Source organism: Periophthalmus magnuspinnatus, chromosome 4 (assembly GCF_009829125.3).
Source record: "Periophthalmus magnuspinnatus isolate fPerMag1 chromosome 4, fPerMag1.2.pri, whole genome shotgun sequence".
Classification (NCBI taxonomy): domain Eukaryota; kingdom Metazoa; phylum Chordata; class Actinopteri; order Gobiiformes; family Gobiidae; genus Periophthalmus; species Periophthalmus magnuspinnatus.
In genome coordinates, this window is record NC_047129.1 from 23037306 (window position 1) to 23109190 (window position 71885).

Here is a 71885-nt window from a genome sequence, read left to right on the forward strand (position 1 = left end):
CCTGTTTTGGTGATGTATCTCTTTATTTCTTCATTAAAGGGCCCATATTACGCTGTGTTATAATGTTGTTTCCTCATCGCAAACATACCTGGAGTTGAGTTTTGTTTTATTCACTCATGTTTAACACACAAACCCTGCATATTTAGAGTATTTATTAGAGTTCTTCTTTCAAACAGAAAACACTCGCCACCAAAAAAAAAAAAAGGTCACTCAAACTCAAACTTGTGTGAATGAAACAAAACACAACTCCGGACATGTTTTTGGGAAGATAACAGCATTCTAACATGGCATAAATCTCACAAGAGTCAAGTTTAAGTAATATAGGTGTCTTGAAAATAAGTGTTTAAAGATTGCTCAGAAATGTATGAATCCCTCCAAAAAAAAAAAAAAAAAAAAAAACAACTTTGAGAGGATAAAAGTGAAGGGGAAACTTCAACGTGGTTAAAAACTCTGAAAAGTCAATTTTTCTGTAGTAACCTAGGGCCTAATCTCATATTAAATGTATTATATTCTTCGGATTCTGTGGCACCCAAGAGCGTACTCGCCGCCTTACTATGGTTAAGAATCACCGCTTTAATGAAACACATAGCCATGAGTACAGTATATATAAGATTTATCTAACTAGGATTACACAGAGTAAAAATATATGCGTAAACATGGGAGTATAATATCGCTGGGTTTAGATGACATCACAACATTTATAGTCGAGTAATGTTTCATACAGATGGACGCAGCTAAAATGAATATCGATAATGCAGATTTTAGTTGTAACACTGAGTTCTTGGGTCTAGTCACTTATAGAAATGATCAGGTTCAACATTTGTGCATTTACTTTTTGTATATTTCATGGAAAAGTACAACGTAATGAATAGGGAAAACTGGCTCTTGACCCCCATCTGAGAGTACGACATCAACACATTCTACGATCTAAAAAGTACTAACATGATTACACAAAAGATATGTGATTGCACGCAAGATATACGATTACACACGAGATATATGGTTACACATGAGATATATGGTTACACACAAGATATACGGTTACACACAAGATATACAATTACGCACGAGATATACGATTACACACAAGATATACAATTACACACGAGGTATATGATTACACTCGATATATACAATTACGCAGAAGATATATGATTACGCGCCAGATATACGATTACACACGAAATATATGATTACACTCAAGATATATGATTACACACGAGAGTATAATATGTGAGCATTCGCCACTAGAATATGAAAAAAAAATAAATGTATTTATTGAAATAGGTATAAAAAATGAATTCAGGAGGCAGACTTACAATAGTATTTACAGAATGAAAACCACGTAACACATTTGCATCAGTTTGGCTTATATTACACTATTTTGTATATTTAATATTCAAAAACATACCTGGAGTTGTGTTTTGTTTCATTCACACAAACCCACAAAAAACACACACAAACCCTGCGTATTTAGGCTGACTTCTTCGCTCAAACCAAACACTCTGACCCACTTTGTGATGTCATGTGGTCAAACAGGAAGTGCTCCGCTGTGTTTTTAAACTCTATACACTTTCACCAGAATTATTTGGATGATTTCAACCCTGGATTTGTCAAATTCTACTGAACTAAAGGTAAAAAGTGGGTTAACTTAACTTGAAAACTACCACTTCATGACATCACGAGGTGGAACAGAGCGTTTTGAGCTTTGGGGACATGTGTGAATGAAGCAAAACACAACTCCAGGTATATTTTTGATGACGTTACAACATTATAATATGGTTTAAAGCTCACAAGAGTCAGTTTTGCGTTGCTGTTCTCAGTCTGCGCTCGTACCAGTTAATATCGGATAATTAAAGCTATAGTATTGGAATCAGTATCAGGACTGAAAAAGCTGGACTGCATCTCTAATAATGTGCTTTTGGTCTGCCATGATGTTAAATAAAAAATAAAGAGACAGGTACTTAAAATTTGTTCTGCAGTCTGGAAAAAGCTGTCTGTTTTTTCCACTTCAAACTACTCGCTCCCTCTCTCCTCTGAAACTGGAGCAATGTTAGAATAAACTCACTCACACACAGAGAAGACGGGAGGGAGAGAGGGAGAGACAGGGAGGAGAAAGGAGTGTTAGGGAGAGAGAGACAGAGAAGAAAGATGGGGAGGAGGGAGAGAGTAAAGGGAGGAGAAGGAGAGAGGACAGACGTGTAGTTACAGCAACACTAGGTGCTTTGAATTTGGTCATTTTTCTGAAGGGAAGAAACAGGAGAGAAAAAAGAGGGGGTAAGAGAGAGAGAGGGGAGACTAGAGAGGGAGGAGAAGGGGTAGGAGGGGAAGAGAGAGAAAAGAAGAGGGGGGTGAAAGGAATGAGAAGAAAGGAGAGGAGGGGGTGAGAGAGTGGAGAGAGAAAGTGGAGAAGAATGGGCAAGAAGGTAGAGAGAGGGGAGGATGGGAGAGGAGGGCAAGAGAGAGAGGGAGAGAGAGAGAGGAGAAGGAAAGAAAGAAACAAGAAAGGAGGGAAAGAGGAGAGAGAGAGGAAAAGAAAGATGGGACAGAAGAGCGAGTAAGGCAGAGAGAGGGAGAGTGGAATGATGAGAGAGGAGGGAAAGAGAGACAGAGAGGAGAAGGAAAGAAAAAGCAAGAAAGGAGGGAACGAGGGGAGAGAGGATGGGACGAGAGATGGAACAGGAGAGGTGAGGAAAGAGAGAGAAGAGGGAGAGATGAGACGAGAGAGAAAGACTAAAGTGAGGGGGTAATGAGAAGAGGGTGAGAGAGAGAGAGAAAGAGAGAAAAAAAGGAAAGGAGGGAAAGAGGAAAGAAAAAGAGGAGAAAGAAAGATAGGACAGAAGAACGAGTGAGACAGAAGGAGAGTGGAATGATGAGAGAGGAGCGTGAGAGAGGACAAAGAAAGAGAAAAACAAGAAAGGAAGGAATGAGGAGAGAGAGGAGCAAAAGAAAGATGGGACACGCGAGGTGAGGAAAGAGAGGTGGAGGAAGAGAGAGAGGGAGACATGAGACAAGAGGAAGGAGAAACTGAGGGGAAGTAATGAGAGAGGAGGGTGAGAGAAAGAGGAGAAAAAGAGAAAAAAGAAAGGGGGGAAAGAGGAGAGAGAGCGAGAAGAGAAAAAGAGATGGGACAAGAGAGGTGAGAAAGCAGGTAGAGAGAGATATTAGAGGACTTTGTATGCACATTTTTCAATATCTTTTCACACACAGACTTTTTACATTGTGCGTATGTGAGGCTGAAGCACTAACCACTCTGCCACACCACAAAATATTGACCCACTGACTCCGATCCCAGAGGACGCGGGCTCACTCTTTTGTCTGTGTAATATTAATTAAAAACGATACTTACACGACACAATATTGTACCGAACATGTTTTTATCTTCGGAGAACACGTTCCATTTGGCTCAAATTAATTAATCTTAACAAAGACGTAATTAGAGTTTTGGAGAGCGCAGATTTCCCCAGATGCCCCGGACTGGTCCCTGTGCTGTGATCCGTTGGTTATGGAGAATTATTCAGAATAGGTTGTGTTCAGGTGACATTACAACATTGTAGAATCCCTATAGTTTAAAGGGCCTATATTACACTGTTTTGTGATCTCTGTTATAATGTTTTTCCTCATCAGAAACAGACCTGGAGTTGTGGTTTGTTTCATTCACAGCACTTCATGACATCACAAGGTGGAACAGAGCATTTTGAGCTTTGGAGATGTGGACAGACTGATAATGCAGAGTTACTCAAACGTGTGTGAATGAAACTAAACGTAACTCTGGGCATGTTTTTGATGAGGTTATGGCATTATAACGCGACTAAAAGCTCAGAAGAATCCATTTTGTGGAGGACAGGTCTGAAATCTCAGGTAGAATTTGCTGTTTAACTGTCTGATTTATGGTAATATCTCTGCAAATACAGGGCCTGTCCACATATAATTAAAAAGTTCCTGTCTTTCAGTCTGCTGTATAAATAAACAAAAGTGAAATTATACCTGTACAGCACAAAGAATTAACTAAATGCATGATTTGTTTAATTACATTCTGTGGAACATTCCAGGCAAAGCAATAACATCTCCATGAAAATAAGCGGGCGATGGATCCTCCAACAGACACATTACATAGACGGGAGGGCATCTGACACACAGGGATATAGCAGCACGACGGGAGGGCATCTGACACACAGGGATGCAACAGGAGGATGGGAGGGCATCTCACACACAGGGATATAACAGGACGATGGGAGGGCATCTGACGCACAGGGATACAACAGGAGGACGGGAGGGCATCTGACGCACAGGGATACAATAGGAGGAGGACGGGAGGGCATCTGACACACGGGGATGCAACAAGGGGACGGGAGGGCATCTGAGACATAGGAATACAACAGGAGGACGGGAGGGCATCTGACGCACAGGGATACAACAGGAGGACGGGAGGGCATCTGACGCACAGGGATATAACAAGGGGACGGGAGGATGTCTGATACGTTTTGATATATGTGAATGGGAAGGTCATCTGACTCACAGGGATTTATGCGTACACGGCAGGGCATCTGACTCACAGACCTATAGGCATGTACAGGAGGGCATCTGACACACAGGCAGATATACGTATACAGCATCTGACACGGTGAAATATACAGATACATATAGGAGTATTTGGAGATGGGAGAGTATCTAACACGTCTAACACGCAACACGGTTATAATGCATGTACGACAGGGCATCTGACACAGGCCGATATTTGTATACAGCAGAGCATCTGACACACAAGCATACACGCGCATACGGTAGGGCATCTGACTCACAGGCCTTCATGCGTGTACAGCAGGACATCTGACACTGCGGGATACATTCTCGTGGCAGAGCGTCGGACACACCGCCCCCCAGCACCCTTTGTGAATACTTCGATTAGCTAAATCCTGTGCATACATTAAAGCGTATTAATAATGCATGGTGTGACTGTTAGCATAGCATTTTAAAGTTGTGTGATCTGGGTTTGATATGAGATTACGTATTCCCTTTGAAACGTTGCGGCGCTCTGCTTTCACGGAGATATTTTTACTTCGACTGCGTTTCCACACATTTTTCCAACCTTTTGATCAGGATCGGGATCAGCTTTCGGAATATATTCTCCACGATTGGCGGAATTCCGATTTATTTAGCATTTATTACGACTCAGCTGTGAAATCACTTTGAGAGCGAGAACGCTGTCGGAATTTTGACACGATTACGAATTTTAGGGAGATTTTTGACAATGCGTTGGCAAAAGGAGTTGTGTTTTCGATTTTTGGTCGATGAAATAGTCGATAGGGAGTCGAACCCGCAACTTCCAGGAGACGGGACAACCACAAAAAGCTAATTATAACTTGAATTAGGATCTAAACTGCTTCAAAATTATAATTGTTCAAGTAAAACGGCCCCTTCTGTCTCCATAATTTGTACATTTACACAATTAAAAACTAAAAATACTTTCACTACGAGGACTACTCTGCGGCACAGTAGTTATCCCGCCTCCTCCCCTCAATAAGGAGGTTGTGAGTTAGACTCCTGAAGATTGTGTCTCGGTCGATAAGACATTTGAAGTGGCCCGAGGTCGGTGTAATCTCTTTCTTTGATAAAAACACACATGCGGGTATATTTTACACTTCATGGGTTTAAAACTGTGATAAAAGTTTAAAGAGCAGCCGGCGTCCTTACCCACGATAAGAACAGAGTGTGGAAAGGTACAGGGCTGGGCATTAGTCACTGTGTGTTCCACTGCAAAGGTCAGTCTGGTGCATGCACAAAGACCCATTAGCTGTTGGAACATTTGGCTGAAGGCTTAAATGAAGGTTCAAAAGTGCTTTTTTTTATGACGATATGGTGGAAAGCCTCTAAAGCCACCAAAAAAAAAGAAAAAAGAAAACGTCACACACTCACTAATATTTTGATGGACCACCTTTAACTTTGTTTACGGCACAGGCCTGTACTTATTTGCTTAGTTAAATCCAGGTGACAACGTTTTATTTTTTGACCAGGCAGTGTAGTAATACTGTACTTAAGTAAACAAAAAAATGGTATCTGTACTTTACTTCAATCAAGTCTCCAAGTCCATTTTTGAGTTGATACTTATAACTTTTACTTCATCACATTTGACAGAAGACATTTGTACTTTCTACTCCACTACATTTTTGAACAGGCCTGAAAAGCAAAAGTATTTTTTTATGATTGCGTGAGCCCTGCTGAGAAGGTCGGAGGTTTATTTTTATCAAGCTCATAATTTGAGCAAACAAATGTACACACACAAACACAGCTAGTGCAATTCTTTATTAAAAACAATACATTTGAAGTTTTATTAGATCTCAAACTCTGTGCAAAACACTTTTACTTTTTACTCTTTAAGTACATTTTTAATCATACACTTTAATAATTTTACTTAAGTAGATTTTTTCATGTGATACTTTTACTTTTACTTGAGTATTTATATGCTCCAGTATTTGTACTAAATTCAGTACTTCTTCCAGCACTGAGCAGGTGATCTGTGTGTATGTGTCCCTCTGAGTTGCAGTTGCAGTGTGACAGGTACAGATTATATACAGTGTCCAGCTGAAACATCTCTCCTTTTGCAGCTTATTTTGATCAAGTAGTGTATTGTTGCTAAAGCAGTTTATAACATTGTAGTGTCCACAGAGGATGTGATGTGACCATGACTCAGAGGGACAGTCACACTGGTCTTCTGTTGCTCACAAACACTCCATTTAGGTCAAAGGTAAACCTAAATCTGTCTGTGCATTTTATGACTCATTTTTTGTTGTTTTGATATGGTTTATTTCTTTCACTTCTCCCTCTGTGTCCGTAATGTAAAGATCGGCTCATATTTAGTCCCATGTCAGTGTCACCCATGGTCCCTGGGTCTCACGCACTCATAAAACGTTTGAGGAAGTGTTACTCCAAAGAAAACACTAAGGTTACTAGAAGTAGTTGTAAAGCAAGAAAAGAAGTTAGATTTTTTTTTTTTTTTTTTTTTTGAAGGAACCTTTACATATTGGATTTTACAGTTTATTTCAAATACTCAAGTGTCATTGAGGTTCTTTTCAGGTAGTGTAGTGGAGAATATATATATATAAACCTGTCTACTTGTAATTGAGTACATTTTAGCTATGTTTAGAGGAGAATAAATGTAATAATAATAATAATAATAATAATAATAATAATAATAATAATAATAATAATAATAATAATAATAATAATAATAATAATAATAATAATAATAATAACCATTCATTTTAAAAGTTGACCAAGTACATAAAATAAAGAAATAAATATTGTCAATTTTGTGGTAACATATTATGAACAATTCCATGCCTGAGAAGGTTTTAATTTATTCTGCTGTGGATATTTGAATAAACAAAGCAACTCTGCCCTCTACTGTTCATCTACAGAACTGCAGCCTGTTTGAGTAATCCCTCCTGTTGACAGAACCTTCATCAAACATGTCACAGATATTAAATGTTCATCAAACTCATTGCCTCAGAGGTTCAGTCCCAACTTACTGTGGATAGTGGAGCTGTTTCCTTGAGCGAGACTCTTCATTTTCAGTCCGTGCACTTGTGTCAGTTATCAGGTATTGAGTGATCAGTATTGGTATCAGTATCAGAACTGAAAAAATCTGGATCGTGCATCATGCTGATCCAATATATTTCCCTTAAGTATATCAATAAATTATCCAATAGCTTTTTATAATCATGTATAATTGTGGTAAGTGAGGAATAACTTTGGACCACTGCAAACCGTTTAAAACAAACTAGTTCTGTTCTATTGTTCTGTTATTCAAGAATCAGGAAGCACACGTTAGCATGCAAGTTGTTGTTATCATTACTGTGTTGGCAAAACTTTGCTCTGGTCTCAGTGTTGTGAAAAGCGCTTATAAACTCATCGTGGTGAATAATTAGAATGCTCGTTATGCATGAAGTAAGTGAGAAATAACTTTGGACCACTGCAGATTGTTTAAATTTAGGCACATTGAGCAGTAAAATACAATCGTAACAGGAAAGCTCAAACAAAAGTCTCAGTGCAGTTCAACAGGAAGGTTCATCAGATCCAGTGTCAGGACAGTGTAAGGGGTGTAACATCCCTCAGGACAAAAGGATCCCTCCTCTGTGTCGTCTGTTTTCTGCAGCATCACACAACAGGAAAGCCTCTCCTAAGCCTCACTGCCTCTGATGTTTCGGTCAGTGATGAGACATTCTGGGACATTCTCTCGAAGCGTTTCCTCTGGAACATCTTCTGCCATATCTGCTGTAGAAAGTCTTATTGCATTGTTTTAAAAATTCAGCAGGATTTCAGAGCGAGCTGGCCAGCACACCAACCAGCGTCGCCATGGACACAGTAAAACAAACTGCTCAAAACACACAATCCAGTGGTCCTTAACTTTGGTCAAAATCCCAAACAATGACACACAAGTAATAGTAGCAGAAACATTGGGCACAGTAGAAGTGGTGGTAATAGTATAGTAGACATGATAGTAGTAGTAGCAATAGGATTATTAGTAGTAGGAGTAGTAGTAGTTGTAGTAACATTTTGTAGTAACATTTGCAACATTAGTAGCACAACAGAAATAGTGGCAACAGGAGTAGTAGAAATAAGAGTAGAAGCAGAGGATATAGTAGTAGGCTTAGTAGTAGTAGTAACAGTACTCCTTTAATTTGTGCTTTGGATGGAGTGAAAAAACAAACTAGTCAATTTTAGCCTATTGTAGAAGACCAAGTAGACGTAGTAGTAGTAGTAGTAGTAGTAGTAGTAGTAGTAGTAGTAGTAGTAGTAGTAGTAGTAGCAGCAGCAGCAGTATTCCTTTAATTTGTGCTATGGATGGGAAGGTAGTTCGCAGCATATAGCAGCAGTATCAGTCTTTGAGGGGAGGGCATCTGACACACAGGGATATAGGCAAATGGGATGGCCGTTAAGTTATTCCTCATTTACCTTATACAGTCTGAGCATCGTAATTATGCACAATGATGAGTTTATAAGCACTTCTCACAACTTTTAGCGACCAGAGCAGCGTTTTTACAATGACTGTAAAGCTACAACACCCAGCATGCTAACACACACTTCCTGATTATTGCAATACATACTTATACAATATATCTGTTCTGGGGCAAGACTGGGGCAGGAAAAAATAAATAAATGTGTGTCTTGTCCCACCTCTGTTTGTTCTGGCCTCTTAAAGCAGACCCATTGTGTTTTTGTGAGCTATATATTTATACTTTTTAAGGGAATCACTCTAAATACAACCCTGAGAAGGTAAAAGAGAAGAAAACAACTCTAACATGGCTCTAAAAAGTCTAGTTTGTATGAAAGGTCCGTTTTAGGTCCTGTTCCATCCCAACCCTCCACCCTGCTCCAGTCCATGTGCAGTGTAGTTGTTTAGTTTGTTCTCAGTGATTTTCCACCTCATTTGCCTCAAAACTCTGCAGCTGTATTGTTTTTCCCATCATCCTTTGCTGCTACTGCTGCTGTGATGGCGGATTGTGTTCGGACTGCTCTGCCATGACCACCCTGATCTCATTATAAACACATCGAATTGTTATTGCAGACCTCTGAGTTAACTTTTCTTATAATCTCAAGTAAGTACAGAGAAGTGGGCGGGGGTGGGTGAAAACAGATTTTTTTTTTTTTCTAAGCATGTAAGCACAAATGTCGGGCAGTACAGGATAATTCAGACATGCATGAATGAACTTAATTGCATCCATACTTAGTGCTGTTGTTGCCAGATTTGTACTTAAAGGAACTGCGTGTAAGATTTAGATTTGAAGTCCCTTAACATGACCGAACTGTGTCACATGAATAGTTGATAACAACTGATTTATTCTTAATTAGAAAAACATTGCCCCCCCCCCCCCCCCCCCCCCCCCCCCCACACACACACACACACACACACACCCACACACACACACACACCTGTTGGTCCACTTTACGCAGACTTGAGGTTGGAGCCTGTGAGTTCAGTTTGTTTGAGCTGGTGTTTTTGTTTTAGTGTGCACTAAAGAACCATACCAAGGCCACCTCCTGGAGTTACACTTTAGAATCCACATCAAAAATACAAACATCAAAACCTGATGCAGCTCAACTTTTGTTGACAACAGATAAAAAAGTCAACTTTGTTGTTTCCTGCACTATTTGTGATGCAGTGCCACCTCGGGTCAGGGACATACTCCATTTTCTCTTGTTCAGTTTGTTTGAGTTGAAATTTGGTGAGAACATGCACCAATTGAAAACTGCAATAATATTTCTAAAGAATTAACTGGACAAACAAGTGTGAAAACACCCTAAAAGGACTCTCTCTGATATGAATGGTCACTACTTAAAGCCCAGCACCCTCAGTACTAATCAGTGCTAGTGCAGCCTCTGCAGCTCAGTGAGTGAATTCTGGAGGTTCTGAGCTTTACATGAGGCATGACCTGTCCATAGACTGAGAATGAGAAACCGTATGTGTCCTGTACCTGCAGGTTAAGGCACTGACAGCACAGCTTCAGTTGTGACTGTAGGACCTTTTCACAGTAAGAGCACAGGCAACATACTATTTCTTTAAGTAGAAGTAAAGAGTAGGCATGAAAATAAACAAAGCAGTTACTTTTAATGCAACTTTTGTAGCATTTTATATCAGTCTTTTTCACAAATCAATCAATCAATAAAACAATTAAAGGTCTCACCAGCTCTTATTAGAGCAGGCTGCAGTGTTCTGTGTTTGTAGAGAGAGAAAAAAAAACAGTCATGGATTGGGACAACTGGGATGTGTGCTTTGCTCAGTAGCTCAAATGATTTAAATGTAGCTATTATATAGTTAGATTTATTCATTTACGCTCATTAAGTAAGTCAACATTTTATATAGAGAGCTTTTCACAGAGCAGGGATATTGAACTACAACAACAATAAGCCACACAGGGTAATAAGACTCAGTCAGACAAAAGCTGTTCAAATCAGGAGTGTGTTCAGCTGCTTTTTAAAAGAAAACACACAATGTGCACATACAGGTGTCTACAGTAATGTGTGTGTAATTATGTGCAGCTTTTAACTATATTTGGTTCTTCCTCATTATTTAATAAAATGTGTGTTTTGTCTCCTTTGTTGTCTCTAAGCCTGTCCTTCAGTTTGGATAGTCCCAAACATGTCCCCAGTGACCGGAGCGTTTTACGGATGTCAGCTTCTCGTCAGCACCGCACTGCAGCCTGAATGTACCTCTATGCATCATTAGCACCCGATTTATGTGAACGAGGGAGGGATGGAGGGAGAGCAGGGAGAGGAGCGAGAGAGAGAGAGACACAGGGGAAGAGTGGAAGAGAAAATAAAGAGGAGAAAGAGAGAGGGAGGGCTTCAGAGACAGAGAAAGAGATAAAAGGGGATGGGGGATAGACAGTGAGAGGGAAGTGAGAGAGACAGAGTAAGAGAGGGGAGGGTATGGTGAGAGAGAAGAGAAGCAGTGAAAGAGGGGGTTTGAAGAGAAAGAGAGAGAGAGGGGGCATATGGATGAGAGAGAGAGGAAAGGGAGGGAGAGGAAGATAAAGAAGAGAGAGGGAGATAAATGGGGGTTGAAGAGGGAGAGACAAGAGAGGCAGAAGAGAGGGACAGAGAGAACAGGAAGGAAGAGAAGAGGAGTGAGAGTGTAAAAGGTAGAAGAAACAGAAGCTGAGAGAGAAGGACGCGGGCACAGAGGGGGTGAAAAAGGAAAGAGAGAAATAGAGGTGGAAGAGGATAAGAGAGAGGAGGAGGGAATAGAAAGAGAGAGACGTGTGAGGAGGTAGAGGCGAAGGGGGGTAAAACAGAGAGAGAGAAGAGAAAGAGATAGGCAGGTAGAAGAGAGGAAGCGGAGGAGAAAGGGAGATAAAGAGGTAGAAGAAAGAAGGAGGGAGGAGAAAGAGTGGTACAAAGGAGTCGAGAGCGAGGGAAAGAGGTGAAGGAGGGGTACAGTGGGTGAGAAACAGATGGAAGAGGAGGGAGGGGAAAGGAAGAGAGGTATAGAGAGAGAGGGACAGAGAGAAGGAGAGAGGAAGAGGTAAGAGAGAGGACGAAGGAGGAGAATGCATCTAGGAGAAAGAAAGAGTAGAGAAGTGAGGGGAGAGGGGAGCAAAAGAGAGAAGGAGGGAATAGAAAGGGAGAGGGGGAAGGAGGTACAGGAGAGGACAAAAAGGGAGAGTGAGGTAAAACAGAGGAGGAGGGAGGACAAAGAGAGTGAGACAGGTAGATGAGAGGAGGAGAAAGGGGAAAGGGAGAGAGAGGAGAGATGAGAGGAGGGAAGGGAAAGGGAGAGAGACAAGAAGATGAGAGAGGAGGAGGATGGAGAAAGGGAGAGAGAGACAAGAGAGTGATGAGAGGAGGGAGGGGAAAGAGAGACAGGGAGATCAGAGAGGAGGGGGATGGAGAAAGGGAGAGACAGGAGAGAGATGAGAGGAGGGAGGGGAAAGGGAGAGAGACAAGAAGATGAGAGGGGAGGTGGATGGAGAAAGGGAGAGAGATAGCCAGGTAGATGAGAGAGAGGAGAAGTGGGGGGAGAAAGAGAGAGTGGTAAGAGGGAAGGAGAAGTGGAGTTGGAAAAAGAGAGAGAGAGTAGAGTAAGGTGAGAGGGAGGTAAAAGACGGAGGAGGAGGGAGAAGTGTGAAGTGGACATCCTCCTTTTGTCCATGATATGCGATTTGGAGATTCCTGTCACATTATGAGCAGTGGTTTTCGGAGTTGGTCACATCTGTTAGTTCTGCCCTTGAGCTCAGACACTACGGGACATTAGCATAAAAGTCAGTCTGAAATCACATCGCTCTGAATCAGTCTTACACCATTTAAAAAGGTATCAATAATGTGTATTTTTTGAATTACTGTGCACTCTACGAAAAAGTCTATCTTGAATCAGAACAGTTTGAGACCTACGCTGTAATAGCTTTTCTGTATCTATTATATTTTTGATGTTCGGTGATGAGGCAGTCCATACACACACCAAATCTGCTGCAGAACACTTTTATTGAACAATGTAAACTTTCACTAAATATCTGAGTAACATCAAGCAACTTTTTAAAGAAACTGCACTTTTCTATCAGCATACTTTTACTCCAACGAAGTAACAGTACTCTCAATAAAAGTTGTGATTACTCTTCCCACCGTGAGTAAGTGTACAAGTGACAAAAACTTTATGTTGATGTTGTGCAATGGTATGATTTTAGAAAATTTAAACTTAGAATTGGTTCGCAACAACGCCACTTGAGGAAACGGTCTCAAAACCAACCACAATTTTAGCTGTAAGGCCGTACAAGCCGAGGACATTTGAGAGGGATGTGAGACAGTATTACAAATGTACACATATATTTAATTTATCACCATCCTTAAAATACAATAGGCCTATTGGAATGAGTAGAAAAGGTTAAATATTGTTAAAATCATTGACAAGGTTGCAGGACAAGTTAAACAATAGTTGAAAATGATGCAAAACCAAAAAACACACTGATTATAAAAAGCACAGAAAATCATGGAAATAACTGCAAATCTAAAATAACAAGCCATCCACAGCAAGTTGTAAATGCAAGCAAAAGAAAATGTATGTAGCACACAAATGAGGTAACTTTGTTATTTTAGGACAATCAGTGCACAAAAAAATGGATCCTTTCTGGAGGTGGTGACCTTTGTTCTGGTCTGCACGCAGAAGATCATGCCTAAGGAGGAAAACTACAAAGGAAAAGCACCCGGTCACCAAACGCGGCCACCGCTGCACTGAGATAGTGCATGCATGGACCACCCTTTGCTTTATAGGCACTGCTCAGTGTCACCCACCAATCCCCTCTCAACTAAGGTGCCACATTGACTGTATGAAAAGATTTGAACATTTGTGTTTCTTGCATCTCTCCTTATATATATGATTTAGTTTTTCCCATCAACTTCAAATTATAAATCAGATGTAACATTTGACAGTTACTCTTTAAGTTACACTAACTTTAGTAGTACTTTTCTCAAATAGCTACTTTTTATGGTTACTTGAGTAATTTCTTGGACCACTTTGTACTTCTACTTGAGTACTAATATTTTCAACTAACGTTACTCTTACTTAAGTGCAATTTTGACTGCTCTACCCTCCTCTGGTTATCAAACCAAATCATTAATATAGCATAGGCTTAGTTGTGACAATATAAGTTCTGTTGACAAGTAAAAATTTTTTTGTATTTTAGATAATAAAATATGTATTATTTGTGATATTTTATAGTGGTTAAATTACAATATATTTTATTCAAATTAAAGTTAACCAAAACACAAAACATGTATCCCAATTATCCCAATTTTAGTTTCACAATGAGTTTCTACACCTCATTCACCCTCGCTGACAGCAGATGGCGCTCTCTTCCGCTTTTATACTTCCGCCTCAGCTTGTGTTTCCGGTGCAGATCGGGCACGCTCCACCGCTCCACGCTGCGGACATAAACACAGGGATAAAGCGTGTAAAAGTGAGCTCTCGCGCCCGAGATCGCTGCTTCTGCTCTCTGCCCATCCACTAAACTAACCGCATGTTTCATCCCGTTCAAAATTTCCACAGTTTTTTATCCTTTTGTTGTTTTTGGTCGATGTTTACCCGGATAGGAGCGGCTTGGAGCGGCTGTAGCAGAAGGTCATTCCCACCGCTCGCATTATCTCAACACCGGTCTGATGATCACACGTTTAATCGATCTCATTTTCATTAATTCAATTTTAATTAATTGCTTCGTAAATTTCTGGGGACATTTGTTAGTTATGTTTTAAATTGTGATAGTAAATCGCCGCATATATTGTACGTAATGAAGCTAGGTTTATTTACACTTGTCACTTGTGTTATCTAACGTTCACTGCTGTCACGTAACAACCTTAATACGGTATTATAAAACAGATTTCATCTGGCCCCAAGGTTCAAACGTCAGTCTACATGATAAGATCATTAACACCTATGTCTAGGATTAATGCTAAAGCTGCTATAATTTAGTTTGCAGTTAATTTTAAACACAGCCAGAAGCATTAATATTTTTAGAGCAGACTGACATATAAACAGCTAAACAAATTCAAAAATGACATGAATTTGCAGATTTATACATATGTAGATTTTCTTCAGGCTCTGTGGGTTTCCCTATTCAACCTAAAACATAAACTATAAGGACAACTGGCAAATTAATAGGCATAAAATTCTTTATTTAAGCAGTAAGGAGTCGCAAGCCTGGTGATTGGTCGCCCACTGCTTGCCCAAGCACCAGAACTGAAGGATGAGTCAAATGCAGAAGACAAATTTCCCTAATTAGACAGTAAAATGTACTGTTACCATAAAAAGACCTCATGGAGATGTTTTTGCCTGCTGAAGATATTCTATTACGCAATAGCTTGGTTTACGCACATCATAATCTTATATTTCTGGATCTGTAAGATTATCATAGGGACCGTGAGCAGAAAAAAAAGATGATGATTTTTATGTTTATCTTTTTATGCTTGTCAGTCTATGTCCTCCGGATTATACTGAGACTATGGTGACAAAGTAATTCATATTTGAATCATTTAATTTAATACAGTTTGGGATAATCAATGTCACTTTTACTGATCCAAAAAAACCCCACTGGTTTCAGATTAAATGTAGTTAAGAATATATGTTAAAGACAATGTTACAAGTGTAACATATCATTTGTATTTGTATTACCTATTTCTGTTCAGCTTGTTGCCACATTGTTGTGTGTCTCCGTGGGTAGATGGATACATTGTTTAGTCCATACTGTATAAAATTGTAAGCAAAATAATAACATCTCCACGAGCAGCTATTTTTTATTTTATTTTTTATTAGTTTCATCATTTTCTGTAATTGGACCTTGTTTACATTATGGATGCATGGTGACAGTTACAGAATTACCTCTATGTATGTCAAATTTTCTACCCATGTCCAATCAGGAAGTCAAATTACAAACTTGTGATATGTATTTTAAAGGTTGAAGATTTAATTGTTTCCTCAAACGCATGACTGGCCCCTCCTCTTAATACTATCACCTCCTCTTTGTGTGTAGTTGTAATTCGTTTGAGTTAATCCAGGATTAGTCTGGTCTTTCTTTAAGCAAACCTCTCGTCTCTACTACTCTACAACAGTACATCAATCCAAAAATGTTTTTCTCAAATGGAGTTTTTGTTTTGCAGATCTTTTTGACCTTGTTCGTCTGCATTGCTTCTTGTGATGTCTTCACTTTTCTAAGGTTAATGCATGATGTCCATAGTCGATCATTGACTGTGTGGTGTGGTGGTGACAGCTTCATTGGTCAATATTGTTCTAATGCGAGTTGTTGAATTGTGTTTTTCAGAATGGGAAACTTAACCTCTACATCTTCAGCCGGGTCCACTACTGCATGTGTAAAGTATGTCCAGGTAAGAAAATGCAACGATGTTAAAGGATAGGGAAATGTTAAAGAAAAAAAAAAAAATTCTGTCTGTTTTACTCAAAGTTTTTTTGAGTAAAGACATTTTGCTGTTCATCCTAGCCACTTCTTCAGTTTTGCTTCTTTGTCCAGCTGACTGCATTGAATTTTTTTCTTTGTATCATATCTTGACAACTTGGATTACACAGATGATAGGGCAATATGGTGATAAAAATATTACAGTGATCAAATTCCTGTGATGATATGCTGTTTTGATAAAATTCACATATTGTATCATCAGCTCTGCCCAAAATGACTAACAAGTGGATTTAACCAATTACAATGAAGTGGGAACTTTCAGAAGAAGCAAGTGGCATAAGTTACATCTTCAAGGCAATCTAAAGATACTTACTTTTTCATCAGCTGTGAAAACTCTGATAGCACTAAAATTGTGGTATAAAACTGTATAAATAAGCATATCCCCTAATATCAAAATCTTTTAGAATCTCAAAAAAGGTGTGTCAGAAAGGATGAAAAATACTTCAAAATTCACAGTCTCACCATTTCAGTAATACTTTGAATATTTTGAGGCCATTGTTGGCTGTTTTTGTTTTCCCATGCACCCTTTTTGCTCTTCCAGGAGGTGGTGTCTCAGAACTGCGTGGTGATCTTTTCAAAGACCACATGTCCTTACTGTAAAATGGCCAAAAACGTGTTCAACGAGATTGGAGCGAACTACAAAGTCATCGAACTGGACGAGCACAATGACGGGAGGAGGCTGCAGGATGCTCTGGCACAGATGACCGGGGCTCGCACTGTGAGAAATTTGTCTTTATTATGATTTAAACAAGGTGCACTATGTAACTCATATTTCTAAGGCTATGCCCACACTATTCCTAACGTAGGACATTATGTAGGGGCCACGTAATTTTGTGGTGTCTCAATGTTCAGTTAGTGAAAAAATAGTCCAATTTCCCACAATGCATCTTGAAAAGTAATGGCCACCGCTGGTCACTAGACCGGTCAATACAGAACACAATGCATTACAAGAGTTGGAAAAACAACAGTGCAGTGACAGGTCTTTCACTAGACACAACACGACTGAATGAAAGCAGAGAGAAGCGCTGCTTTATCACACTGTTGAATTAGGAATGAAACAGAAATAATAAACCATTCCTGTGTAAAGTCACTTGCGTTAGGACGCTTACCTTAGCTTGAGCTGTTAAAAGATCAGTAATTTCCACATCTCATACAAAAAGCAAATAATCCAGTTTGTTCCATCTTGACAAAAAATGTATGGTTATTATTAGTTCATGAATACTTGTGTGCCAGTCCATTTTGACGTTTTTTTCAAGTTTTAGTTGAGTTTAGCTTTTTTCACCCAGGCACCATAGTCATGTGACCCGAATGTAGTGAGCTGTATGTCCGAATCACTCTGTGAATGAGTGCACTGTAGAGTCCATGGTGCAGGCCTATGTAGTGAATGAGGGGTTAGGGGCTGTGGTGGACATTCGGACACAACTTAAACCTCAAAAAAAAAAAAAATTCCCCTTGTGGATGAATAAAAATAATTCTGATTCTGAGCTTCATGGAAATAACAAGGGTGGTGACGCTCAGCCAAGTTATATATTGCACCTTTTAGTGAGGAAGTGCAAATATTGACAATATATTTTATTACCAGACCAGTGATTCTGAAATAAGTGTTGAAATAAGTGTTCTGAAAAAAGTGTGATTAATCACACTTTTGAATTATGATAAACCACATTGTTTGCTTATTTTGATGTTGTTATTTAAGTTTTAAGTTTTGTTTTGTTTTGTTTTTTTTTTGGTTACTTTTATTTTTTAGGAAGATTATCTCTTTTAATTATTCAACAACTATAAGTTCATTTTTATTTAAAGCCCAGCTGACTATAATGGAGAGAGAGAAGACTTAAAAGATAGGGGGTCCAATGTAAGGTAGAGTTGAATAGGACCCAGGTTTGACTGTGTGGGCAACCTGGAAAGGCAGGTAATTTTTCTGGAGCCACTAAAGTAGTTCTGTTTATCCATTGCAGGCCAAAACTGTGGATTAAAAAAATCCTTAAAACATAATTAGAATTTATAATGCAGCAAGTATCTCAAAATATATTGTATGATTTGTGTGAGACTTGAGAAAAAAGTCTCTGGCATACAGTTTTTCTTGCAGCACCAGTGATTTTTTATTTTATTTTTTTTACAAAATAAGCAGCAACGTTAAAGCCCTTGACCTTCATCATGAAACATTTGCCTGAGGTAGAAGCTTTCCCTGCAAATGAAACATTTGCTTGACGAAGGTCAAGGGCAAGAGTCTTCGTCTTTCTTAAGTTTGGAAAGTGGTGCATGCGCCCTCTGACTCATCAGTCCTAGACTAGGATGTGGAAGTAATGTCATTTGTTTAACTCTTTTTAAATGTGGTCGGTCGCTGTAGCCACAGTGTAAGCTTAAATGTATTTATATCAAAGTGTGACAGTTCTATTGAGAGTGTATTCTTAAAAATAGAAACAAAAACAATCGCATTTGACCATAATCATAAATCATAAATACATCATCTTCACAGTCTTTAAGCAAGTATGTATCAGTAAAACAGTTTATATGCCAAGAGTAAATTTAAATTAAAAATTTGATATGTTCTAGGGACAGTCACTATAGCAACTTCATGGCCAATTTGAAAAACTGTTCGGGCAATGAGTTGGTGGGAATTGGTGTAAATTGTGTGCAGCGAATCCTTAATTTTTCAAATTTTTCCTCCCAGGTTCCCAGAGTCTTCATTAACGGAAACTGTATCGGGGGCGGCTCTGACACTAAACAGCTCCATCAGCAGGGCAAACTCCTACCTCTGATCGAACAGTGCACCCCCTGCTGTTCATCCGGCACTGAAGGCTCGGGCAGTGGGCAGCCTGAACCGGTTAAATGACTAACCGTTCTACTGCTAATTTTAAACCCATTTTTTAGAACTTATGTAAACCAGGTTATTTTGCTGATATATTATTATTTAAGGACAGCTTTGCCTTTTGTTCTGCCAAGCACTTCTGTTTCTTGATATAAAATGTATTAAGATTTATTTGAATCTGTTGGAGTGTTTTTAATACGTCAAATAGGATGCAATGCAGTTTTCTATTACAGTCAGTTTTACATGTGGTCAATATGTCAAAGTTCATAGCTTTGTATTTTGAGTTATTGACTAAAGTTCATGTTTCTGCTGCTTTGGTTCAACTGTGATATAATAATTTTTTATTTGCATGTTGTAAACAAAATGTGGCTGGAATGTGAATATTTGCATTGCATGTAAAACTTTTTGGCATGGATGAATGAATGTCTTTGGTAGAGTGTACAAGTGAACTGAAAGCCTCATTTGAAGCTGTATGAACATGGTTGTTGGCATGTTGGTTCAAATGTTAATTTATTGTTAATAAAATTCTTTATTCAGTGGTTCCATTGTTTTTACACTGTAATGACTTTATTGTTTATTTATGTTATGTTATGATTATTCATAGAGATCAATCGATATGGGTTTTATCATGGCTGATGATAAACCAATGGCTGATGAGCTCTGCTGATATGTGAGGCCAGTTTTGACTATTTTCTTCAAATTATGTAATTGAAATTGAAAAAAGGTGTGTAGTAAAAAGAGAGCAGTGTACTCACGTTATCTCTTTTCATTACAGTGTTACAAAAAGATTTGTGTGTATTCTTAAGGCCCAAACTAAATATTGTCCTGGGCTAGAGATTAAAGGCCGATTGCTGATATGCTGAAAAGTGTAAATATCAGGCATTTAATATAATTATTAACCAAATACTTTGTAATTGGGCTATTATCTAGTTTTAGTCACTACAAAGTTACTGCAATGCATTATATGGTTATAAATATTGACTATGTAATATTTATTTTGTTTCCTTTTATTTTTTTTTAAATGTTTATAAAATACACATTTAGTGAGGAGATAAAAATGGTCTAACTGATTACAAGTGGCTTTTGATTTGTGTACCATGGCAGTCACTTCTGTTACCCGCATCCTTCAGTTGTCAAAACATCAGAGGTGGGTAGGGTAGCAAAATAATTTATTCAAGTAAGATTAAAGTTACTTCAGAATAATATGTTAGAAATACAGAGTAGTGGTTCAAGAAATGACTCAAGTAGGAGTAAAAGAGTATTTGGGAAAACTATTATACGCAAGTAATAGTAACTGAAAGTGTACCTGTTGAGACACAACATCTGATTTATAATTTGAAATTGATGTATTTCGAATGACAAAACATAAATAAAGCTCAGAATCTGGTATTTTCAAAGGACAGACACAAAAATTAAATAAAACAAAATCATATCTGAAGGAGTGGTGTAAGAAGCACAAATGTTCAAATCATTTCATATTGTCAACATAAAGCTTTTAGGTACTGTTACTAAAATAAAAAAATATTACTCAAGAAGAAGAAATATCTTCAATGTAATATTAAAATAGTTTGATTTCTTACTAGGACATATTTAAAATTTTATAAAATTCAAATTTACGGAGTAGAAAAAGAAGAAAAGAAGGTCCAGTGTGCGACTGCAGAATGTGGCGTTTGATTTGTGTACCATGTAAGTCATTTCTATTCGTCACGACCTTCAGTGGTCAAAGCATTTTATGAAATTGTAGTGAAAGTAAATTACCTCCTTGTTTCGTTGTTTAGATGAAAAAAATGTGTAATTGAACGTATGTATCTTTTCATTTACTAACTTCTGTAACTCCGTTTCTCAAATCAAACGCACCTGACCCAGACCACTGCCTCACGTTGGCTCAGTGTTGCAGTGAAATTAGCCCGGTTAGCAGCTCTGTTGCTAAGCTCAAACTGAACTCTTCTAGTTCATGAAATCAGAAACGAGGTGATCTATAATTTAGTCAAAATGTCTGGTAGTGCAGGAGAATGGTGCCTGATGGAGAGCGACCCCGGGGTGTTCACGGAGCTCATAAAAGGCTTCGGTAAGTAACAAAAATGCTAAGATGCTAAATGCTAATGTTAGCTTTTCACCGTTAAAGTGAATGGGGAGCTTCTCAGTGCTAATATTTATTGTATTAATTAGCCTGGTAGCTTTAATTAGCTGTTAACATGACCATTTTTTCCAGATGGTTTGTGTAGATCTAGCTCATTAATCCATCCATAATGTGAATCATTTGCATGTTTTGGGCGAGTTAGCTTGAATGAATTAAGCCGTGCTAACCTTCTAGCGTTAGCATTACTCAGCGTTCAAACTGCGGCGGGTGAAACATGTGTTTGTTTTGGTTGACGTTTGCCTTGTTTACAGTGAGATCTTAATATAATACCGAATTCTATAGATTTCCTCATCTGATCAAAATGCAGTTATGTTGGATATGTTTAATGCAATGTAGTTATTTATCTTAAATCTAAAATCTATCAGCAAAATAATATCATGGACATTATATGGCAATGGAAATCAAACTTCTCATAACAATTTAATACGCAGTGTTTGTCTTGCTGATGTGGCCGATAACAATCAATTGCTGTAATTAATACTTTGAAATTTAAACTAAGTTAAATTGTAAAATTCACACATTGTCTTTGTTGGATATAATATAATTTGCTGTATTTTTTTTGCTGGTTGTGTAAACATAGCGCATCCTCTTCAGCCTAATGTCTCTTCTATATCCATTGCAACTCATTGTTTTACTCACTGTTTTAAAACAACACATCTCACATGGAAGACAAACTGAGAATGATGAATGGGCACACTCAGACTAGGGCAACGCAGATCAAATATTAGTTTGGGGATTTTTTTTTTCATTAGCAGACCAGATCATTCACAGGCTTTTCACAATCTGATCCCTTAGTCGAAAGGAAAGAAACAATTACCAAAATAATTGTTAGTTGGAGCCTGAGATAATATATTATCAAATGAACCTTAGTACAAGTTATTTCCTGAAAAAAGTCGTTTACACTTTATTGGCCTGTCTGACTGGTTGACTTCATGATTTAGATTTTGATTGATAGTTCTGACTTATATCACCATGTAAGATAAGATCTACTCTGTACATTAGCTTCCACATGTTGTACACATTAAAGCACCAATTTCCTCCAGCAATTTGGCAATTTGTCAGACATGTCAGTGATGTGTGTAAAACTGATGTAGGAGCAGAGGAGCTATACTGAAGTATGGTTGTGTCCTTAGGCTGCAAAGGAGCGCAGGTGGAGGAGATCTGGAGCATGGAGCCGGAGAACTTTGAGAACCTAAAGTAGGTTTCAGTACATTGTACGTTTTTGGATGTAGTGATTTTGTGTGTGTTATGCTGTGAAGCTTGTATATGTATATACTTGTCCATCCACAGACCGGTGCATGGACTCATTTTCCTCTTTAAGTGGCAGGCCGGAGAGGAGCCAGCGGGCTCCATCGTCCAGGACTCTCGACTCGACAGCATCTTCTTCGCAAAACAAGTGAGATTCTTATACGCTGCATTAGGGATGGGACGATATACGATAATATTGTTAATCGTGAGAAAAAAGGTCCGCAATTAATTGTTCGTGGCATTTTTAATAATCGCGATCATCGCACACGATAATATAATCGCCTTTACGGCACTACACTGTCTCATGTTTCCAGTTCCAATAAAACTTTAGATGTTAGTTCTGGTGTTTGCCCACTCTGCCATAGCAATGACACTTGTAGCTTCTGTGCTTATCTCTGTCTGAACTATATTCTGCCAGATATCAACAATAAAAAAAGTCTGATCCGTAACTCTCCACAGGAACGTACCAGCGCGTGCCTCACCCATGCGCACAGATGAGATGCTAATGTGTGCACATCTTATATTTTTACCTACAATAATGCAAACTGTAGAATAAAACAACACCTTTTAAACAATAGACAAATTAAGTCTAATTCATACAGCTGAACACAAATGTGCCAGAGCGCATGGTCCGAATGTGCACAGAAGCAGTGCTAACGATTATACACAGTATATTTGACCTACAATTAAGTCAATAGCAGAATAAAACACGCTTACTGATCGAGAACAGCATCCAATCCATCAAAAATAAGGTCCTTTACTCCTGAGTCCACTGTGGGATCTTTACTCTTTGGCATGAACCGCTCCGGGTCAGAGATGCCTCTAGTTTAACTTGTACAAACATCCACAGTGTCCTCGATCACGTACTCCCTTTGTTTTGTCCGTTTCGTCATGTTTAAAACGCAAAACAACAGTGTGTAAAATGCACCATTATGCACACATTTCTGCATCCACTCGTTTCCCAATTCACCAAAGTGCCTTAATTAAAAAAAATTAAGTGTCAACAGGCACTTGCGTCACTTCCGGCGCAACAAGGACTGGTCCATTTCGACAGCATGGCATTGAGGAGTACACATTTTCTTCCGGGTACGTGTGTTTACGGAAAACCATGGCATGTGATACATCATCCTGTCCCGCTGCTCATTGGCTGTAAGGGGAAAACGTCACTAAATGTATGTAATGTAATTGGTTGATTCTACAAGGGGAAGAGTGGGGCGTAAACTTTCAGTCATCTGTAGCACTGTTTCGCTGTCTGCGGCCTCAGTAACCCACATCCCCACCTTATTGGCCAACACTGGTGTCAATCACAAGCTAACACGTGTGTTTAGCACTGGGGAACAAAGTTGGCACTGTCTGAAGTTTAATATGCCTGAAATCGACAAAAGAAATGCAAAGAAGCGACCGAGCAGATTTCATATTTGGAGTACTTTCCTGCAGCAGATTGGACATGAAGGATCTTATTTTGTGGACATAATTGTCCACTTGACTGGATTATATTCTCTGGACCTTTACGGAACAAATGAGACCAACTTTGTGTGAATATGTTGATGTTTGACAGAACCAGAGCGCTCAATGGTAAGTGAAGTCCAGATTCACACTTTGTGACTTTTCTGTAAAAACCTCTTTCCTGTCAGCGATGTGGTGATTGCAGGTGAAAATGGTTTGCATATCCAGAAAGACGAGCGCTGCAGCTTTCATTTGATGTGTAGATTGTTTGTGTGGGTGACGCAGAAGTATATGTACATTGCTGTAAATTTGTAAAGTAGGCCCGGGCCGTCGGAACGTTAACAGGTTAATAATTATCGCGATAATATCGTTAATCGCGATTATTTTGGCCACGATAATCGTGAGTCTAAAATTTAATATCGTCCCATCCCTACGCTGCATACAAGTCTGAAGAGTCCACAATAGGACCAATGAATCACATAGATCATGTTGAGGATTAATAATAAGAATAACAATAATGCATTAATCTTTTACAGACGCTCAGTCGATTTGCTATTTTGTTCAGTATTCATTCACCTCACACTCGGCTACTGTTCTAGCCACAGCTGCCTTGAGGTAGACTGGCAGCCTTGCTTCCGTCAATCTGCGGCATCAAGATTCGTACTAGGCGATGTGGGTGAAGTGTCTTGCTTAAGGACACAGAAACAGTTTTGCTGCTGGCACCCCTCTCTGGCACCTGGTATTCCCAGCTCTCTCCTATCCAAGTACTAACCACACCCAGCTTTGCTTAGCTTCTGAGATCTGATAAGATCAGGCTTTGACAGCAAAAGAAACCAACAAGTGATGGCATTTTTTAATGACACAAATCTGGTGGGAGACAGTCCATACACGCATTAAGTATTAAAGTAGGGTAGAATTTTTGTCCTTATTTAAAAGCCCTCCAAATCGCCTCCCGTCCATCCTAACACAGTTGATGTGTAAGTGTCCCTCTGAATGACTCTTTACCCTGTGTTTTTTTTAGGTGATAAACAACGCATGTGCTACTCAGGCCATCGTCAGTGTGCTGCTCAACTGTTCTCACCCTGACATCGAGCTTGGAGACACGCTGTCTGAGTTCAGGGAGTTCTCTCAGAGCTTTGACGCCGCTGTATGGCAACTTTTCACTTTTTATATGAATCATTTTTAGTTTTCTCAAGTATTCCCACAGGTTGAGATCCATATTTGAATCATTTTATTTAATACAATTTATGCAATATAGATATCACTTCATGTCTCTACTGATCACAAAAAGCACTGATTACAGATTAAATGTAGTTGCTTCTATGTTTATGACAATAGTTTACCAATGTTGTGTTCAACATATATTTTTAGACTTAATGGGAAATTATTCTTCTTAAACTCTTTTAAATTGAGATTTTGTTCAATTTTAAATCATATCCATTTCATCATTAACATTTGAGAGAAGAATGAAATCTGCAAAACTATTCAAAGAATTGCAATGCCTTTCAGTTTGTAGAGGTCTAAACTACAGGGTTGGCAGCTCTTAGAACAGACATGGGCAAACTACGGCCCAGGGACAGCACACAGCCCTTTGGCTTTATTAATCCGGCCCGCCGAACGTGACCAAATTATATCTAAACAGTTTACCTTTTCAACAAGTTGTTGATCTTTTGGCACATGATAAAACTGAATGTGAGTTTTTCTGCTGTGTTTATTTATTTATTTACTGAAATGTAATAAATTGATAATTAATTTAATTAATGCCTTTGGAAAACAATTTGTACAATGAGCCTTGTATATTCATGCTTTGCTACATGTTACAGGCCAAATCTCTAATGTGATATATACATATATATACACTCACCTGAAGGATTATTAGGAACACCAGACTAATACGGTGTTTGACCCCCTTTCACCTTCTGAACTGCCTTAATTCTACATGGCATTGATCCAACAAGGTGCTGAAAGCATTCTTTAGAAATGTTGGCCCATATTGATAGGAGCATCTTGCAGTTGATGGAGATGTGTGAGATGCACATCCAGGGCACAAAGCTCCCGTTCCACCCCATCCCAAAGATGCTCTATCGGGTTGAGATCTGGTGACTGTGGGGGCCATTGTAGTAAAGTGAACTCATTGTCATGTTCAAGAAACCAATTTGAAATGATTCGAGCTTTATGACATGGTGCATTATCCTGCTGGAAGTAGCCATCAGAGGATGGGTACATGGTGGTCATGAAGGGATGGACATGGTCAGAAACAATGTTCAGGTAGCCCGTGGCATTTAAACGATGCCCAATTGGCACTAAGGGACCTAAAGTGTTGCCAAGAAAACATCCCCCACACCATTACACCACCACCACCAGCCTGCACAGTGGTAACAAGGCATGATGGATCCATGTTCTCATTCTGTTTACTCTACCATTTGAATGTCTCAACAGAAATCGAGACTCATCAGACCAGGCCACATTTTTCCGGTCTTCAACTGTCCAATTTTGGTGAGCTCGTGCAAATTGTAGCCTCTTTTTCCTATTTGTAGTGGAGATGAGTGGTACCCGGTGGGGTCTTCTGCTGTTGTAGCCCATCCGCCTCAAGGTTGTGCGTGTTGTGGCTTCACAAATGCTTTGCTGCATTCCTCGGTTGTAACGAGTGGTTATTTCAGTCAACGTTGCTCTTCTATCAGCTTGAATCACTCGGCCCATTCTCCTTTGACCTCTAGCATCAACAAGGCATTTTCGCCCACAGGACTGCCGCATACTGGATGTTTTTTCCCTTTTCACACCATTCTATGCAAACCCTAGAAATGGTTGTGCGTGAAAATCCTTGTAACTGAGCAGATTGTGAAATACTCAGACCGGCCCGTCTGGCACCAACAACCATGCCACGCTCAAAATTGCTTAAATCACCTTTCTTTCCCATTCTGACATTCAATTTGGAGTTCAGGAGATTGTCTTGACCAGGACCACACCCCGAAATGCATTGAAGCAACTGCCATGTGATTGGTTGATTAGATATTTGCATTAAGGAGAAATTGAACAGGTGTTCCTAATAATCCTTTAGGTGAGTGTAGATCCTGGCCTGGCCCCTCTATCAAATTTTAGAATCCATTGTGGCTCATGTGTCAAAAAGTTTGCCCACCTCCTCTTAGAATAAGACTCCATGGAGACAGGGAGGGCATCTGACACACAAAGACATTTCAGAACAACTTTGCTAACCTTGCATTTCAGTCCTCTACAGTGTTCTTTTTACATTAGGCATATTTTATTATTAAAAGAGGTTATGATTTCAGACTTTGATAATTGCAACAATTTTTTATCCATTTTACAGTTTATCTAACTAGTAATAAATAGTTTGGTCATACTTCACTGTGAGCATATTCTGTATTCGTCCAACCATCTTTCAGTTAAGTGCCCCTCACTCCATCTACAGTATATTTCTTTTGGCGAGCTCTCGTCTTGATCCTCTTAACGATGATGACAGAGCACTTTGTCGCCAAGAGCTGTCTTTTTCAGCCTTAATTCCCAGGTTTTAATCTCTCTCAAAACAGACTTTTGAAGAGACACATTTCTGAAGTTTTAAAGTCTAACTGAGCCCTCCAGATGTGATGTAACAGACCGCATCAGATTTCAACTGACAATCTTCATGTGGCCACTAGTGTTGTCACAATATTAAAATTTACAATTTTGATACTAAGGAATAGTCTCGATTCTCAATGCTGATTCCAATACCTTGGTGATAATGAAAAACACTTTTTAGACAATAAAATTCAACAATAGAATCAACATAAAATTGTAGTACTTTCATTTATATGACCATATTGCCTTGTAACTGTGTAATCCCTCAGTCGTCCAGGTAGGTTACATACTCGTCCATGGGCGTATACTAGTTCATGTTGTTTTATACCTGTTCTGATACAGCTCAAGATCATTCTAAAGCTCCGCTATATTTAGTCTGTAACCAGTGCATTTTTGATCAGCAGGGGCAATAAGTGACATCTATACATTTTATATTAAACAAATGTAATCATGTGGATTGCCCTTATCATCATAGTCCTAGTATAAACCCATAGGAAACACTTTAAAACCTTACAATAAACATACATCAAAATGGAACCATTTATGCAGGCATCTCAAATGCTAAGTCAGATGGACATCTGCCACTGACTGCAAGGTGCCAGACCAGAAACATGTTTGCATGTTCTCCCTGTGTCAGAGGTGGGTTACCTTGGTGAAACTGGAGCACCCAAATCTACAGAACACATTGACAGTAGGCTGTCCTCGAGCTAGGTACTTCTTGTCGTGAACCCGAGATTTGGAAATGACCCACTGCTCCTTTAACATTAAAGGGGACATATTATGTAATATTGATTTTGTGCGCTTTTAACCATGTTGGTTAAAAGCGTGCTTGTGTTTACGGCTAGGCAATTTAGCCTAAATATTCTGGTTTGTGTGTTAAATAAAACAAAACCGGATGTGTTTTTGATGAGGGACCATAAAAGATCAGAAAATAGAGTAATTTAGGCCCTTTAATAATTTATAATATTTAGAAGTTTGTTTTTGTCCTTCTGTCCCAGTTCTGTGCTCTTATCTGAAGCTTAGATGATTCAGTGGTGGTTTGGTGTGTTTTTAAACCCTCTCGTCTCTCCTCAGATGAAAGGTTTGGCTCTGAGCAACTCCGAAGTCATCCGTCAGGTGCACAACAGCTTTGCCAGGTGAACACCCCCCTCGTCTCTCTCTTCTCTCTCTACCTCTCTTTCTTCTCTTCAAAGCTAAACTCCAAATCCTCCGAATTCTTTATATGGCACATTTCATAAGAATACAGGTTTCAAAATGCAGATGATGAATAGTCGTATTTGGTTTCACTGGTCTTACTGCTTTAGAAGCACAAAATGGCAACAGTTTAATTTACATAAATTAAAATACTTAAAAAAATAAAATTCTTTCTTCTCCCCTTCTTTTTCTTCTCCCTCTTTTTCCTTTTTTCACCCCCTCTGTGTCTTTTAAGCAGACAAAAGTAATGGTGAATAATTTAATTAGTATCCACTAATGTATCAACTCCAGAGATCACAATTGAATTGAAAAGGGGAAGAAAACATGTTTTTATTCACCATTTTGCCAAACAGTTTACTCTTCTGTGTAAATAGATGATTCTTAAAGAAATGTATAAAATCTAAACTTTTCTTCACAGGCAGCAGATGTTTGAGTTTGATGCCAAGTCTTCGTCCAAAGATGAAGACGCGTTCCATTTTGTGAGTTATGTTCCTGTGAACGGGCGCCTGTATGAGCTGGACGGGCTCCGAGAGGGGCCCATAGACCTGGGTGAGCGACGCCACACTATAAACATGTTAAATGTGTTAAATGTTGTCAGACTAAACCGTTCTAAGAACATGTAAGCTTATGCTTAAGATTAACAGTTTGAGTTGAGTGCACCAGAACCCACCAGTTATTTAAGCCACTGTGATATATATGGTCCTTAAATCACTTTACACCACTATTAAAATGGACTTAATGGAAAGCTATGAAATAAATTGTGTCTTCAAAAACGAGTCGGAGTGAAAGGTCTGTGATTTTTAAGGATCTTTACAGTTCACTATACCGCATGCAGAGTGAGACCTCTTACTTTCAATTTCAGTAGTTGATCTTTGACGCCTTTCCTCTATTTGTATTTTCTTTTTCACCTCACGCAACGTAGCCTCACTTGAGTAAATAAACGTAGTGTTGAGGATATGCAGGTTTGATGCTGCTCTTTAATGGTAAAGAATGTGTCTCATTCACATATAAATGAGAAAAGTCAAACTTGAGCTCCACGGTGCACATTAAGGTTTGTGCTCCAGAGCCTGACCTGAGCACATCGGCCTCAGCTCATCGGCTCATCGTGCAATGCTTCTTTACCGTGACGAATCTGAAAAAACATATGTTGTACATTTCCTGTTAATATTTATTTATATTTTTCCCAGGTGTTTGTAATCAGGATGACTGGATCAGCGCGGTGCACCCGGTTATAGAGAAGAGGATACAGAAGTACATAAATACTTTTCTTCCACTCAAATAGAGTACAATCTGACAGATTTCTAAGTTAATTTTTTGTGTGTTGCAGGTACAGTGAAGGAGAGATCCGCTTTAACCTCATGGCCATCGTCTCAGATAGAAAAATGATCTATGAACGCAAAATCACAGAGCTGCAGACACAACTTACAGAGGTAAACTTAATAAACTTACTGAGAAACACGTGTACAATTATATAGAAATGCACAGACACTGACCTGGCTCATGCCAGATTGATGTGTGTAGCCCTCTGAACTGAGTTGTATACATCTGAGATGGCTCTCGCTGAAAGCGATTGAGACCAGCGATCAGTTCTCACACAAATACAGTCAGTATTTGGTCGCTGGTTACACTGATTGGTTGAAGCATCACAACAGCAGAATGCCTGCATTGTACCCAACCATAAATGCTTCTTCTGCATATTTTTCACAAACGAAATAGTCTGTATTTCCACTAAAATAGGAAAAATGGCATGGCAATGTCTGTGCCTTGTTTGTTTTGGTTTGTTTGGTGCTGCCTTCTGTACAAACCACACTGCTACTCTGTGATTGGTCAGTTGACCTATCATATGCAAACGCATCAGCTGGAGCTGAACAAGATAATCCATCTTGTTCAACAGTTTGTGAACTCGCAAAAAAAAAAAAAAACTCGTGAGAATTTGTCTTGCTGACAAGGCTACATAGACAAAGGAGGGCACAGACATTACTACTAAAATTATGTCAATGAGTCAAATGAGCAGTTGACTGTGCTGCAGCCTAATATTGTGATAATACAGACAGTGGTTCCTTAAGTAAAGCATAACAAGATTTCAAGACCATTAATTTTGCTCTGTAAAATCTAGATATTTTTCCTATAAATATTTTAAAGCATAGCAAGACCCTCAAATTGAACTTCTAGTTTGTATTTATACAGGAAATAATATTGGTTGTATTTTGAATCTAATCCATTAACTCACTAGTCTGACATAAAGTCATCTGAGGCGAAGTCTGAGTCACACACAGACTGGAGCAGCACAGACCAAAATATAAATGCAAAATATCTGATTATATTATTCATTATTTAATGTTGTACACTATAATTTAATGATAATAAAAAGTCACATACACAGAGCAGAAATGAACCTTTCCTGAATACTTTTTGAATGATCTTGAGCTATACCAGAAGAAGTATAAGACACATAAATTAGTATACACCCATGGACTACTATGGAACCTACCTGGACGACTGAGTCACACACATATAAGGCCACATGGTAATATAAAAGAAAGTGCTAAATTTTAATGTTGAGAATCACAATCTATTGTTTAAAGAAACAGGTTTTTTTTTAATTATTATTGTGGTATCAGAATCAGTATTGAGTGTCGAGGCTATTCCTTAGTATTGAAATCGAGTTTGAAATGTTAGTATTGTGACAACAATATAATAATAATGTTTTCACTCTTAATATAGTCTCAGACTGTTAGACTGTTGGCAGCTAACAACAAAAACTTATTTGAATGTTAATCATCTTGAATATAATGGTAGCATGTCTATAATACACCATGAAACCCCCATACTGTGAGATGTGCATAAAATTCCATCTGGGAATGTGCAATGTTTTATAATGTTGTAATGTAATGTTGGCTTGTCTCTCAGGATGAGCCGATGGACACGGACCAGAGCAGCTCGTTCGTCAGCTCAGAAATCGCCAAATACCAACTGCTTATTGAGGCTGAGAATCAGAAACTACAGAGATATAAGGTGCAACCTCCACTGACACTAACACTGATTAATATGAGCTAAAATGGTAGATAAGAAAGGGACGCTATTGGGATTTTTTTTTTTTTTTAAATCAAGTTATGCAAACTTTTTTATAAGCATCATCACATCGAAGAGTTGCACAGCTGTTAGCACCTCCGGTGGATAGCTGTAGATGAAGCTAGTGAGTTGCAAATAATTTTTTTCATTTGTACCAAAATGATTGTGATGCTGCCTAATCCTAAAAAGAACGTGATGCAAAACGATGCACAAAAAATGGTCAAACTTGATGCGATGTGCAGTCGTTTTTTGTTTTTTTTTGTTTTTGTTTTTTTATTTAAAAATGTTATTGTAATAGATTTTTTCAGACCAAGTTTTACTTTTTATACCTGACAGTTTTGCTTTCATACTGAAAAAATTGTCTATTAAAATAAAATAACGGAAGACCAGATGAACCTCATTGCACTATTATGTGCAGTAGTTTTATCAGTGGGATGCACTCTGGCTATTGCAGACATTAAATGTATTTATTTTTATTTTTCTATCTTGGACAGATCGAAAATATCCGACGGAAACACAACTACCTTCCGTTCATCATGGAGTTGTTGAAGACGTTAGCAGAGTACCAGCAGCTAATGCCTTTGGTGGAGAAGGTACCTCGTGTGTTTCTCAATCTTATTAAGTCAAATAAAAGTGCATTTTATAATGGGTGATATTGAGTGTTAATAAAGTAGGATTATGTAATGAATCAAGGATTTCAGCAACTGTAAAACATATATTTAATGAATTCCCTTTCAATAAGAGAGCCCTAAACCAGACTATTGATACTTTGCAGCTGATGTCATCAACTTTCCAAGGGGGTGTGATGCTAACTGTAGGCACTGCACTGTCTGAGGCTTTGTTTTAACATACCGTATTTTCCGCACTATAAGGCGCACCTAAAAGCCTTTAATTTTCTCAAAAACCCACAGTGCGCCTTATAATCCGATGCGCCTTATGTATGGATCAATATTGGTCAATTATGACACCCGTAGTCAGGAGGCGTTCTTTTACGCGTCGAATAAATGAGTGAAAATCCCCGCAGCACCCGCGCTCTCATTCAACACCTTCAGGACAACAGAGGCAGATTACCGTAATGACGGTAAAATATTTAGATAGCCCCATGTCTCCGCTTTGAGACGCCGTTTGAATTTACATGAGAGCACGACTGGGCGCGGAGTTACGCTGCTGGAAAGTCCACAACCCGCTGTATCTGCAACGACAGGATCCGACGCTATAGGGATAACGGGGAGACGGGGAGACATACGCCACAATCTGCCAATGTATCGCGGATGCCTGGGCTGATATCAGTCTTAACTGTGGTCCGAGCTTCACGAAGGCAGGAATTGTCACTTAACTGTTAAGACAACAGCAGCGACACGGATAATGGCGATTTTGACGAGACGGAATCGGGCACTTTGAATGAGCTCGACCAACTGTTCAACTCAGACACTGAAGAGGAAGAACTCGACGGATTCGTGAATGAGGAATGAACTGAAAAAGTGAGGCTTTACGTGTTTCTTTCACGTGTTTACAACTAAACAAGGCTGGAGATATTGTGAATATGGACATTAACATTTGAAAAACGTTGAGTTATTGTTATTACGTTGCACTATTTCGAGAGTTACTATATTGTGAATGCATTAACTTGTTTTGTGAGTTTGACTGATTTATCTGACTGTTTTGTTGACATTCCCTTTAGCGCAGCTCCATCTCGTGGATGCGTAACACAACCCCAGATACTACAGTAGTTTATATTCTATGCGCCTTATAATGCGGTGCGCCCTATATATGAAATTTGTTTTAAAATAGGCCATTCATTGAAGGTGTGCCTTATATTCCGATGCGCCTTATAGTGCGGAAAATACGGTAATCTGACCATAAAGAACTGATTTAGTCAGAACTATTACTGAGTTGATTTGTGCTGTTAAACAAGTTCCTATCAAATAACATTACAGTCACAAGCTAGCTAGGATTAGCCAAAAGTTTCTGTTAGTCAGGCTCAACTTTTTTGTTAAAAATCAATCACTTAAACAGGGCTGACAATGCTCATATTGATTATAGGCTTTTGAAAATGTCTTGGTTAAATCCATTTTGTTTATGTTGAGTTTTCAGATGATCTTAAAATGAATTTTGCAGTGTTTGCAAAATATGTGCATTTTGTAACCATGGTAACTACTGAACATTCCGTCATTGACATCAAACTGGGGGTGTTCTGCATGTATGTCTAAGTATCAATGGACAAAATTCCAATTGTACGCCCTGCTACAGTACACTAGATGGCACTGCATCCCTTGGACTTTAAAAATGTCTGACAATAAAATGTTTTTTCTATGTATATGAAGAAATGTGATGGTTACAGGAACTGTATGTGCCTGTGCTATTAAAAATGTGCTACAGTCACATCTGAACCTGGGTTGCCAATGCCTTAACCTACAGATAGACCTTCTCCTTCTTCCTCACATAATCATCTTGAAAACCACAACAGCACATTATAATATATAATATAACATAATAACTTGACCATCATGGCCAATATTTTTGTAATCAAGAATAAATTTACATTACAGTTGTTGTCACTAAAAGCTGTATTTGATTTGAACATGTTTACCTCATATCTTGGAACAGTTATGTCATGTTTATGAACTTAAAAATCTTATATACAGTTCCTTTTTAAATATTAGCTTTTATATGTGCTAACTAATATTCTGTTTCATTGTATTTCTTCAGGCAAAAGAGAAACAAAGCTCCAAAAAAGCACAAGAGGCCAAATGAAGTTGCACGTTTAAACCAACATCATCATCACACCCACGTGTTCAGACAACTCCTAGACCCAAGTCCTAGACAGAGCTGCTCCTACTGTGTCCATCTGAATATTAGTCCCAAAATGTACCACAATACAAAGGCCATACAACTAGTGGAGCTTGGACATTTTCTATTCTTTGGTCAACACATAAACAACAAAATGTAAACTAGTTTACATGTACAAAGAGCTGTTAACGGCACTGTACTTCAAAAACGTGAACTAGTTGATTTTAAATAGTCTGCAGTGGTCCTCACTTACCTTATGCATCCCGAGGATCCTAATTTTTTTCTGGTTCTCAGTTAATCAAACTCTAATTAGAAGCAGACACCACGTAGCTGTCTTATTTTGACCTCAAGAGCTGTAATACATACATGTACTGGGACGACAAAAATTTTGCACCAGTACGTGGGGGAAAAAAAAGAAGTCAGGTGCAGGGGCTTTAATACTATTGAAATGTCCATATTCCACTTTGTAACATAAAATCAGCAAACATTTACAGTTTTGTCCATATTGTCCCAGCTATTATCACATGAACATTGTCGGATGGATAAATATATGTATTTTGTAAGAAAAGATAAGCACTTAATTGTAACAATGTATGAGAAATTACACACTTGAGAACGCACACTTGAACTGTGAATATGACTAATGAAATGAAATGAAATGTGTAATGTATCTTGTTTAAGTTTTGTTTGTGTAATTCCTTGTGGTATCAAGTGGTCAAACAAGTGCTTCTCCACGTTTTAAAAGTCCACTCAACTACTCCACCATTTGACCATTTCCATAGATAAATTTTTGAAAACCGTCTTTATGAAGCTACATTGTGAGACTAATATTTGTTGAACTTGTACACTGCAAAATATATCTATAGTTAATTATGTCTTGAATTTTGAATATTAAAATAGTAATAGTGATTTATTTAAAGAGGGGATATTATGCAAAAATGTTTTTTTATTATTTTTTTTAAGCTTTCTACCCTATGAAAGAAACACTAGTGTTTGGCAATCTCTCCCAGGCCCTGTTCGAATTATCTGTTAAGATTCTGTCCAGTGCTCAGTCCACAAGCCTACGTCATCTATATTCCTACACAACAATTCTCCATAAATAGAAAATTACATGATAAACCTGATGCGATATGCAGTAGTTTCATTAGTGGGGTGCACACCTGTGATAGTGTTCTGAAGGTAGAGTGGTTGTGTAGAAAATGCTCTGTTATGTGTTATGTGCAGTTAATACCCTATAAAAGTAAAGTACTCCTTCTTTAAAGGTCCTATATCACACAAAACTGACTCTTGAGAACTTTAAGCCACGTTCTCATGCTGTTACCTCCTCAAAAACATACCTGGAATTGTGTTTTGTTTCATTCACACATCTTTGAGTAACCCTTTATTACTAGTCTGTCAGAATCTCCAAAGCTCAAAATGCTCTGTTCCATAGACTTTTACCTTTTGTCTAGTAGCAATTGGCATTTCCAGGGCTGAAATGATCCAGATGATTCTAGGGAAGGTGTGTGGAGTTTAAAAGCAGAGTGGACCACTTCCTGTATTACCACATGACATCACAAGGTGGAACACAGTGTTTTCTATTTGAGAGTAGAACTCGGCCTAAAAATGCTGATTTGTGTGTTAAACGTGTGAATGAAACAAAACACAACATCATAACAGAACAGAAAATGGTGAAATGTTGTCCATTTAAGACATTGTAAACTGTTTTAGTGTAGATTTTTTGTTGAACCTGAAGTTACAATGAGTGGTTTCAATATTTTTTTTTCATTTCAAGCAATATCTATCCATTCATTTTTTTATATATTATTTTTGTTTCATTTTGTGAGTTTCTGAAATTTCTCCACTGACACATTTCTTGAAATTTGAGGAAAAAAAATTAAGTTTGACCAGTCAAATGAGGGAGGAACACATTTAAGTTTGAACTTTAAGCCCTGCACTCTTCGTCCTTTGGGCCACTGATATTGCACCATGACAGAGAAACTGGGATAGTATCATGTGCAGTAGTTCTCTGCTAATTGCTAATCTCTCCTACTATTTGTTTTTTTGTCACTCTTGAGAATGAACCATGACTGAGAACCAAGTGTCTGGGACAGGGTCAGGCAGCTGGTTTCCCATGATTCTTGTTTTATATTAATTGTATAGATTGTTGTTTTTTTTCCTTTTTTTGCAGTGTAGGGTATGCTCTCTCTTGGACTAAGTCTCTTAATGTAATGGTAACCCAGGCAACCATCCAAACCTGCATGTTTAGCATAGACTATATACAGTCTATGATGTAGTTTATATAAGCTTTTACCGCATGAACGAAGGAGAGATGTTGAGATTCTGTTCTGTCTTATTTTCGTAATAAAATGTATCAATGTTTTTGTTGTGTGCTGTTTCTTTAAAGAGGGGTATTACACTTCTATGAGGTTTTAATTGCTAACACATAACATATTTAGATCACCATGTTACTTCCTCTTCTGAGCGCCAATAAATCACAATCAGCGTTCATCCTGCTAATGAAACTACAGCACATTGCATCAGTTTGGGAAGTTGTAGTGTATCTGTTTTGTATCATGCTTTTGTATATTTATGGAAATTTGACATGTGAGAGCATGGATGACGTAGGCTTGTGGGCTGAGCATTGGACAGAATCTTACAGCTAACTATAAGCAGGGTTTAATTAGGGCCTGGGAGAGATCACTAAAATAAGCAAACATGCATGGATGACATGTAAAACCTCTTCAGTCATGTTTTTGATGAGGGAACAACGTTATAACATGATAGAAAACTCCAAAACATCGATTTTGTATAATATCCCCTCTTTAATTACAAATATGAGCTGGAAATTATGAGAAAATGGTGGCATCTGCTGGGCACATGGTGGTATGACAAATCTTATTTTTTTTTATTAAGCATTTGAGTATTTTTATATACGAAAATGTAAGAGCCACCAGTAAATAGTTTTTGCAAATCATTATTCAAATGTTTTATCAAAATGATTATATATATATATATATATATATATATATATATATATATATATATATATATATATATATATATATATATATATATATATATATATATATATATATATATATATGTGGGGGGGGGGGGGGCATTTCTCCTGTAGGTTCGATTACTGTAACGGCTCACTGGCCTCTCCAAACGAGCCTTAACACAGCCATAGTACATCCAAAACGCTGCTGCCCGGGTCCTGACTAGAACCAGGAAGTACTTCACACATGCGTCCTGTGCTCAGGTCTCTGCACTGGCTCCTGTGGCTCAGAGAATAAACTTTAAAGCAGCTCTGCTTGTGTACTAGTCTTTCCATGGCCAAGTATCATGGGGTACATGTCCGACATGCTAATGTCATATGAACCATCTCACACTCTGACGACTTCAGGGACCGACCTCCTACTGGTGCCCAGAGTCAGGACTAAACATGGAGAATCAGTGTTTCAGTTTTATGCAGCTAAAACCTGGAACAGTTTTCCTGAAAATGTGAGACAGGCCTCTACTTTGACAATGTTTAAATCCAATCTAAAAACCGTTCTGTTTAGCTGTGCATATGACTGAAAGTTTTGTTTTCTGCACTCTTCCCTTTTAATGTTATTTTTATGATTTTTATTTGTGATTATTTATGTGTTGATTTGTTGTATGTTTTGATCAATGTCTTTCTTATTCTGTGAAGCACTTTACTAATTATTTTGTGTTCAAATTGAGCTGTACAAATAAACTTGCTGTGCCTTTTAGGTAAAGGGGGCAGATATCACAAGTTTACACATCGATCTACTTCTTTTCATTCACATTGATGTATGTAAGGCATTGCCCGCGGGGAGCGGAGGCGAGCTGGTGTGGGCTTGCTCATTGCCCCACAGCTCAGCCGCTTCGTGTTGGGGTTCACTCCGGTGAACGAGAGGGTCGCGTCCCTGCGCCTTCGGGTCGGGGACAGGTCTCTCACTGTTGTGTCGGCCTACGGGCCAAACAGCAGTGCAGAGTACCTGGCCTTCTTGGAGTCCCTGGGAGGGGTACTAGACAGTGCACCAACCGGGGACTCCGTTGTTCTCCTGGGGGACTTCAACGCCCATGTGGGTAACGACAGTGACACTTGGAGGGGCGTGATTGGGAAGAATGGCCTCCCTGATCTGAACCCGAGCGGTGTTTTGTTATTGGACTTCTGTGCTAATCACAGTTTGTCCATAACAAACACCATGTTCGAGCACAAGGGTGTCCATCGATGCACGTGGCACCAGGACACTCTAGGTCGGAGGTCGATGATCGACTTTGTTGTCATGTCATCTGACCTCCGACTGCGTGTCTTGGACACTCGGGTGAAGAGAGGGGCTGAGCTGTCAACCGATCACCACCTGGTGGTGAGTTGGATCCGCTGGCGGAGGAGGAAGCCGGACAGACCTGGCAGACCCAAGCGTATTGTAAGGGTCTGTTGGGAACGCCTGGCAGAGCCCTCTGTCAGGGGGGTCTTCAACTCACACCTCCGGGAGAACTTCTCCCTGATCCCGGGGGAGGCTGGAGACATGGACTCCGAGTTGGCCATGTTCTCCACCTCTATTGTCAATGCGGCTGCTCGTAGCTGTGGTCGTAAAGTCTGTGGTGCTTGTTGCGGCGGCAATCCCCGAACCCGGTGGTGGTCACCGGAAGTAAGGGATGCCGTCAAGCTGAAGAAGGAGTCCTATCCCTCGTGGGACTCCTGAGGCAGCTGATGAGTACCGGCGGGCCAAGCGTGCCGCAGCTCGTGCGGTTGCAGAGGCAAAAACTCGGGGTTGGGAGGAGTTCGGGGAGGCCATGGAGAAGGACTATCGGACGGCCTCAAAGAGATTCTGGCAAACCGTCCGACGCCTCAGGAGGGGGAAGCAGTGCTTCACCAACACTGTTTACAGTGCGGGTGGAGAGCTGCTGACCTCGACTGGGGATGTTGTCGGGCGGTGGAAGGAATACTTTGAGGATCTCCTCAATCCCCCCGTCATGTCTTCCGAGGAGGAAGCAGAGACTGGGGACCTGGAGGCGGACTCATCCATCACCCTGGCTGAAGTCACTAAGGTGGTTGGCAAGCTGCTCGGTGGCAAGGCTCCGGGGGTGGACGAGATCTGTCCCGAGTACCTCAAGTCTCTGGATGTTGTGGGACTGTCTTGGCTGACACATCTCTGCAACATCGCGTGGCGGTCGGGGACAGTACCTGTGGAATGGCAGACCGGGGTGGTGGTCCCTCTGTATAAGAAGGGGGACCGGAGGGTGTGTTCCAATTACAGGGGAATCACACTCCTCAGCCTTCCTGGTAAGGTCTATTCCAGGGTACTGGAGAGGAGAATCCGACCGATAGTCGAACCTCGGATTCAGGAGGAGCAGTGTGGTTTTCGTCCTGGTCGCGGAACACTGGACCAGCTTTATACTCTCCATCGGGTCCTCGAGGGTTCATGGGAGTTTTCCCAACCAGTCCACATGTGTTTTGTGGATTTGGAGAAGGCATTCGACCGTGTCCCTCGTGGTGTCCTTTGGGGGGTGCTCTGTGAGTATGGGGTCCGGGGCCCTTTGCTAAGGGCTGTCCGGTCCCTGTATGACCGGAGCAGGAGCTGTGTTCGCATTGCCAGCAGTAAGTCAGACCTGTTCCCGGTGCATGTTGGACTCCGCCAGGGCTGCCCTTTGTCACCGGTTCTGTTCATTATATTTATGGACAGAATTTCTAGGCGCAGCCAGGGGCCGGAGGGGGCCTGGTACGGGAACCACAGGATTTCATCTCTGCTGTTTGCGGATGATGTTGTCCTGATGGCTTCTTCGAGCCAGGACCTGCAGCAGGCACTGGGGCGGTTTGCAGCCGAGTGTGAAGCGGCTGGGATGAGAATCAGCTCCTCCAAATCCGAGGCCATGGTTCTCGACCGGAAAAAGGTGGTTTGCCCTCTCCGGGTGGGTGGTGAGTCTCTGCCCCAAGTGGAGGAGTTCAAGTATCTCGGGGTCTTGTTCACAAGTGAGGGAAGGATGGAGCGGGAGATTGACAGGCGGATCGGTGCAGCGTCTGCAGTGATGCGGTCACTGTATCGGTCCGTTGTGGTGAAGAAGGAGCTGAGCCCAAAGGCGAAGCTCTCGATTTACCGGTCAATCTACGTTCCTACCCTCACCTATGGTCATGAGCTCTGGGTAATGACCAAAAGGACAAGATCGCGGATACAAGCAGCTGAAATGGGCTTCCTCCGCAGAGTGACTGGGCGCACCCTTAGGGATAGGGTGAGGAGCTCGGTCACACGGGAGGAGCTCGGAGTAGAGCCGCTGCTCCTACACGTTGAGAGGAGCCAGTTGAGGTGGCTCGGGCATCTGCTCAGGATGCCTCCTGGACGCCTCCCTAGGGAGGTTCTGGGCATGTCCCACCGGGAGGAGGCCCCGGGGAAGACCCAGGACATGCTGGAGGGACTATGTCTCTCGGCTGGCCTGGGAACGCCTTGGGATCCCACCGGAGGAGCTAGGAGTCCCTGCTTAGACTGCTGCCCCCGCGACCCAGCACCGGATAAGCGGAAGAAAATGGATGGATAATGTGTGTAACATCTATATTTTATATCCATATTACATAAATTACACAAAAAATAAAATTAAATGGAATGAAAAAAAATGTTATAAGACATTTTTAAGAGTTTCAAAGTTGTTGTTTTTTTTTTGTTGTTTTTTTTTAATTCCCAGCTGCCTATTGTTTTCAAATATCAGATTTTAAGTTAAATAGGGGCTACAGTATTATGCAAAATCATTATGTTTAGCTTTCTACCATGTTATAACATTGTTGCCTCATCAAAAACATGCCTAAAGAGCTTTTAGATGTCATCCATCCATGATTGAGTATTTTAGCAATCTCTTTCAGGCCCTATTCAAACCTATTCTGTGCAATACTCAGTCCACAAGCCTACGTCATACATGCTCGAACACAACATCTCTGCATAAATATACAAAAGCATGATACAAAACTGTACACAACAACTTCACAAACCTGATAGAATATGCAGTAGTTTCATATACTGTGCACGCTGATTGCTGATAGTGCTTGCGAGTGCCTTTGTCCATATACTGAGAATGAAAAAAATAAAAAATAACACAACTTGTATGTGTCCTCTATTTGCAGGTTAAGACACTGACAGCCCAGCTTCACTTGTGATTGTAGTACCTTTTTTAAACTGTAAGAGCACATGTTACAGTTCCTTTAATTGTTATGGCAATAATCTCAGGTCATATATAACACTGGGTTACAAAAAAAAAACATTTTTGAAAGTTGTCTGTTTTTTTTTCAACTGAATTAGGACCATTTAGCACCGCTGAATCAAAAAATGATATCCATTTTTCTCAGTCAGGTCAGGTTATTATGCTAATTTGATTTTGAAAAATCTGATCTTCTGACTAAATTGATTACAATTTTGTGACATTATCAGTTGATTTTCTTTAATATTTCTCATCCAAAAAATGTTTTAGGAGATAAAAAATATTTTTCTAACAGAATGTATTAATTAAATGTTACGTTATGTTAATTGATAAAGGTAAGTACATGTAAATTGGAACGTTACGTTATCATTGTGCAAAATTCAGGACATTTTAATGTTTCTATGAACCCCTTGAATGCTCAGCAGCAGGGATGTCTCTCTTCAGAGTCCAACAGTAATCAGCCATCATGACTGCATCCCAGCGTCCCTCATACCTGGTCTCCATCTCTTTTATGTCCTGATGGAATCTCTCCACCTGATCATCACTCAGTGATCCCAGATTCTCAGGAAACCTGAACATTTAGCTCCTTTTGGGAAAAAGGATGTGGAGCATCGTCATTAAAACCACACTGGAGGAATCTTTGTCACTGATGTCAGGAACTCCTACAAAGACAGGTACTGGAATTTCATCACAGTGAGCTACAGGACGACGTGCTGATTCACGGTCAGGATACTTGAGGCTGCTTCGGTTCTTTCTGTTGATCCCAGTCACATCAATAGCCCAGAAGTAACTATTGATGTCGGCTCCCTCCAAACCATGGGAATTCCAAACTTCAGACAACTCTTCTTGCCTTTAGTCCACTGACGCAGATACTCGGTGCATGACTTGCATGCCATGTGTGGTGCCCAAGCTTCATCTTGGTCACCAAGTTTAATACCAAAATAAGCATGGTAAGCACGCTTTATGAAACTTGTGACTTGATTCCTGTTAGGAACATTGGTGTATTCACCGCAGATGTAGCAGAATATGTCAGGCTTATTTTTGCAAGATCTTCTAGTCGAAGGCATTTTATTCACTTGTAATATAAAAAAAACAATTAGTCATAAGTTGGCACATGCAAACTCTTCAGAATTTGTTTATAGCGAGAGATATAACATAATTTTGCATCATATGACGTGAAAATACTCATACATGTAAACAAAATCGTCCAAAAACAAATATGTAGCTTAGTTCAGAACGTTGACCTGATTGAGCAAAACCAATGTGATTTTTGGATTCAGCACATCAAAATGATCCTAAATCAGCAAAAAAATCTTAGACAATAAATTTAGTGTTGACCAGTGTAATTTATCTTATGTTTGACTACACTCCTCCTATGCATCAACCACTTAAGTCTATTTTAAACTTTTAAAACAAAATAAGAAATCAATCATTCCTGTTTAAACATTTGAACACGCTCTGAATCCAACTTTTACCCAACTTTCACCTCTGCGTCAAGACTGTCTGTGGTGCGTACATTGGAAAGGTATTCAGGGCCTGTCGCAGCTTGTTCAAAAACGTCATGGATTCTTTTTTTTTTCTTTTTTTTCAGGCATTTGAAGTAAAAAGAAGATAGTCCGGGTTAGTATAAACACTTTACTGTACAGAGAGCCCGAGGATGTAAATATGCCCAAAATGTTGTTCTCCAAAATAAGATTCTACGATATTAAAGATCTGATCAATGGAGTCAAAAGACCAAAACGGTAAGGAATTCTTATACAGTGGAACACATAACTAGTTTATTTGAGTTCCTAGTAGGCGTTCAGATTCAGTTTACTTACGTTACTTGAGTACTTACTTTACTAATAAGTTATGTGTAAGTTACAGAAGAAAATGTAAATATGAGGGCAGTTTTCTTACACTATGCTTAGTTTTTTTACTTGAGTAATATTATTTGAAGTAACAGCACTCTTTCTTTTAATAATGGCCTTGGTTCCTCTTCCCGCTCCAGTGACAAAAGCTTAGAGTTTTGTTTTTTGTAATATGAAGCTTGTTTTTTTTTAAATATGAAGCTTCATAAAACAGATGTTTCACCCACAGAGTTACTCAAGTACTTCAGAAGTATGTTCAGTTTTTACTATAACTTAGCGTATTATCTTATATATATCACTCCTTTGTGTGCGTTAGCTCTGTGTGTGGCAACAACCACTTCATGGAGACTGATATGTTGTCTCTATACAATATATTCCAGGCGAATACAATCACCATGGAAACAATCAGAGGAGTTAAAAGTGCATGTTACAACAATTTTTGGTTTGTTTAAAATAAAAATAAAAATAGACCTGGGGCTGAATTTTTATTATAATTTTATCATAAAGTGCATATGACAGGTTAGATTACTCATGCTACTAAAACATAATCAATCATTAGACTAAAAATCCGGTTGTTTTTCTTTTTTTTTTTAGATGAGGTTTATCATTTGGATGGAATTTTCTGTGTTGATAACACAGACAAGGATTCTGTTTTACTCCTGCATTTCTGTCCTTTTCTTCACTGCCACTAAACGGATATAAAACTATGATAAATATTTACCTCAGGGACTATCTCACTAAACCAAGTAATTGAAAAAAAAAAAAGAATACTGCCATATACACTTTAAATGCTTTGATGATTGCTCTTTTGAATAATTGAGTAGAACAAGAAATATGCCCATACCATTGTCAAGTTAACCCTTTTAATCAATACTTTAATCAAAATTTGCTACTCGTACAATCTCAAGATGGATGCCGCAATTGCTACAGCAGCAACAGACGTATCTATCTATCAATCTATCCCATCATCTATATCCAACCATTATTATAACTCATTGTATAAACCGTGAACCACAGAAGCCCATGGTTGTCTCCTCTGGTTTCCTTCCTCCTTCCTGGTTAGTTCACTTCCTCTTTCTCCTCTTCCACTTCAGTAAAGTAACGTTGTATTTGGACTGTCACAGGTTTGACTTTATCCTGAGCAGGAGAGCGCACAAAGATGAGGCGGTGGAGTGTGTTCTGGCGCGCAAAATGAACCATGAAACACAGTGGAAATCTCTCAGGTAAGTGCTAATATGTGCTAATAATGCTTACGATGCTAGTTGGGTTATGCGGGTGTGAAGCAATACTGGTCTGTGAGAAGAGAAAATTATGTTGTATATTATGACATTATTTATTTTAAAATTAAATTATTTATTTTAAAACATTTGATTCTTTTCTATAGCTTTTCTTATAGCTATTCAATCTTTTGGTTATTGTACATTTGATTCAAGTCTAATACAATGTGACAATACAAGTAAAAGTAAAGTAAAAGCAAAAGTTAAATCTGTCAGCTGGACAAAACATCGTAGGAGTGAAGACATTTTGCTGCTCATCCAAGTCGCTTCTTCACTTCTGGTCAGATTACTGGTGGACACTGCCTTATATCTATCTGAAGGGAGGAGCTAGCTACACTGAAACTGTAAACAGCTATCGCTTACAGTTTCAGCATTAATAGCTTTCATTCACCCTTTAATGGCCCTACTAGATTGCTCTGTTGTTCTCTTTGTTTCATTTGTTGCTTTGGGTTTGAGGATGTAATTGTAGATGGGGTATAATTAGTGTAGATGGGGTATAATTCTTGTTTATGGAAGGATTGTCTTTTCTAACAAAAATAGCTTCTTTAACTCCCCTTTCAAACAATTTCTTTTCTTTGAGATGGAGATGTACAGCGGACTGGGGTCCAGAAGAGCTCTCTCGACAGTGTTGGTACATTCTCTTATGGAGTGGCTGTTTAGTTTCTCCAGTGTACTGCTCACTGTAGTCTTCACTACACTGAATAGATATATATCCACAAGCAGAGAGGGCTTTCTCTAAGATCTAAGGCCAAAACTGTAAACAGACAGATATAAGGCAGTGTCCACCAGTAATCTGACCAGAACTGAAGAAGCGGCTTAGACGAGCAGCGAAACGTCTTCACTCCTACAACTTGTTCTAAGATATTTTAACATCAACATTGATGCAATAAAATAAATATAGCTTATGTATATAAATCAAATATGAAATATTTCAACATGAAATTATTCATGTAAAGTGTTTAGATTTGCACTGGAAAAATCCCCGAAACAATGAGACCACAAAGGGTGAACCACGACATAGTGATGGACCACTGTATTCATTTGTATGTAAACATTTAATAAATTACAACTGGAATCTGGAAACATTAGTGGGTGATTGGGTGTAAGATTGGTATTGAAATATTATGTTGTTTTTTGTTTTTTAATTGAGGTGTGGTTTATCATTTTACTTCCTAGTTGACAGTGATAATAAAATAAATATAAAGATAACCAATGGTAGAAAAATGAAACCAGGGCAGTTCATTCTAGACTGATTCACTTCTCCCAAAATAGTTCCAGGGAGATTTGCTGTAAGCTCACAACAACTGTGTGAGTATTGTGTATTCTTTTAGTAATTGTTTGTTGCAATATTTTTTGCACAGTTTGAAGCCTGGCTGTACCCTCCAACCATCTTTGGAACAACTTCTGCAAGATAAAGGTAAGAAAATCATTTTACTAGAGAATCCAACCCTGAACCTCCTTACTGAGAGGAGGAGACAGGATAACCACTCTGCCGCAGTAACATTAAAGTGTTTCACAGAGTACCAGCATTCGTTCCGCTCATTCCTTCAGTCTGAGTTCAGTGAGGAGAACCTGGACTTCTGGTTGGCCTGTGAGGACTTCAGGACCATCAGCTCAGAGGAGGAGCTGCGGAGGAGAGCTCAGCAGATCTACCAAGAGTTCCTCCAGACTACGGCCAAGAGAGAGGTACAGTTTATGTGATAATAATCTGACTATATTGGAAAGAATTCTGCTTTAGGTGAACTATGTAATTTTTTTGGCAGGAAGTCTGAAACCCGTTTGTCTCTATGGAATGTTCCACAGTGTTACATTAAACATAACTTGCATTTATATAGTGATTGCACTGCTTGAAAAACATGCATTCTTACTGTGAGTGGGCTGACCTCTCCACAGGTCTGACTTGTAACGTGATCCATAGAGATAGATAAATCAAAGCCCAATCTTGTCAGGTCTCAGAAGCTAAGCAAGGCTGGGCCTGGTAATTACTTAGATGAGAGACTGTTGGGACCAGGTGCCACATCGGGTAAACAGAGTACCAAAAACTGTGGTCAGTCGGGGTTGACCAAGTAACCAGCCGCTTGAAGGGGATGCATACATGCCATGAGAACCTGTTTGGCTGAGACTCTGAAGTTAATTGATACTTTGCAGTGACATCACACTGCAAAGTATCAATCACACCCCCGGGGAATGTTGATGACATCAGCTGCAAAGTATCAATTCTGGCTACACGACCAAGGAGTTGCAACATACCCCTCTTGTAAAACCTCTTGTGCATGTATCCTCATCATTGGTGACATTGCGGACCCTCCCCCAAAAATCTTACACAGTGCACCTCTAACAGTGTTTTCTTCATATTGACTGCATTGAAAAGGAGCAAACGATCACTGCCTAAGCAGCAGCAAAAAGGTATTAATAAACAAAGCATCTTGTCAGTTCTCCAGTCAGTGATGTTATTATGAGACATTGGATATGGAGCTCAACAGTGACCATATGCTTCGGTCCTGGAAGTAAATTTTCCTTTCTTTTTTCCCATAGACTTTTTGAAAAATTTCAGTTTCAAGTTCAAAGACATCACAGAGGCTAACTACATGCTAATTCTAAAACACGCATTAAGCTAGCGGTATTGATTTTACAGACAGATTTTAAATTAAATTATAGATCTTGTGGTCAATAGTTAGCAAAGAGCTGATAAGTTTTGAGCAAGCATGCACATTTTTAATTCACTTTTTTTTCAGACAGTCTATGAGAAAAGTGAATGAGAAATTTACTTCCAGAACCAGGGATGGGCGGTCACTGTTGAGCTCCATTGCAGTCACATTGTCACAATAACCACAGTCAAGAGGGAAGTCGAAAAGCCCTGCTTAAACCTGTTTTAGTCCTTTTCAGGCCACATCCATAATCTTTCCTTGTTTGCCTTTGGTCTCAGGTGAACGTGGATCATTGGATCCGTGAGAAGATCCTTGTGTCTCTGGATAAACCCAACGCGTTGTGTTTCAGAGAGGCTCAGAAGCATGTGTATGCTCTGATGGAGAGGGACTCCTGGCCACGCTACACCCACAGCCAGAAGTGCCAGAGCATGGGCACCAAGTCACGTACACTCTGGTACATCTAGACCTGGTTTGGACTAGGTTTAGATCTGGCTTCAAGTCACACACACACACACACTGATACTTCTAGGAGGAGAGGGGAGAAGACGGGGTCAGATCTGGTGTAGACCTGGTGTAGACCTGGTGAAGACCTGGTGTAGACCTGGTTTAGGCCTGGTGTAGGCCTGGTGTAGACCTGGTTTAGGCCTGGTTTAGACTGACAGAATGTCACACACACACTGGTACATTTTGGAGGGGAGAAAACTGGGCATAGCCTGGGTTTAGACTGGGTTTGGACCATTCAAATTGCGATTTTGATTTGATTGCTATTCATCTCACTCTTTTATATCCTGGCATGGATTAGACATGTCACCAAGTCACACACACACAGGCACATTTAGGAGGGAACGGGACTGGGTTTAGATCCGGTGTAGACCAGGTAGCAAGTAACGTATTGGTACTAAATGAAAAGTCTAAGAGAGAAAGGGATTAAGGCCAGCTTTACACCTAATTTAGACCTGACTAAGTCCTCATTTAGCCCAGGTTTAGATTTAAGTTTAACCCATGTTTAGACCTTGTTTAAACACACCCACTGGTAAAGTTTTGAGATAAAGACAGGGGGGAGGGAACAAGCAAGAAGACTGGGTTTTATCCTGGTTTCGATCTGTATTAGTCCTTGTTAGTTGTGCTAGAACTGTATTTGTCCTGGGTTATCCCTGGTTTAGACCTGATTTAAACCTGGTAGCAGATTTGAAACTGAAAACTGCATCTGTACATTTGATGGCAGTGGAAAAAGCAAAGGAATGTCATATGGTACGTGAATAAAAATGACTGAAAAATGTGTTTGTGAAATAGTAGAAATGTTGATGAAAGTTTGACTGAAAGTTTTGGAAGTTTTTTTTTAAATGTTTACTGTTCTAATAAAGATGAGATTTCTTGTTTACTGTAAAGTTTTTAGCTTTGATGCATTATTGGGTAGAGTGGCCTAAAGTTGTACTCAAGTATATGTAAGACCATGCTACTTAAAGGTGCATTGTGCAAGTAAAAAAAAAAAACAAAAACAAAAAAACATTGGAGCAGCATTTGAGAAATGTAGAGAGCTCAGATTTACTCTGGGTATAAGAAGGTGTGTCACTTATATTTAGAATCAAACTTCTGGAGAGGAAAGCCAAAGATGCATCTTTGAGAGTTGTTTGGTTCGTGCTCGCACAAGCCTGCTCACAGTAAACACACACAACCCTGGAGCTGCAGTTCCACTTCACACCAGATGTGGCAAACTAGTACAAAAACTGTGCAACTTGTACAATGCTACTTTAAAGCCAGTAGTGAAAGAAGTCCTCAGTTTTCTTACTTAAGAAAAAGTAATGATACCAGAGTAAAAAAAATACTCAAGTAAAAGTATTACATTAAAAAAATCTACTAAAGCAAAAGTATTAAAGTATTTTAAAAAATGTACTTAATGAGTAAAAAGTAAATGTATTCTGAGGTCTAATGCAGCTTCAGATGTAGTGATCTGGATAAAGATTTGTGTTGAAGTTTGTCCAACAGAAACAATTATATTGATCTTTTTTTATTGTAGCTGTTTTTATAATAAAAAAAAACAAAAAAAACAACAAAACAAAACATAACTATAATAATAAAAACAAACTTTTACATTTCAATCTTGTTCAAAAATGTACTGCAGTAGAAAGTACAGGTACCTGCTCTCAGATGTAGTGAAATAAAAGTAAAAAGTAAAAAAAAAAATCTACTTAAGTAAAGTACAGATACCTAAAATTGTACGCTTTTTTTTTTTTTTTTAAGTACAATACTTTACTACTTTTATTTTGTTACGTTCCACCACTGCTTAAAGCATTATGTGAAATCAACTTTTCAGAGCTTTTAACCATGTAATACTTGTTTCCCCTTCTCATTTACTCAAGTTGTATTTGGAGTGATTCGTGCATGTTTGAGTAATCTTTAATTGTTTATTCTCAAAATGCCATATTGCCAATCAACCCATGTTTTCAAAGCCATCCACATTCGCCCACTGCTCTCTACATACTTTGTTCTCCTATTTTATTTTCATAATCGGTGATGTGCATAGGATTCTGCAGGATTTTTTGTCATTTTGGTAAAAATGAAAAAAACAACAAAAAACCTCTGCTTCTCGCTAATATGATTTGGAGCTAACCATAGCAGGTGCTGACAACTTCACGGGTGTCTTTGTTGGGATGACGTCAGCTCCCACTGGGCACTGCACTTTTCTAACAAGGACGTCAGCAGACTTGTTTCTTTTATTTAGTTGTTTTAGATTTATATTGTGATTTGAAAGATGACGTCCTTTTCTCTCCTATCTTGCCTCTTCTTCATCCCCCTTGTTTCTCTTTTGGTATTGTAGCTCTAGTGGATTGCCCCCCTCCTCCTTCTGACTCTCTTTCTCTCCTTTGGTCTTTTGATCTTGTAGCTTCAGTAGACTTGACACCCCCCCTCCCTCCTCCAGTTCTCTTTCTCTCCTCCTGTCTTTCCCTCCCTTGCTTCTCTGGTCTTTTGGTCTTGCAGCTTTAGCGGACACTGTATGGAAAAGCTCTGGCCTCGTGCTCTCTACATGGACACATTTGTGCAGATTGTGCCTTAAAAAGGAGCCCAGCTCAGTCTAAAAATACTCCCAGGCTCGGGCTCCGATCAGGGCAGCGGTGTGGAACTGAGGCCCAGGGACGACTCCATCTTAGGGAGACCAAGGAGAGAGAGAGAGGGGCAAAGGAAAGTATGCTCTCTTAGTTTTATATCTGGAAATCTGGATCATATGTGACATATTGAACATTTTGAGGGGAAATTCATAGGGATTTGCCAAAATGGTATAAAAAGTAAATTCATGCTAATGTTTACTTTGGCTAAGTTATAGTGCATTTTATTTATTATAGTTACATTTGTTGAAGAAAAGTTGAAAATTAAAGTAAGTAGTATTGAGTTGTGAAATGGGATCCCTCTGTAGAGCTTATGCAGGTGACAGCACAACATTCCACATTTTTAGAATGGCAAATAATGACATTTTCTTCTGTAAAAGCTCAAAACACATCTAAAATGTGAAAGAGCTGCTGCAGTTTAATGATGAATGGTTCATTAGGGGTATAATTGACATAAAGAATTAGATTAAGTTTAGTTCTAAATTAAAGCAGAACTCACATGGCCTGAGTGTTTGGCCTTGACTAGAAGAAGAGTTTTGAGGCACCACTCAGCCCTAGTTGAGAAATATTACCAATCCAGTATAATCAATGATCTAAATTAATAAATTGTTTCATAATTCATTTTATTCATATTTATTGTGCAAGTTAAACAGACAATTTGAATATGAAATATGCAAATCATTGTGCTTTCCTTTAGATTGGTCTCTAAAGATTAAATACATTAAGAATTATCTAAGGTCACGTATTGAGATTGATCAATTAACCCAATCTGTGATATGTGAACGAACAACTGCGAGCAGGAAGTTTCTAGCGATCTAAAGGTCCACTCTCGGAGGCTCTCCTCCGATGCTGACAAAGAACGCCACAGAAAATAGCTACATTAAATTGAATTAAAAAAAATAATCTGTTGAATACAAAAATTGAAATATTTAAATTTGGAAAAATGTGAAATCTTTACTTTTGGACAGATGAGCTATAGTACTTTGGATTAAAAACATATCAAAAGAGTTTTGGAAGTTGAACTCCTTGGCCGTGGTCTCTTTTGTTGTTTGTCCTGGGTCTTGACTTGGCTGAAGTTCTGTGGGAGTTTTGGAAGATGAGGTGAGTTCTGTGAATTTCCACTCACATGTGCATTATGAACCATTAACAAAGTTTTTCACAAATACAAATATTCACAAGAGATTTACAAATCAATATGTGCAATACTCACAGTATTCACAGCATGAACAATTTACAGCGCTCCTCTTCTTTCTGTGGAAAAGTCATTCATTGGCTGAGATTGAGAGTCTAATCTTGTGGCATTTGTCCTTTAACTGTGAAGTCTTTCAGTTAAGGCAAATTTCTCTGAATTACTTCAGTTTGTCAATTGTTTCATTGTAGGACAAACCTTGTAGTTCTTTTAAGAAGAGTTCATTCCAAAGTTTTATCCAACTTTCAAACAACAGTATCTTTGCCTGTGTGAACGTGCATGCATAAATCTTTCGATGGAATTTAGGTCTGGTGTGAGGCGCTGGGAGGCGCCAGGATGCATTTTCCTGTAGCCAAAGAGTTTAAACATTTCCTATTGAGGTCCGTTACCATGACAGTGGTGAAGAGGTCCTTTCATAGGTCAATCTGTAAGGCTATAATAATACATTTAAAAGTCTGTGAAAATCAAGTCAACAGTAATGAAAAACAGTTAACAGTTAACTAGCTGTTAATTAATTAGCTAACTAGCTGAACTGAACTTTTCTCTCCTTAAATAAGATGTTTCTGAGTTTGTGTGTTGAGGATATTAAGTGTTGTGGAGTGATCTGAAGTGTCCTTTATCTCCTCCATATCATTAGCTAACATGTTAGCTAAGCTTTGCACAGTCACAGTGAAAACAGAGAATTGACTATCCAGTTTCCATTTTGTCATATAAAACAAATTTGAGCTAGGCAAGGCAAGTTTATTTGTATAGCACAATTTGTACACAAAGTAATTCAAAGTACTTTACAGAATAAGAAGGACATTAAAATCACACAAATAAAAACATAATAAAATTAACATTAAAACAGAAGAATGTAGAATAAAAATCTTTCAGTCATAAAAGCTAAACAAAAAATAGAGCCAAGGACAAAAGGTAGGGCAAAAAAGCAAAGAAACACATTTTGTCGACCTCGGTGCTGCGCAGTCGGGATGTTGAGGGGGATTTTTTGAATACAGTGTTGTCAGTGCATAACCCTTATATGTCACCATATGCTGATTGATTTATTTTACTACAAAAACAAAAGACCTGAAGCCTGTACAACAAAGCTGTATTAGCGGGCTAGCGAGGTAACTTTGGGGTTCACCCTGGCTTAGCGGTACTACAAAGCCTGAACCTGAGTTTCATTGAAACAGGCAACCCAAGTGCTAAGTGCCGACTTCACATCAACGTAGCAACTGCATTTCCTTTGGTTTGTTTATACATTATTTTAATTCCTCGTATATTTTATGATTTTGACACTTCTTGTCTGTGAAGTATGTAGCTCTTATCTTTTCTATCATGCTGATTGGTCCGCTGGCGTTAACATGCATGATTGTTCTGTGAACGTGTATGGCTTCATTTAGAAAATCCAGGTCTGACAGAGTGAATTGTGAATCCGGTTCGTGGTACCACATTTACTTAACAAGCTGTCTTAGATTCAGAGAAAAAATGACATTTGTTTAAGCATAAAGATAAACTCCACTGTCATGCCGCTATTATACACACAGTGATGGAACATGATGACTACTTGTTTTAGCGTACAGGGGCTCCACAGTGGGACTTGGAATAAATCCGTGATTGATGATTGTAGTAGTTTCAGAAAGACAGAAAACATGTATATTTTTAACATTCAAATATATAAACAACCAAGAACCATATACACAAAATGACCCATTTTGAATTATTTCAGTCATTTCTTATGTTTTAGAGGCGAAACTTGACTGACACCATCTCACTGCACAGATTTCAGATCCTCTACTGTTCCCACACCCTCTGTAATGTTTAGAGAAGATCATCTTGAATACTCTAAGGAAGATTGGGGAACGTCTTGAGGATGATGGCAGGATTTCTTCTTTGGACAGTTGACATCCTGGGTCTGAGGTAAGATAAGACAAGTCTCATAAAAGCAAACAGCACAAACAGCATTCATCACACTTAAAGATACAATGTCAATATGGGACAGTGTTCGTGATGTGCAATGGAACAAGGCACAAAGGAATGTTTGTATTTATTCCTCCTGCAGCAGGCCACTCTATAAACTCTTCCACATACACTTTGGACTGTGGCTGTGTAGAACTGCACCAGGATGCATCTAAGAACCTCAAAAGATCTCCTTAGAAAGTAGGTTCTCTGGTGCAGTGGTAATCTACATGTGGTGTCCAGGAAAGGGAGTTGGTGAATGAAAAATGGTCTCAGGGCAGTTGGAAATGTCCACAAATATTTAGTGATTTTCATTTGATTTTCAGTAAACACGCTCATAACCTGTTTTAATTTCTTCTGGACAGATTTCACAATGTCATCGCAGTCCACTGTCAAGGTCAAAAACAAAATTCCACCGGCTGGGTAGTACTATCATTGTTTGTCATTTGTCACCATAGCAATTGCCTACATGTGCACATTAGTAGTGTATTACAGTGGCAGACCCAAGTTAACACAGAGTCACAGAAGGCAAGCAACACCCTGACCTTAATCAGCAGGAATTTGAAGCACTGCCCCCCGGGAGGCCAAAAGCATCGCCTATAACTCGTCTGATCCTCATCTATCAAAGAGTAAACTTGAAAGAGTACAAAGAAGGGCAGAACATTTTGTAACTTCTGACTATGGTCCAAAAAGCAGCCATGGATAGGGACAGTTTGAACTTGTACAGTACTCAGGAACTTCATGGGAGATTTGCTTTAATAATAGACATTGTTTATTAGACTTTATTAGACTTCTACACTTCTAAGTCCACACAAACAAAGCATAATACGACGTCAGATTCCGATATGACATAGCATTCCGATATGACGTCACATTGCGATATGATGTAACATTCTGATATACTACATACCCAAATGACATCACATCCTGAAATGACATGACATTCAGATATATCACATTCTAAAATTACATCACATTCCGATATGACATGGTTATGACGCTTATTTGTTCATTTTTGGGATGAAGTTCCACCCGGCGTACAAGCATCAGGGGTAGAGCTGAAAGATTTGGGAATAATATCTTTATTTTCTGATTAGTATTACCATTGTGATTAGATTTTATGTTTTAATAATAGTATTCTGCTCAAAGTTCACAATTTAAACAGGAAAACTGAAAAAAGACTGAAATATCCACTGACAAACTAATATAAAAATCACATTTCAGAACATGTTTGTACCAATCTAAACAGGGTTAGCCATTTTTTTTATGCAGAGAGGATTAAAAAAAAAAGAAAAAAAGCTCAAATAAAAATAAACATCTAGCCATTTTGACTTGCGTATTCATTTTTATTGAATCATTTTATCACAGTGGTTCACAGCTCTCTGGTGTCTGAGTGTGACCCTCCACAGCTCTGTCGCTGCTTCACTTCCTGGTTCTTCCTGGCTGGTTTCCATGGAGACAGTGTTTGTTTTTGGCCCAAACAGCGACAAATCGGGCGAGAAGTTCCACAGAGGGAGAGGATTTCAGGAACAAGCCCTGTGAGCCCTGGTCTAAAATGGGCTCTGACGTGAGAGAGGAGCTGCTCGACCAAGTGGAAGACTGAACCCAGCGCTCACTTTATTAAGGCTTATTTATATCTTTATGAAAATATTTATGAACTCATTATTTAGGTCTATGTTCATTTCATCAAAAAAACATAAAAATAATAAAATACAAATAAAAGGATTAAAAGAGACCAGGGCTAAATCAACACTCAATCAGATCTTTAAATAATGTTGTAGTTGTATCCCTTCTCATTTACTGAAGTTGTATTTAGAGTGATTCATGCATGTTTGAGTAATCGTTATTCTTGACGTAATCACTCCGACTACCCCCATTTTCACTGCCATCACACCCACTGCTCTGTACTTACTTCGTTCTTTTTTATTTTCTATATTGGTAATAAATGTAGGTTTAGCCAATAGGGTGTGCCCATTTTGTCACAAATGAGCTAGTTGCTTGCTAGTGTGATCTATATGAGGGGCCGACAGCATGTGGCGCTTTGTTGTGATAACATTTACTGTGATGTACCATAAAGGTCCAGGTGGGAATCGGCTCCCAAGGACTCCCATTGGACATTTTAGAGAGATATTGTGATTTTAACTGTTTAAAATATAACATAATGATCCACACATGTCATAGTCATATTACAATTACAACTATATAGCAGACAAAAGCACAGCATGTCCTCTTTAAGTCTGCTCTCTGTGCATGTGAGATTGTCCATGTTGAAGCAGTCCGGATTTAAAGGTTGAGTACGTGCAATTTGTATTTCAAATTTCATCGAAAAAAACCCCACAAAATTCTGTGTCTCTATAGGGGATACAGAATTTGACACAGAGGTGGATGTAAACCAGTTTGGTGCTATGTATTTTTAAAAGATCGAGTGGTGGTACATCATTTCAGAGAGGCAGGTCAACAAAGAGATACACCTTATGCACAGAAAAGTAGTCCCACTGAAATCTAGACTCATCTACATCTAGAGTCTAGATTCAAACCATGGGATCAAGAATACACACCTACTCTCCAATATGAAGATGTGAGTCTGGTCACCGGTGAATCTTCCGGTTTTCACATGGACAGGGGAACAATGTTCCCTCAAATTTTTCACGAGTCTGAGCAAACACACAAACTCCCTGAGCGGTCCCATGGACCACTGTGAGCGACATCAGACGTGTGCACTGTGGTCATGCTGCATCACATCCATCCAAGTTAAATGGTTTATTAAAAGAAACAAATTACTGCATTTACATTTCTGTTATAAGACTTTTAATTAAGTGCTTTAGCCACTTATACAATGAAAATGACAGAAATCTTGCTAATGACCTGTGTAGTATGGTAATGCTATTGGAAGTATAAATATTTCATTTTAACTATGGAAAAGTATGAGCTTCCAACCAAACTAAGCCAACTGTAAACTCCAATGTTGAAAACACACTTAACATTTTTATTATAAAGCTCTGACTTGTATTATGAGTATAAGTCATTGTGTGAAGCTTTTGCTGTGCACTGAGTGAGATTGTCCTACTGTGTCTGGGAGACAGTCCAGTCCGTTAACTCTTTTTCAGTATATGACACGATCATTTGATGTTTACAACTCATAAACTAGTGACAGTCAATGACCAATACACACTGAGAGGAATCTGTATCTGCACACCCAGCTGCTCTATTACTGTACATTTACATACCATATCAGATATCAGGGGCGCAGATTGGCATTAGCTAATGCTAATAATTACACATAATACACATTTGACCCACAATTAAGTCAATAGCAGAATAAACCACGCTTACCGATCAGGAACAGCATCCAGTCCATCAAATCATAAGGTCCTCTACTCCTCAGTCCACCATGAGATCTTCACTCGGTTCCACGAACCGTTCCGGGTCCGAGATGCCTCCAGTTTAACTTGTACAAACATCCACAGTGTCCTCGGTCGCGTACTTCCTTTGTTTTGTCCGTTTCGTCATGTTTAAAACACAAAACTGCTGCAAATCGGTGCGTAAAATTACGCAATTACGCGTGCGTAATTTTACGCACGGATCTTTGCCTGAGGGCGGGCCGTCGGAACGTTAAGGGGTTAAACACTTAGCATCATTAGCGAGTCTTCACTCCACATCGGCCACATCGGCTAAAACTCTGGTAGCGGCGCATGAGGAGCCTGTTAATGACGTAGATAAGCTGCGCAAATACATATGTGAATCACATAATTGTCTGGAGCAGCTCGTCCCCGGTCACACTCACTGACTCACATTGAAAAATAGCGCAGAATGAATTGTTGTGTGTTTATTTTATTTTCAACTCCGGTTCGATTTTTTTGTGCGCAGCACAGATTTTCTGTGCGCGGAGACCATGTCAGCAGTGCGCAATTGCGCACGCGCGCAGCTTAGAGGGAACAGTGCAGGTGAATTACCCAATCAGGGACATGCATGATCCATACATATACAAATAAATATGGCTGTGTACGAGGTACTAAAAACCTGAAAAAAATAACACAAATGACTGAAAAACATATTTTGTTGCAGAATCGGTGAGTGAAGCACTAAACTCTGTTCATCTGAAAGTGAGAGAAATCTGATTTTATTCAAAAAGTGTGCATATCCAGTGAGATTCTTCATTGCTTCATGCTTCACAAAAAAAATAAAAAATAATTCAGATTACACAATAATGTTGTGGCTCAATGTGAAAAGAGTGCATGGGAACCAGACTGATATCCCTCTGTATTGTCTCATTCTGGATTTGCCAGGCAAACTCACATCACTTAAGCCACGGAATTTGATGTATTCTGTACTTTTTTATATTTAATCTGCCCTAACCCAAACTTTCAACACTCATTTTACACATTTACAGACTTGAGCTCATTCATTTGGATCTGACTCACTGCTGCGGCACCGCGAGAGCTGCTGCACTGTAAGGAGGTCTTCAGTGCTTTCTAAGAGGTCATGAAAATATGAAGAGTGAAAAAACAATTGGCCACATTTTGGATTTGCAGGGAATTCTTGCATTATGCTCTTTTCCAGGTGCACACACTTAGCTGTCATAAAATCTTTCCTGCTCCTCCATGATTTCCTTTTGGACAACACAAAGGTATTTCTTTCTAACTCTGGTGTGTAGTCTTTGAATCTTAATATGGCATCCATCAATGGTATCATGATGTGGTGAATGGAGCGTAACAGTAACCACCCTGGTTTGGTTAGGTAAAATTCCCATTAATTTTTTGCATAGAAAAAAATAAAAAAATAAAAGAAATAAAAGTTTGAAAGCGTGCTTGGGGTCAACTATGTGGTACCTAACGACCAATTTTATAAAAAATAAATAAATGAAACTTTATGAACCTCTAAGCTGTAAAAACATTTTGCCAAACCTTTCTTTTTAAACATGCTTTTTGGACTTAAAACAATGGCATTATGAATATTAGTTACCACATAGTTGATAAGCCTCCAGGATGTCTTTGAACTCTTAATATTAGAATTTTTCAAAAAGTCTATGGGAAAAATGAAAATAGCACATTTTGAGATTGAAGGAGGTTGTCTTCTCACAGATGAAATGTGATGATATAAAAAAGAGAATAATGGCACAAAAACATTGGAGCACTTCAATGACTCATCAGTGAGCAGTTGTCAGATAGTTCTCTAAAGCTATTTGGACTGTCGTCTACCAATCTTCTCAAATATTTGAAGAGATTTTCCACTAAGTCTGTCTTCAGGATCGCTTCTGGTGCCATAAGAAGATGAGCTAGGATTGCTTGTCTGGGGAGAATACTAAGAAGATAAGAATTAGACACAGGGAGAAAAACATTAGGCCTGAGTTTTCTTAAGTCATGATTTACATAGGTATAGGATTAGCCTACTCTAATTTCATATGTCTGGCTCTGCCTTCCTGCAAACCAACATGATAATCTAGCATTCACAATGTGCTTGTTAACACTATTAATTATTGCAGTTGCTTTAGTGGTGTTTTAAAACCATTTGCCCTGTGACACTTGCCTCCATACAAACTCCGCTACAGTTTACATGCTATTCCCCAGTGTAAATTGGCTGAGGATCTTGGTTTATGGGGCACTAAAGTGTCTCTAGGGATAGATCATGCGCTGCTCAGAGTTCCACTTCATAGAGCCGCTCCCTGTTTGGGCAAAGACTGAGGCTCTGAAGTCATGGAACAAGTCTACAGGTAAGTCCTGCTCTGTTGAAGCAGCTTTTGTGAGCTAGTAGTCCAGTTATACAGTGGTGACCTCATGTTACCATCTGGAGTTGAGTTTCATCCATGTATGTTTGATAGCAAAAGATGAAATTTAAACCCGTCAACTGGACAAATCGTTGTAGGAGTGAAGACATTTCGTTGCTCATCCAAGCCGCTTCTTCAGTTCTGGTCAGATTACTGGTGGACACTGTCTTACATCTATCTGAATGTTTGTTTGAGTAATGTTTGAGTATGTATGTTTGAGTAATCCTCCATACTAATGTAGCTAACACTTTTATTTGTAAAAATGTTAAATCTACATCGCCAACGCTAGATGCTCAAAATTGGGATGAAGTTCAAAATTTTCAGCGTGAACAAAACTTTTCAATAGGGAAAGGAAATAGGCTGGTGTCAAATTTTACTTACGCTGCCCTTTTCAAATAAGTTAAGGCAAGTTTATTTGTATAGCACAATTCGTACACAAAGTAATCCAAAGTGCTTTACAGAATAAGAAAGACATTAAAATCACACAAATCAAAACATAAATAATCACAATCAATCATCATAAAGTTACCATTAAAACAGAAGAGTGCAGAATAAAAATATTTCAGTCATATGCACAGCTAAACAGAACCGTTTTGAGCCTGGATTTGAACATTGTCAAAGTAGAGGCCTGTCTCACATCTTCAGGAAGACTGTTCCAGGTTTTAGCTGCAGAAAACTGAAATGTTTAGTCCTGACTCTGGGCACCAGCAGGAGGCTTGTCCCTGAAGTCCTCAGAGTGTGAAATGGTTCATATGGCACTAACATGCTCTTTAAAAACACTACATTTGCAGTGTATGCCACAGGACCTCAGATAATGACTGTGAATGTTAGAAGAGTGGAGAAAATATAGCCTAATACACACTATGATGTCAAAAAATACATTTCACAAGAATAGAGCTCCTGCATGAGTGGTGGGCCTAGCTGCTAACGCTAATCTTGCAACACACGCCACTGAGCTTGGCCCATTCACTCAATTCACCTTGTACAAACGCTGGGGCTTGGGTGAAGCTGCAATATCAAAATCACTGCCTGAATCCGGATGTCCACATCAACTCCTCATTCACTACAAAGTTAGTGCTAAGCTTCAGTAAAAAAAAAAAGTGGTAAATATTGATCAAATCCAAAAAGAAGAAGAAGAAAATGAACTTATACAAGTTTAAGATAAGATGGATCTCACATTAATATCAAAACACACTGGAATATTTATCTTTTTGCCTGAACTCAAGCATGTACACATTTTTTCCTCCATGCAATTGCTAAATGTCTTTACCCAGTATGGATATATTGTATAAGCAGCTCTTGAATACAAAATATGTCTGCTATGTACTTTTTGCATCTAATTGTAAAGGATTTTATAGTCTGATCATCAAGAAGTGCACTGTTAGCATGCTAGTTGTTGTTTGTGGTGAATAATTAGGATGCTCGAATGCATACGGTGAGTGAAGAATGAGTTTGGACTGTAAACTGTTTCAAATAACTTTTCAAGGTGCATTGTGGGAAATTTTGAGTGCCTTACTTTTTTCCTTACATTTGGACAGCACTAAAAATGCCGTGCCCCTAAACAGTGACCTATGTGTGTAATAGTGTGAACACTTGAGCGCAGCCTTGGTGGTTTTTACAAGAAATAGGAACTCATGACTTTCTGGTTTGAGCCTTTTTAGAGACAAATGACGTAAACACAGATATAACTTTGGTTTACTGACGTGTGTATTTCATATGCAAATGAGCAAATGAAATGAACACAACATACCCATAACATGCTGTATGGTTGTACTCAAAATACTGATACGATAATATAAGGTTACAGACTACTTAGTAATATTAGATTAGATTAGATTAGATAATACTTTATTGTCAGATCAGAGATCTGAAATTTGTCTTGCACATAAAAACAGTGGCTCCGTTGCTACACATTAACATCACACATGCGACACAAACACTAAACAAACATTAATTCAAGTCACTTTCTAGCACTTTGATAGCTATGGATTAAGCTACTTGTTTATTTTAAGGATTGACTGATGAACAAAAGAATGCTTCAGCCTAACCTTATTAAATCGTGGAACACTGAACTGTCGCCCAGATGTAAGCAGTGCATATTCACAGTTCAAAACATGGTTAGAGTCAGAAATGATGTTTCTTGCCAGTCGTATTGTGTTATTATGATAGGCAGCCTCATACTGACCTTCTAATGGCTGACCCACAGTCTTGGAATATGTGTATAGATGCAGAGATGCTTTAAAAGGTCCTATACTATACTACATTGACTTTTGTGAGCTTTAAGCCATGTTTGAATGTTGTTATCTCAACAAAAAACATACCTGGAGGTGTGGTTTGTTTCATTCACACGTTTAATTAATTCTGTATTATTAATCTGTCGATATCTCCAAAACCCAAAATGCTCTATTCCACCTTGTGATGTCATGAAGTGGTAGTTTTTAAGTTAGTTGAGTAGAGATGCGCAGTTCCGGGGCTGAAATTACCCAACTTATTCTAGTGAAGGCCTACTGGAGCACTTCCTGTATGTGAAACACACATGTTTTATGTTAAACATGTGTGAATGAAACAAAACACAACTCCCAGTATGTTTTTAATGAGGAAACAATATTATAACATAGATCAGAAAACAGTGTACTATGGACCCTTAAACAACATAAATTTATAAACTGCAGAGTTGTACACACTAATATGCTCACTACTACATTAAGGCTGTATCTGCTGAGGTGAAAAATGTGACTTACTCATATGACAATGATATTAAAGCCATTGTGCACATGAGATCCCAATGCATTTTGTTATTCTACATCATCAAAATTTAATAAACTGTTAACATCAGTTTTAAAGAGAGGCTATTATGCTACTTTTTTTTTTAGCTTTCTACCATGCTATAACATTGCTCCCTCATGAAAAACATGTCTGCATGTCCAAAACGGTTGTATATATCATTCATGCATGTTTGAGCAATTTTGCAGTCTCTCCCGGGCCCTATTCGAACCTGCCTTATGCAACGCTCAGCCCACAAGCCTACATCACCCATGCTCCCACAAGACACTTAAATAAATATACAAAAACATGATGCAAAACTTTACACGACGACTTGACAAACCTGATGCAATGTGCAGTAGTTTTGTTAGCGGGATGCACACTGATAGCACTCTAAAGGGGGAGTGACGTAGCATAGAGAGCAAAGAGACGGAGGACTCAGAGTGCCAAAAACAAAACTCAAACATTATAAAACATGTTAATATGGTGTTTTTTTTGGGCAAATATAGCCTCTTCAAAACAATAAAAGGTAACACGGTGATTAAAATACGTCATGTGTTTGCAATTAATACCCCATAGACGTAAAATACTCCCATTTTAAGCGATATCACGGACATTTAGCTCTAAAATGTCCACACAGCAGGATTATACTTACTTCAGATTCAGTATCATTTCTCCTGTTCACTTCTGCAAACTGGAAACTGCTGACTACTATGTCTGCTACAGCACCTTTTTTTCCATGGTCCTGTTTTCTGCATGTTTTTTTTTTTTTTTTTTAACATAGACTGTATATGCTGGTGCTATAATAAGAACAGGATTAGACACTCCTCCTCTGTCCTGATCATAGACTGTATAAACAACTGGACTAAGGGAGTGTAATGTCACCCATAGCGTTCGGCTCCGGTAAAATGAAGCTTATCAAGGCTAGCATGTATAGGGGCGGATTTGGAATTCCAACCGCGAGTATCATAGCAACCAAAGAGCCAATCTGGAGTGACGCTGTTCAAGGTAACGCCACTTCCCGCCTGCATTTTCCCAGCATAAACTTTTAGAAATTTGAAAATCTCCTAAAGTCAGAGTTTGTAAGATTTAGCCTAGCCCTTCTCTAACTTCATGCTAGCGCCACTCTAGCCACATTGCCCTGATTGGTCGGAACTGATCATGTGGTAAAAGTTTATGTTGTCACACAGTGGGCGGAGCTGGGGAAATATTCAGGAAGTAATGCAGAAGGGAAAAAAAAGGCCATTGACGCCATCTTTGTTTCGTCTTCCAGATCCTATTGTGCTTCCACGACCCCAAGCGGTGCGAATCAGTTTGTACGTTTAAAATGTTGGCGACTAGCATCAACTTCAAGGTCTAGCGGAGTAAGGACTGGAGGATTAATCGAAAAAGTCAATCAGTCATGTCCAATAGTCAGTTTGGTTCTTTTTAATGGAGAGTTTGGAGTCAAGAATCAATATTAAGAGCTGTTTTTATTTTATTTTTGCAAGTAATTAATTAAAATTTTTTTTTAAAAATTAAAAAATTAAAAATCGATCAATATGAGGACAGGATCATTTTTTTTTTTTTTCCCTCAAATCACCCAGTCCTGTAGTGGAGTCAGTTTGAAAGTACCACTCCCAGAAAGGACTATTTTTGACACGGTTCAACCTAAATTTGCATCCCTTTCTTTATGTCATTCTTCCACAGTCAACCCCCCTCTCTCTTTCAAGCTTCTCTTTTTTGTCTTTGTCTTTCTCTTCTCTCACTTTGTCTCTCCATTCCCCTCTCTCTGTCTCTTTCCTCTCACTCACTCTCCCTGCTTCCTCCTTCCCTCTCATACTCTCACTCTTTGTTTGTCTCTCACTCTCCTTTCATCCCCTTCTCTCTTTTACCCCCCTGTTTTGATCTCTCTTCTCTCACCCCCTTGTCTCTCTTGCTCTCTGTCCTCTCACCACCTCTCTCTTTCATCTCCCTCTCCTCTCATCCCCTCTCTCTTTTGTTCTCTCTCTCTCTCATCTTTCCCGCTCTCGTTGCTCTCCCTCTCCCCATCGCCCCTCTGTCTTTTGCTCTCTCTCTGCTCTTGCCCGCTCTCATTTGCTCTCCCTCTCCCCGTCATCCCTCTGTCTTTTGCTCTCTCTCACTCTCTTTCCCCTCACCCCTTCTCTCTTTGGTTCTCTCCTCTCTCTTTTGCTCTCCCCCTCTCCTCACCCTCCCTCTCTCCTTTTTCCACTCTCTCTCCTCTTAGCCCTCTCTCTTTTGCTCTCTCCTCACACTCTCTGTTTTGCTCTCCCTCTCTTCACACTCCCTCTCCCTTTTGCCCTCTCTCTCTCCTCTTAGCCCTCTCTTTTGCTCTCCCTCTCTACTTTTTCCACTCTCTCTCCTCTTAGCCCTCTCTCTTTTGCTCTCTCCTCACACTCTCTGTTTTGCTCTCCCTCTCTTCACACTCCCTCTCCCTTTTGCCCTCTCTCTCTCCTCTTAGCCCTCTCTTTTGCTCTCCCTCTCCTCACCCTCCCGCTATCTTTTGTGCTCCTTCTCTCTTCACCCTCTTTCTCTATTTTGCCCTCTCTCTGTCCTCTTAGCCCTCTCTCTTTTTTTCTCCCTCTTACCCCGTGCGGCGAAGGTCAAGATTTGCCTATCTCTGTCAGTTACCGTCATTTGCATCTGTGTTTGAACCTAAAAATACTCCCGGCACAGCAAGCCACCACGACCGAACTGCAAAAAAAACACCACGTCTGCACCAAATAATCCAACCAACGACATCCGACTGAGTACTTTTTACTGATTTATCGAGTTGATAAATAATTTCCATTTCGCTGCGTTCAATATCATAAATTATCAAAATAATCATGTGGAATATTTATTTTACGTCACTCATTTTTTCCCCATGTATTTGTGCAAAGTGTGGTTTGCTGAAGTGCATAAACATTCGCTAAGCAGCTCACTGTGCACTGTTTGCATCTAATAAGGCAATTTATGGTCCGATAATGAGGAAGTGCACATTAGCATGCTAGTTGTTGTTAACAATCTCTGCTCTGGCCTCTGAAAGTTATCAAAAGTGCTTATAAACTCATCGCGGTGAATAATTAGGATGTTCTGAATGCATAAGGTAAGTGAGGAATAACTTTGGATCACTGCAAACCGTTTAAAATGAAGTAGTTCTGTTCTTTATGTGTAAAAAGTACTGCACCTTTAACTTATTTTATGTCGTTTTCTCATAATGTTGTTTTTATGTACACCAAATAAATATCCAGGTCTAGTCGAGTACTCTTACTTGGAGTCAGAAAGTCATTTTTTGCAGTGCATGTCGAAAAAGTGTGTTGTGAAAAACGAACCTAGACTTATAAGGAGAACTGGGAGGGAGATTTCTTCACCGCCTGTCAAAAAGGACAGGGACTTCCTTCCTCTCTAGCTCTCTCGCTCCTTTCTCTCCTCTCTCTCCATCTCTCCATTCTTCTCCCTATCTCTCTCTACCCGGTTCTTTCTCTCCTTTCTTTCTCTTCCTCTCTTGGTTTTCACTCACTTGCTCTGTTTCTCACACCCTCCTCTCTCTCTCTTACACCATCTCTCCTCTTCCTTCCTCTCTCTCCTCTTCTCTCTTTTTCTTTCTCTCTCCTCACCCTCCTCTCTTACAAACCCCCTCTTCTCCATTCTTCTCTCTCCCCTTCTCTCTCCACTCCTTCCTTGCTCTCCTATCTCTCTTCTCTCTACTCTGTCTCCTTTCTACTCTCTCTTCCATCTCTCCCTCTCTTCTCTCTTCATCTCTTTCCCTTGCTTTTACCTACCTCTCTCTCCTCTCTCTCCCTCACTGTCCCCTCCCCTCTCCTCTCTTCTTTCCCTCCCCTCTCTTCCCTAAGTTCTGTCTCTCCTTTCCTCTCTCTCCCCTCTCTCCTCCATCCTTCCTGATTTTAGTTTCTCTCTCTCTCCTCTCTCTCCCTCTCTGCCAACCCTGTCCTGTCTCCCCTCCTCTCTCACTCCCCTCTCTTCCCTACTTCCTATCTCTCCTTTCCTCCTTTCTCTCTCTCCCCTCTCTCCTTCATCCTTCCTGATTTTAGTTTCCCTCTCTCTCCTCTCTCTCCCTCTCTGCCAACCCTCTCCTCTCTCCCCTCCCCTCTCTTCCCTACTTCCTATCTCTCCTTTCCTCCTTTCTCTCTCTCCTCCATCCTTCCTGACTTTAGCTTCTCTCTCTCTTGTCTCTCTCCCTCTCTGCCAACCCTCTCCCCTCTCTTCTCTCCCTGCTCTCTCTTCCCTACTTCCTATCTCTCCTTTCCTCCTTTCTCTCTCTCCCCTCTCTCCTCCATCCTTCCTGACTGTAGTTTCTCTCTCTCTCGTCTCTCTCTCTCTCTCTCTCCTTCTCTTCAGGAAACGCTGATATAAAGGCCCGAGCGGAGGGAGCGGGCAGCAGAGTGAGAGAAAGAGAGGAGGATGAGACGGAGGAGTTAACAAAACCATGCGCAGCCTAATCCTTCAACCGCCATCAGCGACAGAGCAGAGGATGGACCGCGAGAACCACAAGAAAGGAAACATGTGAGTCTATATTCAAATAAGATGTACTTTTCATGTATAACAAGTATTAGTAGTACTAGTAGTAGTCATAGTAGTAGTAGTTGCCAGTTGTAGTTATAGTTCAAATCAGTTATTTCCAAGTAGAAGCAACAGTTTTAGAAGTAACAGTAGTATTAACAGTAGTAGTCACTTTAGAAGCAGTGATAGTAACAGCAGTAGTATTATTAGTAGTACTAGTATTAAGCGTTACAGTGGCCGTACTAGGAGCAGCGTATAATCTGCAAAAGTATAGTCAAATATGTAGATGCTGCTGTACTAAGTGTTTGTTGTAGTAGTAATTGTAGCAGTACAAGATATAGCAGTAGTTATCAGTAGTAATTATAGTCCAAATCATGTCTTTTCTTGTACAACTGTTACGAGTACTGGTAGTATTAGAAGTAGTTAGTAGTAAGAGTAAACGGGGCAGTAGTTGTGCCATAAGAAAAGTATACTTGGTAGTAGAAGTAGTAGACACTGCTGTACTCAAAGTATTTGTAGTGGTTAATCGTTGTAATAGTAGTAGTAGTAGTTGTGGTGGTGGTTGTTGTAGTAGTGCAATACTTAGCTTATTTTGTACAAGAACTACTACTGCTATTTTCATGTGCATTTAGTAGTGGTAGTTGTGGTAGTAATAGTAGAAGTAGCAGTAGTTGCCAGTAGTAGTTGTACTAGTTGCAATAATAATAGTTACACTAAAGATGGCAGTAACTGTAGCGGGGCAATATCAGTAAAAGTATACTTAGTAGTAGAAGTAGATGTTGCTGTAACAGTAGTTGACAGAAATAGGTGTAGTTCAAATCAGCAGTTTTTTGTACGTCTAGCAGTAACAGTAGTAGTAGTAGTTGTATTAAAAGCAGTAGCAGTAGTAGGGGCTGTGGTTAATGTTGTAGTAGTTGTGCAGTAGTTGACAGTAGTAACTATAATAAAAGTCGTGGTATTAGAAGCAGTTTCCTCTAATAATCGTAGTAGTTGATGTAAGAGTAAGACGAAAAGTGGCAGTACTAGTTGATGTAGTAGTTGTTGCTATAAAAATAAAGTACTTGTAGTCCCAGTAGTTGACAGTTTATTAGTAGCTGTAGTAGTAAAAGCAGTACTAGTGCTTCTACTAATAGTGGCAAAAGGAGAAGAAGTAGTAATAGTTGCCAGAAATGTAGTTATAATCCTAATCAGTTGTTTTCATGTACATCTAGTAGTTTTGTTATAGTAGCAGTGGTTGTAGTGGTAGTAACAATAGTAGTTGTAGTTGTAGAAGTAGCAGTAGTATTAGCAGCAGCAGTTGCCGGTAGTTATAGTAGTAGAAGCATGACTAGAAGTAGCAATATTTGTAGCAGTGTAATATTAGCAAAAGTATATAGTAAAAGACACAGAAGTTGAAGTAGCAGATGTTGCTGTAGTATTCATAGTAGCAGTAGTAGTCGCTGTAGAAGTAGCAGTTGCATCAGCAGTTTTGGTTTCAGTGGTCGTAATAAAATTAAATAAACAACAAATGTCACAAATCTAATCACTTAGCGCCAGTAAAAATAGTAGCAGTGGGAGAAGTACTTACAGTTCTTGTTGTAGTTTTTGTAGTAGCAAAAGTAGCGTTAAAGTGATAGTAGTCTAAGTGCAAGTAGTAGCAGTAGAAGTAGAAATGCCATTTGTTTTAACAGTAGAAGTAGCAATTGTGTTTGAAATGGTAGTAGCAATATTTAGAAGTAGTTGTAGCAGAAGTAAAAGAGGCCATATTGCAGTAGTCCTGTTTTGACATGTACTCAAATTCAGGTTTGTTTGTGGTCAATTTAAGTTTTAAATATCAAATTCAAGTTGCTCCATTCTTGATCCCAAATTTATTTTATTTTTAGATATGGAAATAATGACCTAAATATGCTGTATCCAAATATTCAAACTCGCAAGGAACATACACGATACTCAATACAGATTCTGAAACCACGATGATGATAAAAAACTATGTAATTTTCAATATTAGCTCATAGTACTTTCTTTTATATTCGCATGTGGCCTTATATCGGTGTAATGCCTCAGTCGTGCAGATAGGTCCCATAGTGGTGAAGTACTGTGAGCCTAATATGGACAAGTATTGTTTAATTACTGTGTCCTTGTACTGCAGAGGCCCGGTCCAAATGTAGGAGCCAATAGTGTTGTGGTTTGTATACAGTTTATACACTGCAAAATGTCCTGCCAAAATGAGGTGCAATGCCCTGATTTAGCAATGTTGTTCTTGATTGAGTGATTTTGAGATTTTGTTATTGGCCCACATCTTAATTAGTTTCAATATTTTTTAACTGGTTTGAAAAAGCTTGTTTGTCCGTGGAGTGGCAACTGAATGGCAGATACTTTAGCTGGAGAGATGTCTTAAAAATGTGGAAAAACAGTTGAAACTAGTAGATTTTAAACGGTTTTCCAAAGATACTCCTCATTTACCTTGTGTATTCTGAGCATCCTAATTATTCACAAGTACTTTTCAACGCCAGTGCAGAGCTTTGCCGTGAGCTTAAAGTATGCTAACGTGCACTTCCTGATTATCACACAATAGAATGTTTTCTAAATGATGCAGACAGTACACAGCGGACTTATTTTGACCTCAATGTGCTCAAACACGCGGGCCTTGTAAACTCTAGTCTGGTTTATACTTTTCCAATAACTACTGAGAAAAAAAACAAACTTGAATTCAGTTTTTCATTCTGTATTTTGTAGTTATTTTGACTAGTTATTGTACAGATCTAAACTACTGAGTTAGCAGTTTTTATGCAGAATGAGACAGGAGATTTTATTGATTGTGGGAACTGTCCCTTTTTTTTTGTCCTTTCAAATTGTGGTTTTGATTCAGTTATGATTAATCTTACAGCCTTATTCATCATATTCCAAATGATCAGCAAATTGCGAGGTACAATAACAATCATCATCATACATCATCCAGGGTTTTTCCCAGTGTCTGTGGGCCTTAGGCTGTTCTGTGTGGTGAGCTTAAAACTAGAGTGTGCAACTTTCTAGAGATGGAAAGTCAACTGCATGATTCCATGGAAACAGTTAAAACCATACTTTGGAACATTCTCCACAGAGACAGTTTATTTAGCTTATTTTCGACAAAAAAAATAAAAATAAAAATAAAAAAAAATAAAAAATACATACTATTGTTTTATATATAAAAAATTTAAATAAAACTTATCACTCAATATCATAGACTACCATTGCCTGGAGGGTACACCACCTGCTTATCTCCATGGAGATATTGTTGTTTTGCCTGCAATATTCTACAGTATTATATGTTGTCTTGCATTATATATTATCTTCAAATACAGGTGCTGAAAACCATATATATCTGCTTGTGAGCGAGGTCGCACCTCCAGAGATCTGACCTGTGACTTTTCCTGGTGGCATCACCTGCTTGTCCCCGCAAAGACAGACTATTTTAATGTCATATTTTGGAACATTCTTGACATTTCCATTGAGACAAGCAGATGGAGATGACGCTGGTGCTTGGGTCCTGACTAGAACTAGGAAGTATTAGCACATAAGTCCTGTGCTCAGGTCTCTGCACTGGCTCCTGTGGCTCAGAGAATAGACTTTAAAGCAGCTCTGCTTGTGAACAAGTCTCCATGGCACCAAAGTACATCTCTGACATGTTAGTGCCATATGAACCATCTCACTCTGAGGACTTCAGGGACTGGCCTCCTGTTGGTGCCCAGAGTCTGGACTAAACATGGAGAATCAGCGTTTCAGTTTTATCCAGCCAAAACCTGGAACAGTCTTCCTGAAGATGTGCGACAGGCCTCTACTTTGACCATGTTTAAATCCAGGCTCAAAACAGTTCAATTTTATCATAATTATTTATGTTTTTATTTGTTTGTCTTGCATTGTGTGCATGTCTTTCTGTAAAGCACTTTGAATTACTTTGCGTACCAGTTGTGCTATACAGATAAACTTGTCTTGCCATGAAATTTATCCTCTGCATTTGAACTCTCCTGAGTTCAAGTTGTGACAGACTTTATTGCAAATGTGAGTCACTCTTCACTTCCCTAAATAACACAAACCCGTCTGTGTCCTTAAACATTAGCAAAAATGCCTCTGACACAGTTTATTCTTGTCTCAATGGAAAATGACATAATTTGCATTTAAACATGGTCCAGTAGGTAAACAAATAAGTATTAAACAAAGCAAGACAAGGATGAGCAGGACAGAGAACATCTGCAGTTTGAATGGTGACAGTAAGCAAATTACAAAGACTGTAACGCAATTTAAAAAGAATGTCCTCTTTGAGGACACAATGTCCTTGTCTCTAATGTATGGAAATGTGTGAGATTCTTAGTTTAGACTTCAGTCTTCTCTCAAATGTATGTATGTCGGAACTGTATGCAACCTGTCCTCTCAGTTAATAAAACAATACTACAATCTAAACTACACCTGGATTGCCAGTTCCTTAACCTACAGATCGAGAACACATACAAGTTTTTCTCATTCTCTTTATATGGACAGGACATGCCTCATGTGAAAGCTCAGACCCTCCAGAACTCCTTCAGTGAGCTGCAGAGGCTGCACTAGCACTGAATAATAATTGGCTGCAGGGGCTGGGGTTTAGGCAGTGAATACAAATAAATCAGCATTACAGTTGTTATCAGTAAAAGCAACATGTGATTTAAGCATGTTTGTCTCGTATTCGGGGGACACAGATACGAGATACAGGTCATGTTCATAAAATTTAAAATATAAATCTTATATACAATTCATTTAATGCTCATGGACATTGTTTATAAAATATGCACCATTAGATTTTAAACTTAATCTCAAAAGTCATCAACCCCAAAAAGTTACGCCGTGTTCCTTTATTGTTGTGTGTATTTTGATTCTGTATATTCTCATGCTGCAGCCAACTGCTAAAGAGATTATTAGAGAAAGGGAGATTTACTACAATTAGTTTTGAAT

At 39.1% G+C, this 71885-nt stretch overlaps 4 protein-coding genes across 7 annotated transcripts in view; all 4 read left to right on the plus strand.

The window, feature by feature from the left end:
• The first annotated feature begins 14385 nt into the window (after window positions 1–14385).
• On the plus strand, window positions 14386–19809 carry glrx2 (glutaredoxin 2). 3 transcript variants are annotated; one of them, XM_033965051.2, is made up of 5 exons: window positions 14500–14611; window positions 16144–16199; window positions 16305–16368; window positions 16999–17175; window positions 19129–19809. In XM_033965051.2, exons 3-5 carry the CDS (start codon window positions 16306–16308, stop codon window positions 19288–19290), a joined length of 402 nt encoding a protein of 133 aa, XP_033820942.1. In that variant the 5' UTR covers window positions 14500–14611; window positions 16144–16199; window position 16305; the 3' UTR covers window positions 19291–19809. The 3 variants fall into 3 exon arrangements, with proteins under 3 accessions (XP_055077231.1, XP_033820941.1, XP_033820942.1); XM_055221256.1 differs by lacking the exons at window positions 14500–14611; window positions 16144–16199 and adding an exon at window positions 14386–14450 and having other exon boundaries at window positions 19129–19654; XM_033965050.2 differs by lacking the exon at window positions 16144–16199 and having other exon boundaries at window positions 14392–14611; window positions 19129–19806.
• A 1329-nt stretch (window positions 19810–21138) lies between these two features.
• uchl5 (ubiquitin carboxyl-terminal hydrolase L5) lies at window positions 21139–37092 on the plus strand. The gene is made up of 11 exons (XM_033965632.2): window positions 21139–21334; window positions 22540–22603; window positions 22697–22802; window positions 25122–25247; window positions 28748–28809; window positions 29286–29416; window positions 30055–30118; window positions 30195–30297; window positions 31778–31882; window positions 32434–32532; window positions 34649–37092. The coding sequence occupies exons 1-11, from the start codon at window positions 21259–21261 to the stop codon at window positions 34691–34693; spliced, it is 981 nt and encodes a 326-aa protein (XP_033821523.1). The 5' UTR covers window positions 21139–21258; the 3' UTR covers window positions 34694–37092.
• A 6423-nt stretch (window positions 37093–43515) lies between these two features.
• On the plus strand, window positions 43516–48957 carry si:ch211-117l17.6 (regulator of G-protein signaling 21). The gene is made up of 5 exons (XM_033965441.2): window positions 43516–43647; window positions 44880–44978; window positions 46394–46449; window positions 46552–46718; window positions 47959–48957. The coding sequence occupies exons 1-5, from the start codon at window positions 43571–43573 to the stop codon at window positions 48142–48144; spliced, it is 585 nt and encodes a 194-aa protein (XP_033821332.1). The 5' UTR covers window positions 43516–43570; the 3' UTR covers window positions 48145–48957.
• A 17862-nt stretch (window positions 48958–66819) lies between these two features.
• Window positions 66820–71885, plus strand: part of LOC117369763 (regulator of G-protein signaling 13-like) — a 13327-nt gene continuing 8261 nt past the window's right edge. For both annotated transcript variants that reach the window (XM_033965098.2, XM_055221359.1), the window contains exon 1: window positions 66820–66947. In XM_033965098.2, coding sequence (XP_033820989.1) covers window positions 66871–66947 — 77 coding nt within the window. In that variant the 5' untranslated portion in view covers window positions 66820–66870. The remainder of the gene's footprint in view (window positions 66948–71885) is intronic.

Excerpts from the sequence above, each read along its gene's own strand:
- glrx2 (XM_033965050.2), top strand. The coding sequence starts at position 14,511 with ATGTTTCATCCCGTTCAAAATTTCCACAGTTTTTTATCCTTTTGTTGT. Across the intron at positions 14,612-16,304 it reads TGGAGCGGCTGTAGCAGAAG|AATGGGAAACTTAACCTCTA; the intron begins GTCATTCCCACC and ends TGTGTTTTTCAG. Across the intron at positions 16,369-16,998 it reads CATGTGTAAAGTATGTCCAG|GAGGTGGTGTCTCAGAACTG; the intron begins GTAAGAAAATGC and ends TTGCTCTTCCAG.
- uchl5 (XM_033965632.2), top strand. The coding sequence starts at position 21,259 with ATGTCTGGTAGTGCAGGAGAATGGTGCCTGATGGAGAGCGACCCCGGG. Across the intron at positions 22,803-25,121 it reads GCATCTTCTTCGCAAAACAA|GTGATAAACAACGCATGTGC; the intron begins GTGAGATTCTTA and ends TGTTTTTTTTAG. Across the intron at positions 29,417-30,054 it reads AGAGGGGCCCATAGACCTGG|GTGTTTGTAATCAGGATGAC; the intron begins GTGAGCGACGCC and ends TATTTTTCCCAG.
- si:ch211-117l17.6 (XM_033965441.2), top strand. The coding sequence starts at position 43,571 with ATGCCCAAAATGTTGTTCTCCAAAATAAGATTCTACGATATTAAAGAT. Across the intron at positions 46,450-46,551 it reads ACAACTTCTGCAAGATAAAG|AGTACCAGCATTCGTTCCGC; the intron begins GTAAGAAAATCA and ends AGTGTTTCACAG. Across the intron at positions 46,719-47,958 it reads AGACTACGGCCAAGAGAGAG|GTGAACGTGGATCATTGGAT; the intron begins GTACAGTTTATG and ends CTTTGGTCTCAG.